This window comes from Rattus rattus, chromosome 9, assembly GCF_011064425.1.
Source record: "Rattus rattus isolate New Zealand chromosome 9, Rrattus_CSIRO_v1, whole genome shotgun sequence".
Classification (NCBI taxonomy): domain Eukaryota; kingdom Metazoa; phylum Chordata; class Mammalia; order Rodentia; family Muridae; genus Rattus; species Rattus rattus.
In genome coordinates this window covers 59341508-59410013 of record NC_046162.1, presented here as the reverse complement: position 1 = coordinate 59410013, position 68506 = coordinate 59341508, and the positions used below count along the sequence as shown (strand labels likewise).

General features: G+C 52.7%; 3 protein-coding genes across 5 annotated transcripts; 2 read left to right on the top strand and 1 right to left on the bottom strand.

Moving 5' to 3' along the window:
* Positions 1–18911: 18911 nt before the first annotated feature.
* On the top strand, positions 18912–34903 carry Ppp1r9b (protein phosphatase 1 regulatory subunit 9B). Its single transcript, XM_032911876.1, has 10 exons — positions 18912–20795; positions 24362–24494; positions 25968–26088; positions 28321–28425; positions 29347–29482; positions 29953–30105; positions 30188–30241; positions 32562–32791; positions 33024–33120; positions 33309–34903. The coding sequence occupies exons 1-10, from the start codon at positions 19425–19427 to the stop codon at positions 33360–33362; spliced, it is 2454 nt and encodes an 817-aa protein (XP_032767767.1). The 5' UTR covers positions 18912–19424; the 3' UTR covers positions 33363–34903.
* Positions 34904–38222: 3319 nt separating this feature from the next.
* Samd14 (sterile alpha motif domain containing 14) lies at positions 38223–52913 on the top strand. 2 transcript variants are annotated; one of them, XM_032911877.1, is made up of 10 exons: positions 38223–38573; positions 41842–41896; positions 46513–46679; positions 47082–47370; positions 48592–48679; positions 48762–48836; positions 48917–49076; positions 50560–50679; positions 50761–50916; positions 51349–52913. In XM_032911877.1, exons 2-10 carry the CDS (start codon positions 41854–41856, stop codon positions 51502–51504), a joined length of 1254 nt encoding a protein of 417 aa, XP_032767768.1. In that variant the 5' UTR covers positions 38223–38573; positions 41842–41853; the 3' UTR covers positions 51505–52913. The 2 variants fall into 2 exon arrangements, with proteins under 2 accessions (XP_032767768.1, XP_032767769.1); XM_032911878.1 differs by having other exon boundaries at positions 46513–46674; positions 51349–51684.
* A 197-nt stretch (positions 52914–53110) lies between these two features.
* Pdk2 (pyruvate dehydrogenase kinase 2) lies at positions 53111–67988 on the bottom strand. 2 transcript variants are annotated; one of them, XM_032913160.1, is made up of 11 exons: positions 67732–67988; positions 65972–66113; positions 59123–59194; positions 58492–58676; positions 56887–56976; positions 56604–56681; positions 55776–55852; positions 55560–55658; positions 55356–55463; positions 54784–54897; positions 53111–54138 (listed from the first exon to the last, which is right to left on the bottom strand). In XM_032913160.1, the coding sequence occupies exons 1-11, from the start codon at positions 67847–67849 to the stop codon at positions 53998–54000; spliced, it is 1224 nt and encodes a 407-aa protein (XP_032769051.1). In that variant the 5' UTR covers positions 67850–67988; the 3' UTR covers positions 53111–53997. The 2 variants fall into 2 exon arrangements, with proteins under 2 accessions (XP_032769051.1, XP_032769052.1); XM_032913161.1 differs by having other exon boundaries at positions 54053–54148; positions 67732–67982.
* Positions 67989–68506: the final 518 nt, after the last annotated feature.

The following is a 68506-nucleotide window of genomic DNA, read 5'->3' as shown; positions in this document are numbered from 1 at the left end:
CCATATTTTAGGCCCATGTGGGAGGGAACTGGTGTTTGGTTAAGAAAGGTATGCTGTGTGAGCTCATATGACTTGGGAAAGAGCCCCACGCCAAATGTCTGGGAGGCTGGAGGAAAAGAGGACCCCCAGAAAAGGGGTAGCCATTCTAAGGCCCCCGGTTCCCAGAGAAGAACACAGAGCACAGTCTGAGCTTTAGGCCAATAGGAGTCCAGCAAAGTGGACTTGCCCGGGCTGTCTCCGCCTTCCCTCTTAATGCCAAATTTAGCTTGCTGTACCAGAATTAGAGTCCCAACCAGCTCATTAAAGGGCCCATGACCCTCTTGGCTTGTCCCATCATGCCCACCCAGGATCCCAGGACACCTCTGCCCTCAAAGCTTCCAGTACCCATCCCCCAGAACCCAGCTTCCAGCCCTGGGTCCCTCAGTGCTTATCGTTAGCCCCCCCAAACCCTCTAGGCCTTACCTCACCCACTCCAAACCCTTCTTTTGAGACACCCCTACTCTTCTACCTCATAACCCCTAGATTCCAACTCTAATTCTGTCCCTCCTCTGAAGAAGATCCCCAACTTGCCCGCAAAGAGAGGAATCCAAGTTGCTGCTGCTATCATAGTTGCCCCAGCCTAGCCGGTGAGTGACAGGGACAGGGGTTGGAAGGGCAGCGGGGGAGGGAGGGGAAGGAGGTGTGGCAAAGCAGCTGGGCCCAGCCTTGTCCAGAGTGCCGCCTCTTTCCACTCCCAGAGTGAGCACTGACTCTGGGGTGGACACTGTCCTCACACATGGTGCCCTCTAGTTGTTCCTGCTGACCACCGTGGGTTTTATTTGGTGTCTGGTTGTTTTTTTTTTTTTAATATTATATATTTGATGTATTATTCTGCACTTCCCTTATTCCTTTTGTCTTATTATTTTGTGTGTTTGTATGCTGCCTGCATGGATGTCTGTGCACCAGCTGAATGCACTGCCCCCAGAAGGCTAGAAGAGGGAATCGGACATCCCACCCCCTAGAACTGGAGTTACAGACAGGTGGTTGTGAGCTGCCATGGCGGGGCTGAACTCTGGTCCTCCAGAGGAGCAGCCAGGGCTCTTAAGCACTGAGCCATTGCTCCACCCCCTTTTTGAGATACAGTCTTATGTAGCCCAGGCTGGCCTCAAAGTGCTATGTTGTGAAGATGACCTTGAGCTCCTTATCCTCCTGCCTCATCACCTCAGTGCTGAGATTACAGGTGTATGGCCCCATGCTCGGTTTTATGCAGTGCTAAGGACTGAACTCAGAAACCTGTATGTGTTAGTCAGGAACTCCATCAACTGGGCTCCATTCACAGCCTAGGGTTTTTTTTGTTGTTTTTGCTTTTTTGGTTTTTGGTGGTTAAGTTTTTTTTTTTTGTTTTGTTTTGTTTGTTTATTTTGGTTTTTGAGACAGGGTCTCATTGGGTATCTGATGTGCCCTGGATACAGGAGAATTATCCCAGTCAGCTCATTAAAGGGCCCACAACCCTCTCGGCTTGTTCTGTCATACCCACCCCGCACTCTAGGACACCTCTACCCTCACAGCTCCCAGTACCACCAGCCTTCACCCAAGTCCATATATTTTCTTTTCTCTCTCTTTTTTTTTTTTGGGGGGGGGGACAGTTTCTCTGTGAAGCCCTGGCTATTTTAGAACTCTCTCTGTAGACCAGGCTAGCCTTGAACTCAGAAATCTGCCTGCCTCTGGCTCTCTAGCACTAGGATAAAAGGCGTGCATCACCACCCTTACCCAAAATGTGCATTTGGGTGTTTTGTCTGCATTTTTGTCTGCACACAAAGAGGAAGGTACTGGATCACATGAGTCTACAGTAATAGACTGTTTTAGCCTCCATGTGATACTGGGGCATAACCCAGGACTTCAAAAAAAGCAGCCAGTCCTCTTGACCACTGAGCCATCTCTCCAGATACTCAGTGTATGTTTTCTAAACCAACCACCAATCTGACTGCTTGGGCCCTCCCTTAAGGTTTTAAGGTTTACTTTTATTTTTTGTGAACAAGTAGTGGCCTACATGTGTGTTTAGGTATGACAGGAATATCTGGTGCCCATGAAGATCAAAAGAGGGAATCCCCTGGAACTGAGTAACGGGTGGCTGTGAGCCACCATGTGGGTGCTCTTAGCCACTGAGCCTCTTTCCAGAACCCCTACCCCACCCCACCCCCTTTAAGATCTCAACAACTCAAATTGTCCTTGAATTCCCATCTCATTCCCAGTAGTTGGCTTTCTGGCCCTTCCTATTTATTTATTTATTTATTTATTTATTTATTTATTTATTTATTTTGGTGGCCATTTTGACTAGAATTGTACCTCCCTGTCCCCACACACCCCAATGTCCCTAGACTCTCGCCTAGCTTAATGTGTCCTCTTAATTTCCTGGCCTCCATCCAAGCTGTTCTCTCTGCCTGCCCTTCCTGCCTTGTCCCTTGGGCAGACTTTGAGCAGGTCACATGTGTCCCTCCTCTCTGAAGCCTCTCCCTGCCCCCCCTGCCACCACCCCTCCCCCAGTATCTCCTCTTCATAGGCTGGCTGGGCACTGCTGATTCCCCGCTTCTCCTATCCCTGTGTCAACCCAGCCTCAGAGCATCGTGAGGAACAGGTGTTCTGACCACTCGTCTTTTTTTTTTTCTTTTTCTTTTTTTCGGAGCTGGGGACCGAACCCAGGGCCTTGTGTTTGCTAGGCAAGCGCTCTACCACTGAGCTAAATCCCCAACCCCCTGATCACTCATCTTATCACCTTCTAATTCCTGCACCTGACCTGGGGTCTAGCAACCAGGAAGTGTATGGGGCTGGTTGACAACTTCCTTTTTTCTTTTTTAATATTTATTTATTTATTATATATAAGTACACTGTAGCTCTCTTCAGACACACCAGAAGAGGGCATCGGATCCCATTACAGATGGTTGTGAGCCACCGTGTGGTGGCTGGAAACTGAACTCAGGACCTCTGGAAGAGCAGTCAGTGCTCTTAACCCCTGAGCCATCTCTCCAGCCCGGTTGACGATTTCCTTAACAGTGAGCAGAAGTATCTGTTTCCCAGACTGAGCCCCAGACCAACATCTCCCATGTGAAGGCCTGGCTGGAGAGAACCCAGATGGTATTGGCCAAGCGGGACAGGTAAGCAGAGAGGCTCTCAGCAGCTCCTGTAGCCGGAGCTAATTCCAAAAGCTTAGAGTCCCAACTTGACAGTTCCTGCAGACACGGTCTTTCGTTACTAGCCCTCTCTGGGCCTCTGCTTCCACAACTATAAGCTTCATGTTTTGTGATGACCTCGATAAAGAGCCCATAAAAATACTGAGAGCAGCACGTGTTCAGTCACCTATATCAAACAGATGAGAAAATCCTGCCTGACTGGGGCTTGTGTGATGGTGGGAGGGATCAATGACCTGTCCGCCTCTGTGCCAAAGGCTCACATGCATTTATATGCATGGACCCATTTCATACCCACAGAATACCATGAGGCAGACATCACCATAGCCCATGTTTTACACTTGATAACACCAAGGCATGGCCGTTTCTAACTCCCTCCAGAGCCGTGCTGCTGCTGCTGCTGACTGGATGCTCAGATAGCTCAGGGCCCCTTGTTGAGTTCCTACGTGATGCATTTGATGGTCAGCACCTCTGGCCTTCATTCCCACATCCACACTTCTCTTGCGGGGACTCCCACAGAGAACAGGCAGCAGGACACTCTCCCCTTGAACCCTGAGGAAGAAACAGTGCCCCACCCTTGCCAGCATTCCACAGTCTTTGCAGGCATGGCCCCGCTTGAAAGAGAGCTTCTTACCTTCCCACACCCTGAATGTCCAAGCAAGGATGTCTCAGTTCGGGCTTGCATTCAGGTGACTAATGGGCAAGTCATTCTGTCCTTGTCCCTTTCCCTTCATTCTTCCCACCTGACCACCCTGTGTGTCCCTGGAGAGTCACAAAATCTCCAGAGTCAGCATCCACTCGGGTTCAGGCGTTTGTGCTTGGATCACCTTGATGCCTTCTCTGAGGTGGAGGAGAGAGGAAGGGGTTTGAGAGGCGGAGCAAGAGTAGAAGACACAGAATGGGCAGTGTGCACGGTTAGCAGATGTCCCTGCCCTGCCCCTGAGCCTCCCGTGTGACACCCTCCCCCGATGCCTTACTGCTATTTTTGGTACCCTCGGATCGCACCCTCAGCTGTGTTAAGGCAGGGTGTGCCCCAATGTTACCTACTCACAAAAACACAAGGTCCACAAAGGCCAGCCTCCCTCAGTGGAAAAGCTACAGCCATCTCTCTCCTGGTTTTCCCCAAGAGCACCCCCATTCAGGAGAACCAGGGACTGTCCCGGGAATCCACTGGAGGCCTCCAGACTTCTCAGGTCACCAGAACACTTCAGAGCTTTGAGGCTTAGGGACTGGATAGGTGTCACATGCAGAGTCATGGAGCTTTTTATTCAGGAAATTTTTATTTTATTCCATTTGTTTTGTTTTGTTTTTAGAAAAGTGGGGCTGGGTGCGGAGGTACGCTCCTTTAGTCCCAGCACAAAGGAGGCAAAGACAGGCAGATCTCTCTGCAAGTTCAAGGCAAGCTAGAGCAACATACTGACCCTGTTTCAAAAGGGAGGGTGGGGCGATGAGCACTGGCTGTCCTTCCGGAGGATCTGAGTTCAGTTCCCAGCATGCACAGGGGCAGCTCGTAACTACCCGTAACTCCAGCTCTGGGGAAACCCTGCTAAACCTGGCGTACATTCACACCTATATTACACTAAATGGGGGCGGGGGGGGGACGTTTCAACATGCACAGAATAATAAAATGCCCTTACATATCTGTTACCTAGCTTCAACAATTCTCAACTCCTGGCCAATCTTTCCTTATCTTTTCTAGATTCCGTCTCCCAGGCCGTTTCACCCGTCAGTTATCTCAGTGCATATCTTTGAAAGATAATGACTCTTTCTCTTTAAACATAATCCCCGGAGATTATCAAAAAATTAGCAAAAGCTTCCAGGGTTTGAATTCCATTCTCTTGTAAATTTCGCCTTTATTTATTTATTCTCTGAGACACTGGGCCTTATGCTACTCACGTTAACTCTCAGACTCTTGCGTTTAAGGGAGTCTTCTGCCTCAGTTTCCCAAATACCTGGGCTCATGCCTTGGTACTTGCCTTATTTCAGAGTTTTGTTTTGTTTTTTCTTTCTTTTTTCCTTCTTTGAGACGAGGTCTAACTATGTAGCTCTGGCTGGTCTGATACTCAGGACCTTCCTGCCTCGGTCTCCTTAGTGATGGGATTACTACAGACGGTGAATCGCAACACCCCACACGTACTTCACAGGTTTGTATTGGGTTGCGCGCGCGTGTGTGTGTGTGTGTGTGTGTGTGTGTGTGTGTGTGTGTACATGTGTGCGTTTGTTTTTGGTTTGGTTTTGTTTGTTTTAGCAATGTATTTGAATCAGGACCAAATATGCTGTAACTGATTGGTAGATGTAAATATCTCTTTTCCTCCCTTGAATCCCTTGCATCCCTCCATCCTACCCTCCCTCCCTTCCTTTCTCTTCCCCACTCTCCTGTGAAGGAGCCAGATCAATTCTGCAATTGTACACTCTGGGTTTCCTGACAGCATCTCTCCAGTGTTCTACCATGCCCATGTCACCTTCGCACCCTCCGCGAATGGAATTCTCTGGACACCGTTATTTTCTGTAGAGTATAGCTGGATCTAGAGATTGGGTCCTTTCTTCTGCAAGTCCACTTTCTAGACGGGGATAGACTCTTTATCTGGAGGCGCAGTATGTGCAATCAGTCTTTACAGCTTTCGCTGTTCTGCCTTGCAAAATGGTGATACTCAAATTCTGCCACTCTCTTTCAGCAGTTGGCATGTAGCCAGACAGAAAAATTGCCCTCATGATTTTGCTTTCCAGGTGGCACCGTTCATATAGGAAAGAGTGTAAATGCTCGATTCTTTTCATATCTAAATATACTGGTTTCAAAATAATGGGTTGATTTCCCAGCATCCTGCAAACAGTGACCAATTAGCATCTTTGTTTTTGTTAGTAATATAATCATTACTTTAGGGTTTAAACATATTTGATTGCTTCGATCCATCATAAATAGCATCCCTCCTGGTGTTCAGGGTGTCCCATTTTTAATTCTTTATTTATTTAGTCCTCATCAGTCAGAGCATGTGGTCGGGATGGGTCAGGTCTCTGCTTCTCTCAGCTTTATCCTAGTAAGCTCAGTTGGAGCTTCCCCTCTGCTCCCCTCCCCCTGCCCCCGACACTATTTGCTAGCAGAGCCTTTTTCCTCATCGCCCTCCTCATTGGCGACCAGCTTCCTATCCCATCTGTCCACCCCTGAGAATGCTTGTTGAATGAATGAATGAATGAATGCATGCATGCACGCATCATGCGTGAATGAAAACATCATCTCTCTACAGTCTCACTCTATTCTCGTCTCACTTTTGAGCTCTAAGGAGCCTATTTCTTCATCTGCATCCGAAACGCATATTAAACGTCTTTGTGAGGGACAAAGGAACAGCATTCTCATCATTGTGATCTGATTCTGGCTTCTGCCTCCCAAACTCCGCCCACATCTTTCTCCCTCCTCTTCCCCGCCCCCAGAGCAACAACAAAGAATGCAACTGGGTCAGTCCGCCACGAGAGGGCGCGGTTACAGGCTCCAGCCGTCTCTGCGCTTGCGCATCGTTGGGGCTGATGGCGAGTGAAGAGCTGGGAGGAGCGAGGCCTGCGCAGCACCCACTTCCAGGCTGGGAAAGTACAACCAAGGGGCATGCGTGCTGGACCCCGCTGTTAGTCTAGCGACACAGGAGGACACTCAAGGGCTGCAAGCCTATCGCGCATGTCGTCCATATCCAGAGAATGTACTTTAAAAAAAAAAAAAAAGGGAGAAGGACTCCATGTAGGGGGTAGGTGGTTGGAAATAATAATTACTTTCCTCACCCACCTGTCATCTGTCAGCACTCCGGTATCCAAGGGCATCTCCTGTTCTCCCATCAACCTCACAGATATTTTGAGGACACCAGCCTGAAGACCTAGTACATCTTCTCGAACCCCTTGTTTAATTTTTGTTCTGTCTTATTTTTGGAAAGGGGTGTCATAGAGCCCAGGCTGGCTGTAGCTAAGGATGACCTTGAATTCCTGCTCCGCTTGCCTGTGGTGGTGTTGTTAAATGCTGTGATTTAGGCCTGCACCTCACACTCGGGGCTTTGAGCATATGAGGCAATCACTCTGTTGGCTGAGTGCTATCCTCTTCCCATAGGTACAACTTAAGGTCCCCTAAGGAGTGACCACCCAAGAAAATAAAAACCACAGTGCCGGACTGTTCTTGGCCAAAGTTCTATTCTTGGAGAAGCAGAGAAGGGGAGGGACTGTTCTGGGTGTCACTGTCATTGCCACTGAGATATTCGTTCTGTAAAGTAGAGGCAGACCAATGAGCTAATGAGGGGAAAGAACCTCGTAAACTGTAAACCTCAGGAGAGCGTATGGAGTCTTTTACTTGTTTATAACTGACAGTGCATAGCAGTAGGCAGGGCCAGGGCAGCCCACCAACAGCATCTGAGACCTACAGGACAGTCAGCCTTAAAAGCTACCCCTCAACGATAAAACTGGGGAAGGACTGGGACAAGAAAACCAACTCCAAGGGTTGGGGATTTGGCTCAGGGGGGGAGCACTTGCCTAGCAAGCCCAAGGGCCTGGGTTCGGTCCCCAGCCCGAAAAAAAAAAAAAAAAAAAAAAAGAAACCAACTCCAGCAAGATGTCCTTTGACCTCCAAGCTCATGTGTGCGTGCACACACACACACACACACACACACACACTCGTGCACACACACAATAAATAAATTAGAAATATTATTTTAGCTAGTTATGGTGACCCATGCCTTCAATCTTTAATCCTAGCACGGGCAAGGAGATCCCTGTAAGGTTGAAGCTAGCCTGGTCTACAAAGCAAGTGGCAGGCCAGCCAGGGATGCACAAGGTGAGCCTGTCATAACACATGCCCGGACTCCTGCATGCGCACACACACACACACACACACACACACACACACACACACACACACACGCATATAAGGTTTTTTTGGTTTTATGGGGTTTTTTTCCTTTTCTTTTTTTCGGAGCTGAGGACCGAACCCAGGGCCTTGCGTTTGCTAGGCAAGCACTCTACCACTGAGCTAAATCCCCAACCCTATCACTGGCATCTTATGGATGAGTTACCTATAAAGAAAAATCTAAGAGAGCCTAGATTTGTCTGGCAGTGTGTGTGTGTGTGTGTGTGTGTGTGTGTGTGTGTGTGTGTGTGTGTGTGTATGTGTGGGAGGCCAGTGTGCTTGCTTCTGACATACTCTGTGGAGGCCAGTGGTGTACTTCAGGTATCTTCCACTGTCTATCACCACCTTGTGTTCTGAAACAGGACACTTGCTACACAGAGAGTTTTCACTGCTGCTACTACACAGCCGGCCAGCAAAGCCTCTGGAAGCTGCCTGTCACTGCCTAGGAGAATGCTGCTACTCCCAGCTTGCAAGAGAGGAAGAGGAAGGGACAGACAGACAAGCGGGCAGGCATACAGACAGACAGACAGACAGACTGACTGACTGACTGACTGACTGGCTGACAGAGGGATGGCCCAGAGGCTAAGAGCAGAGGATCTGGGGTTGGGGATTTAGCTCAGTGGAAGAGCACTTGCCTAGCAAGTGCAAAGGCCCTGGTTTGGTCCCCCAGCTCCGGAAAAAAAAAAAAAAAAAAAAGCAGAGGATCTGGGTTTGGTTGCCAGTATCCTTATGGTGGCAACCAATCATCTGCAGCTCCAGTCCCAAGGGATCTGATGTCCTCTCCTGGCCTCTGAGGGCACCCACAGATAAAAATCAAGATAAAAGATGTACATGTACAATTGTTAATGTTGCATTAAAAATGTTACATTTTGTTGCTGCTGCTGCTGCTGCTGCTGCTGCTGCTGCTGCTGCTGCTGCTGTTGTTTTGAGACAAGATCTCTTTGCATAGCCCTGGATGTCCCAGAACTCGCTACCTAGAGCAGGCTAGCCTCAAACTTAACTCTCTACTTCCTGAGTGCTGGGACTAAAGGCATGATGGTCCACTATGCCCAGCTCACAAGATACTTATGAATGGAGCACTATACTATATTCTAAAAGGACTAAGTGGAGAGACGTAGACATGGGATCAGTTAAGCTTGAGAAATCTCCGTCATTCTCAATGACAATTCCCTCCACGTTTTTATCAATGGATTCCATGCATACCCAGTAAAGATCTCAACGGAAGCTTCTGTGTGAGACTCATGCTAACAGAACAGCACGGAGGCCAAGACAGCGGTAGACCGTTCTGAAGAAGAAAATGGGCCTGCCCTGAAGAGATACCAAGACTTTCTTTGAAAGTGATAGTAATTAAAACAATGTGGTCTCGGTGCCGGGCCGGACAAAGAGATCAATAGAACAGGGTGGCCAGAAATGGAGCCAAGTGTATGTGGGGATTTGATTTATGATGGGGGAGAGGGGGTGGCACAGCACTCAGCGAGGGATAACAGTCTATTCAATAAAAAGTGTTGGGACAATCGACTTTTCACATGCAAACCTCTATGCACCATCCATAAATATTAATTCCAGATGGAGGAGAGATCTGGAAGTGAAAAACAGAACCTTAACATAATTAGGAGGAAATGCAGTCATGCTGAGAGTAGCAAACAGTTGGGACGTAAGGAACACGATTCAGAAAAGACTGAGTCTTATTATATTACTGACCCCCCCCCAGCCCTCTATTATAAAGATGGTGCTTTGAACAAAGTGAGGAGACAAGCAACAGCCTGGGTGGCAATGTTGGGAACACATAAAACGGATAAAGGTTAATATTCAGAATGTGGAAGGACCTCCCGGAAATCAGCCCTCTGGACGCTGAAGTGGAAGCCAGCCTGGGCTAGACAGCGAGGACCCATCTCAGAAGGGATGTAGCTCAGTGGTAGAATACTTGCCTAGCATGTGCCGAGGCAGTCTCCAGCACTAAGAGTAATCTTAAAGAACAGACCCAGGGCTTAGCACGGTGGGGCACACCTTTATCTCAGAGCTCAGAAGGCAGTGATAGCAGATCTCCGAGTTCGAGGCTAGCCTGCTCTACATAGTAAGTTTGAAGCCAGCTAGAGATACACAGTAAAAACCTGTCTCTATTTAAAAAAAAAAAAATACATCTTGAGTGTATTCTAAATGGCATTATTTTTCTGTCTCCATCATAGCATACTGGACCGAGTCAGGCTGTCAGGCTTTGGGGAAAGATACCCTTCCCTAGCTCCGTTCATGAGCTATGATTGGTCAAAACATACCAAGATTTTTTTCCCCTCTGCCCAATGATTGGTTTAGGCATGGACATGTGTAGAATTTTGTCTCCAAGCAGGAAAGGAAGTTTATTTGATTGGGGGAGGGAGGGAGGGAGGGAGGTGGGAGGCAGTGTATCTGGGAGAAACTCAAGGGTGAGAAGGATCAACTGGTTTCTTCTGCCTCTGGGAATCTCTGCCTTGGTGCCTGTGAGAAACACCAGGAGTTCAGACAGTGACCTTGGAACTGTGTGGGGTGGGGGTGCGGTAGGGTGTCAGCAGATGAGTGGTATTTACCCTCAGGAAAGGGACATGGAAAAGAAAGATGGTGAAAGCTGCATCCCAGTGCCTCAGCTGAGTCTCTGGATTAACCAACTTTAAGGTTTTTCCCACCCTCCTTCCTGCCTCTTTTTCTTCCTTCCTTTCTTTCTTTCTCTTTCTTTTTTCTTTCTTTCTTTCTTTCTTTCTTTCTTTCTTTCTTTTTTTCTTGCCTTGCACTTACTCTAGGGTTTCTTGATATAAAAGATAATCCCTTTTGCTCAAACCACTTTCTGTCCCTCCCTCCCTCCCTCCTTCCCTCCCTCCCTCCTTCCCTCCCTCCCTCCTTCCCTCCCTCCTTGTGTGTGTGTGTGTATGTGTATGTGCATGTGTGTGTGCATGCACGCAGTGTAAACCTTGATCAGAGGTCAACCTTGGGTTTTGTTCCTCAAAAGTCATTTCTCTGTCTCTCTTTCTTAGAATTATTTACTTAATTTCATGTGGATAAATGTTTTACTTGCATGTATGTGCCTCATGCCCTCAGAGGTCAGAAGAGGGCTTTGAAATGGGAGTTATGGATGGTTCTGAGCCACTATATGGGTGCTGGGAATTGAACCCAGGACCTCTGGAAGAGCACTGAGTGCCATTAGCACTGAGCCATCTCCTTTCCTGAGACTGCCAACTGGGATTTATTGATTAGGCTGGCTGGTAAGCCCCTGTGGGATCTGCCCATCCCTACCTCTGCAGCACTAGGGTTAAAAGCATATGCGCCCCCACTCCATGGGCTTTTTATAGCGTTCATCAAAAATAACTATAGGATAGCTGGGGATAGCAATGGAAGTCATTTATCCAGAGGGAACTAAGGGGACAGTGAGCCCAGGACACATGCTTTACCTTAGTCAGGCCATGCACATTAAAGTGCACACTGCTTAACATCCAACAGACCAGCAAAAATAAGAAACCCCAGGTAGGAATATCGCTCTGTGGTAAAGCACTTACCTAGCATTCATAAGACCCTGGGTTTGATGTCCAACATTGCAAAAGACAAGTAAAAAGCCCCAACAGGAGGGGCCGGTTCAGTCAATAAAGTACTTCCCTCGCAAGCGTGACGACCTGAGTTCTATCCCCAGAGACTCACACTTAGAAAGAGGAGGCGGTGGCTCGTGCTTATATCCCAAACTGGGGAAGAAGTGGAGACTTCTTGGGGGTTCACTGAACAGCTAGTCTCACCCAAGTGATGAGCTTCAGGCCAAGGAGAGACCCTATTGCAGAAGAAGTGGATGGCCTAGGTGGGGATAACACTGAGGTCTCTACATGATTACACACAACTACCGTGTACACACACATGCACACAAATAAAAGAGAGGGTAGAGGCTGGCCATAGTAATCCACTCTTTAATCCTAGCCTAGGAGGAAAGTGCAGAAGAGCTCTGAGTTTTTGGCCAACCTAGTCTAGACAGTGAGTTCCGGGTGAGCCAGGGATACACTCTGAGACCTTGCCTCAATCAATCAATCAATCAATCAATCAATAGAGCAAATGTTGGCCAGATGTGGTCTTGTACAGTTGCTGGGGTAGGAGGAAGGATGGAGACTCGGCAGCTGTAGAGAGCATCTTGGCAGTTACAGCCAAGTTCAAAGTTCAGCCACCCAATACCTGAAATTCTGCTTCTAGGTAGACATCCTGAATGGGTTCAGATAAAATCCCAGGATGTTCTCTGCACGCCTGCCTAGATCAGCAAGAACAACAAAACAAAACAAAACCAGATGCAAACCAAACACTGTCAGTAGGTGAACTGGCAACAACTACTTATGGTTTATTCAAGTGATAAACAGAAATTAAAATGAGCAAACCACATAGGGCCTGTGATGGTTTGTATATGCTCAGCCCAGGGACTGGCAGGATTAGAAGGTGTCACTGTGAGTGTGAGTTATATGACTCTTCTTCTAGCTGCCTGGAAGTCAATCTTCCACTAGCAGCCTTCGGATGAAAACATAGAACTCTCAGCTCTGCCTGCACCATGCCTGCCTGGATGCTGCCGTGCTCCCACCATGAAGATAATGGACTGAACCTCTGAACCTGTGAGCCAGCCCCAATTAAATGTTGTCCTTTATAAGACTTGCCTTGGTCATGGTGACTGTTCACAGCAGTAAAACCCTGACTAAGACAGAGACCCACTGTCAAAAATCTTGAGTGGGGAAGGTACAAATGGCATATATAGTATTCCTATTGTTACACAGGCTTTAAAGACTCAGAAAGCACTACTATTTCATGAACACGTAAATGCATGGGAAAGAGGTAAAATTATGGGCTGATGCTTGCCACAGTTTATGTAAACCACGAAAGGACAATTTCTGTACGATGCTTACATAAGGTACCTAGAGGAGTCAAGTTCACACAGATACAAGTGGTTGCCAGGAGCAGCAGTGGGAGTGGCCAGGGAGTGCAGTGCCAGGAGATAGTCTCCACAGGGAAGATGGGAAACATCTTTGCAGTTTGGTTTGGGCACTCTCTTTGTCTGTCTCTCTCTCTGTCTTTCTCTGTCTCTCTCTCTGTCTCTCTCTCTGTCTCTCTCTGTCTCTGTCTCTGTCTCTCTGTCTCTCTCTCTCTCTCTCTCTCACACACACACACACACACACACACACACACACACACACACACACACACACACATATATGCTGGCCTGGAGTTAGGCAGGTAGGCTAGGCTAGCTGGCCTCTCAGCCCCAAGGATTCTCCTATCCCTGCCATCTCAGCCCTGGCATCACAAGCCTGAGTCACCGCTCTGGGCATGATTTTCTCTTGGATTCTGGGGATGAGATGCAGGTTCTCACCCTTGTACAGCAAGTATTTTTTTTTTTTTCGGAGCTGGGGGGACCGAACCCAGGGCCTTTTGCTTGCTAGGCTCTACCACTGAGCTAAATCCCCAACCCCGTACAGCAAGTATTTTACTGACCAACTCACTTCTCCAGCCTCCCAGATTAGTATCATTTATAGTCACAATATTAAAATGGGCCAATACTGGCATTTGTAAATTCCGCTGCGATGCAATTCTCTGTACTTTCCTTATTTTCTATGAAAAAAAATTTCAAACTAAAAGCTAAAAAGAAAGAAAGAAAAAAATTATTAAAAAAATAAGAGTTCGGGGAAGGAGGATTGCCCCCAAGGTAACACGATTGCTTCTGTTCCACTCTCTGCCCCCAACCCCTTCCGTGGCTAAGAGGCTAAGGCAGAAGAGCAGAAGTAGCATTCTGGAGACTGAGCCAGTGCTAGGTCCCACCGGACCCAGCAGAGCCTGGTGGAGCCAGTCAGGCGGGACATGGCCAGCAAAGGCCTATGGGAGAAAGTGACTCTGAAAGTTGTCTTTTCCTTGCACACGGTCCAGAAAGCAGATGAAAAAAAACAGTTGGCCATCAAAAAACAAAAAACAAAAAACAAACAAACAACCACAGAAATGTGAGTTCTTAGCAGTCGGAGCTCCTTGGATTTGCTGATGAGTAAGGCATTGCCTAATCTTTCCTGTTCTTTCTTTCTTCCCCTTTGACCTCTGTGCATGTCTGCAGAGCTCCAATGGCTACAACTACAACCTCGCAGAATACATAGTTACAGCTGAGCCAGCTAAATACAAGCTTTCCTTTAAAGCACCTGAGGATTTGGAGGTATCTTTGCTGTGTTCCCACCCCCTCCCCCCACCAACACCCCGTCCCCCCACCAACACCAGACCCATGCCTCCCTAGTCTCCAAGAAACATGTGATCTTTACAAGGTTACACAGGGTGCTAGAGTACAGTGTGAGACTGATGGGAAGCAAGCCAGAAGCCAAAAAAAAAAAAAAAGAAAAAAAAAGAAGAAGAAGAAGAAAAAAAAAAAAAAAAAAAAAGAACAGGCAGTAGCTATCCCCCAGCTGTGGAAAGAAGGGACCCACAGTTCCTCTCTCTGCAGGTGCAGTGATCGACTTCAGGAATAAAAGACCCATTGGGAAGTTTAGAAGAAAGGTCACCTTCAAAAATTATCTCGGGGCAGGGGTGTAGTTACGATTTGTAACATTTTCCTAGCATGCTTGAGGCCCTGGGTTCTGTCTCTATCTGGGTATCAAGAAACAATTCAGAAGGGTTTGGAGGAGCCAAGGGCAGGAATAGAGAAGAATTTCACATAATGGATCTTGAAAGGCAGAGGCCCAATGTCTCATGAAAATAGACTCAGGCGCTGTAGACACCGGAGCTCATTCTCAGCCTCGTACCTGCCCACACTTTTGCATGCACACCCCGATCCATGCTCCAATACACGTGCCTTCCATGGCCGTGGCAGCCCACACTCGGAGCTCCAGCCTCTGTGCTTTCTGCATTCAGGATCTCTTTAGTGCCCTCGGCAACTCCTTGAGGTTGGTATTTTGTCTCCGGCTTACAAATTATGAAGAGATCTGGCAAAGGCCTTGAGCTTAGAAGTGGCAGCTTGGGGGTGTTCTAACAAATTCGGTCTGATTTCAAAGCCATGTTCCAGCCTGTGCCTCACAGGAAGTAGGAGACACCCTGGGTCACCCATGGTCAGAAGATGTCAGACATTCAGGTTTGAGCATGTTAGGAACTGAGGAACCCAAAATAACTAGCCCAAGGTCACTAAGCAAACGGGAGGAGCTAGGACTCAATTCAGACCTGCAGATTCCTAACCGGGACTCTAAACTGTGTGAACCATTGCTCTCTCCTTCCTGTTCCCAGGGAGTTGAAACCCCGGAGGACTCTAACTCCTCACCACTACCCTACCCAGCCACTGCCACGCTGGGTGAGCTCTCCTATTTGGTAATGTGAGTACACAAGCATATCCTCCTTGGATCCCAGAACTCGCTCAAGGCCCCAGCCAACAAAGGAGAGGAACTGGGGTGAACATTATTGACTAACCATAGAGCAGCCAAAGGGCAGGGTCTAGATCAGCTTCTTCACAGATGACAGTGGCCAGGAAACAAACAAACAAACAAAAACTGCTTTCAGAAGTTGTCTGAAAGGCCCAGGGCTGGGAAGAGCAGCCAGCCTTGGCACCCGGCCCATGCCTGAGCCCAGGGCGCTGAAGGCTGAGACTTATCACACATCAGACTCTCTCCACCCGCCTTCATCACCATCTTTGCTGTTTGTTACACCTGGCACTTAAAGCCAGCAAGCCTCCAGGCATATCATCAAAGAGCACCTTCGGAGAGGGCCCTCATGAGAAACAAGGACGTTCATTTGGGCCAGGAGAGAGGGAGGGTTATCACTGCCTGTTGCCGTTTCTATCACTTAGCCACTGCTGGGGAGGCTTCTCCTCTACACGTCGGGCTGCTGGCACCTCTCCCAGGCCTCAGTTTATCCCCTGGGAGCAGGGAGGAGAAACGTGACTTCTACAAGGTCAACTAGACAATAAGTGGTATAGCCAAGACCTAAAGCCTGGATCCTGGCTCGACGTTGGGAACTGCTCCACTCCCCTCTCTATACAGGACAGAGGAACGGAGGAAACTTCCATCCCAAGACCACCAGGAACATTGGCCATGGTATCAGCGGTTTCCTCCACGTGAGCCAAAAGTTTCAAATTATCCTGGGATGCTAAACAGGCGAGAATCTGTGAACATTACAGCCTGAGGAATGAAAGTTTACCTCAGACAGGCAGGGGCAGGATGGAGGTGACACCCCGGGGCCCCACCCATCTCTTAGGCAGATTGGATAGTATCTGCCTCCAAGGAAAGAGTGATGGTAACACAGTTACCTCTCACTCCCTTAAAGCCTCTTAAGAAATTCCAGCCTGGGTGTTGCTCAGCCATCTAGGAGCCCATGAAATAATAATCTTTACTCATTAGCGGCAGTCGCCCAAGCTCCAAGCTCACCGTACTTTCTCACATCCCCAAAGTCCTTAAAGGAGTTTTACTCTGACAAATTCGTGCACAAGGGAGAGCTAAGGGTACCCATGAATCCAGTTCCTCCTAAATTTCTGCCAAGGGTGTTGGGAAAGGGGCTAACAGCTGGTTCTCAACCCCTCCTCCCACCTGGCCAGGAGTGTGAGTACAGACCCCTTGGGCTAGGGCCAGTTAAAAATGACTCACCACAAAGGGTGTGGGAGATTCTGGGCAGAACACCCAGGGCCTTGGGCCCTCCTCCAGTCCACCAGGGAACTCTAAGAACACCGCTCAGATCCCCAACTGGCAACGGGGTGAGCAGAAGGGCAAGGGCATCGCCCAACCACCACAGTGCGAGCCCGGGATGTAACACAGTTGCTAAAATGCTTGCCCAGCAAGCAGGAAGCCCTGGGTTAGAGCAACTGCTCAAGCCTGTAATTCCAGCACTCAGGAGGTGGCGGCAGTTGAATCAGAAAAGTTCAAGGTCATCCTTGGCTAAATGTTTAGTTCGAAGCCAGCACAGGATACTGCAGATCCATTCTCAAAACACAAGCAACCAACCAACTGCCATAGTCGGGTTAGGGTGGAGGGCTCAGGCCCCAGACTTGAATTTGAAGTCCTAAAGCTTGTTCAGGAAAAGAGGGCTTGGCTTCTAAGATGGGTCAGAAGGTGAGAAGGCACCTGGATGGCTTCTTTACCCTGCACAGATCCCCAAATGCAGAACTGGGGAGGGATAAGTCTCCTGCCCACTGGGCAAAAATGTAGGGGCATCTGAAAGCCTGAGATCTGGGTTCATCTCCGGCTCCAGATGAGAGCCAAAAATCTTCCCTCTCCTGGCACACTGCACTAGGGAGCCAGTCCAGAGGTTCTTGGCTCCTCCCCATCCCAATCTTCAGGGTTCCCAGGCGGTTTCCCCGTGTCCCATCCCCCATGCAGGGAGCTCTTTCGCACGTGCTATGGGTTAGTGTCCCACAAAACCCACACACGGTGAACGGAAGGGTAAGGGGTTCCCTCCATGAGCTCGGCCAGGCCAACCGGAGAGAGTGAGAAAACGGGAAGAGGAGGAAGAGGATGGAGGGGAAGAGGGCGGGGGAGGAGGCAGAGGCCGCAGGAAGGCCTGAGATGCAGGAAGCAGCTGGGGAGAGGGGGGAAGCTTTGTGCCTGAGTTGTTTTCTGGGTCCTAGTGTCCACCCTGTTCAGTTCCTGGGAATCTACCGACTGACTGGAGCTACACAACTAGACCTGAATATTGGATGGATCCTCACTGCTAGGTTCCAGATTATTGGAGAAGGATCAAGGGCACAACAAGGCCTCTTGTTGTGTATGTGAGGAATGAAAAAGCTCTAAAGAAACTGAGTTTTAAAGATGGAATTTTTGCCCCGGAGATTCCCCTTCACCAACTTTGGGAAGGAGTTAGAAATATGTGCTTTGACCTAGCACCCAACAGTTTTGATACTGGTAGCCCTGAACACTCTAAGGACCTTTAAGAAGATGATTAAGGGCCCTCCCCACAAAACCCCCTCACTTTGTGGGAGAAGACCAGCTCCCAGACACACACACACACACACACACACACACACACACACACACAAACACACTTGCACACAAGTAACCAGAACCTCTAAATCCGAGACCCAACATAGAACTCTGAGTAGGGAAACTTTGACCCTAGGCCTCTAGAATCATTCCTTCCAACCTCCTGCAACACCTTCCAAATCTTCCTGTTTGAGAGTTCTCTGGCAGGTTATGAAGGCCAGGATTCTACACCCTTCCCCAAGTGGGCAGGTTTAGAACAACATCTTAAGACTTCCAAAGGCAAAAAGCAGCTTTGGTTATCTCCTGCCATTTGGGTGATGTACCCCCACCCCCACTCCGTCCCTTTCATTTCTCCTCCCCACAGAGCACCACAAGATTGCTGGGCCAAAGTTATACGTCCAGAAAGGTGCAAAAAAATCTCTATGGGGAGTTGTTAAAATGAAGAATCCCAGGTCTTGCCCCGGAGATTCCCCTTCACCAACTTTGGGAAGGAGTTAGAAATATGTGCTTTGACCTAGCACCCAACAGTTTTGATACTGGTAGCCCTGAACACTCTAAGAACCTTTAAGAAAATGATTAAGGGCCCTCCCCACAAAACCCCTTCACTTTGTGGGAGGAAGACCAGCTCCCAGACTGCTGTGGCTAGATGGCTCCCCGCCCCCAGGGTTAAATGAGGGGACGCCTATGTGAGTTGTGAAAAGCCGCCGAGTTTGGGGTGGGAGGGTTGAAGAAGAATAGCCAAGGTCCGAGAAGCTGCGGAAGGCTGTCCGCCAACTATGAGTAGGAGAGACCAGACGACAGGGTGGAAGGGGAGGGCTCACAGGCTCCGGCCCCGGAAATCCGATCCCTTTAGGACCCAGTGGTACCAGTCCCCCAGCGGCGGCGGCGAGAAGGGCAGCCGCTCGGTCTCCGGCAGCCGCGGTTCGGGCAGAGCTAGAGAAAGACCGAGGCTCGGGGCGCGGGGGGGAGGGAGGGAGGGAGGGAGGTGCGGCGGAGCGGCCCGGGTCAGCGGAGCAGCCACGGGCGCGGGGATGCCGGGCATCCGGAGAGCCAAGGCCCCCGGCCGGAGTAGGGGGCGCCTGCGCCGCCAGCGCCGCTGACACCGCCTCGGAGGATGTGAGCCGGTGCCGCGGCCGCTGCTTCGCGGGCTGGGCGCGCGGTCCCAGCGGCTCCAGCCAGCCTCCGCTTCTTTAATTTGGGTGGGGGCGAACGCACCAGGCCGCTAGATCTTTGGAAGGGGGCTGGCTGTCTTTGGCAGCTTGGTTGGGGGAGGCGACCCACACAGGGCGCTCGGAGATTTTTTTTTTTTTAAAGCAGGGTTAACTGTTTTTTGGCAGCTTGATTTCTGGGGACTCTATAGAAGGCCTTTCGGGATTTCTTTCTTTGGGGGGAGGGGGCGGTGGTCCCGACTTGGCCAGCCGCCTGCTGGAGGGGGACAGCGGGGAGCAGGGGGATGCGAACCCGGCTTCCCCAACCATGATGAAGACGGAGCCTCGGGGGCCCGGGGGTCCCCTCCGGAGCGCCTCCCCGCACCGCAGCGCCTACGAAGCGGGCATCCAGGCACTAAAGCCTTCCGATGCTCCCGGGCCTGACGAGGCACCCAAGGCGGCCCACCATAAGAAATATGGCTCCAACGTCCACCGCATCAAAAGTATGTTCCTGCAGATGGGCACCACCGCGGGGCCGCCGGGTGAGGCAGGCGGCGCCTCAGGCATGGCCGAGGCCCCACGGGCGTCCGATCGCGGCGTGCGCCTGTCCCTGCCGCGGGCCAGCAGCCTGAACGAGAACGTGGACCACAGTGCCCTGCTCAAGCTGGGCACCAGTGTGTCGGAGCGCGTGAGCCGTTTCGACTCCAAGCCCGCGCCCTCGGCGCAGCCCGCTCCGCCGCCGCACCCGCCGTCCCGGCTGCAGGAGACGCGGAAGCTGTTCGAACGGAGCGTCCCCGCGGCCTCGGGTGGCGACAAGGAGGCTGTGGCGCGGCGGCTGCTGAGGCAGGAGCGCGCCGGCCTGCAGGACCGGAAGCTGGACGTCGTGGTGCGCTTTAACGGCAGCACCGAGGCGCTGGACAAGCTGGATGCTGACGCCGTGTCCCCGACGGTCAGCCAGCTCAGTGCGGTCTTCGAGAAAGCCGACTCGAGGACCGGCCTTCACCGTGCACCCGGCCCCCCTCGGGCCGCGGGGGCGCCCCAGGTCAACTCGAAGCTGGTCACCAAGCGGTCCCGGGTGTTCCAGCCACCGCCGCCGCCTCCCGCCCCGTCGGGGGATGCCGCGACAGAGAAGGATCGTGGCCCGGGAGGGCAGCAGCCCCCACAGCACCGAGTGGCCCCTGCCCGACCTCCGCCAAAGCCGCGGGAGGTGCGCAAGATCAAACCGGTGGAGGTTGAGGAAAGTGGGGAGTCTGAGGCTGAGTCGGCTCCCGGGGAAGTGATCCAGGCCGAGGTGACCGTCCATGCAGCCTTGGAGAATGGCAGCACCACAGCCACCACAGCCAGCCCTGCACCCGAGGAACCCAAGGCCGAAGCGGTCCCCGAAGAGGAGGCGTCGTCGTCTGTGGCGACGCTAGAAAGGGGGGTGGACAATGGCCGGGCCCCGGACATGGCACCCGAGGAGGTGGATGAATCCAAAAAGGAGGACTTCTCAGAAGCGGACTTGGTAGACGTGAGCGCCTACAGTGGACTCGGGGAGGACTCTGGGGGCAGTGCTCTGGAAGAGGACGATGAAGAAGATGAAGAGGACGGGGAGCCCCCCTACGAGCCGGAATCAGGGTGTGTGGAGATTCCCGGGCTCTCAGAGGAAGAGGACCCAGCCCCGAGCCGGAAGATCCATTTCAGCACCGCACCGATCCAAGTGAGTGGTCCCCTTGGATGCCCCCCCAGCTGCCCTTGCCACGTGCATGTGGTTGCTCCCACCCAGACATCCGTGTTTGGCAGGCTGAGTCAGCCCCTGCCACCCAGCCGGGTTCCCAGAAGTTCCCACAATGAGGGAGGCGTGGGGGAACTTCCAGCTGTTTGTCAGAGTGGGAAGGTTTTCAGGTCTGTGATTGTGAAGGTGGCCTGCTGCGACCTGCCCTCAGGTTCCTAGCCCCGCCCAGCATCCCTCCCTGCCCTGGGACACCTGCTCTCTCTTCCTCCCCCCCAGACATTCTTTCTTCTAGAAGCTGCCAGAGGCTGAGACTTGGCTATCCTGAAGGGGTGTGGGACGTGTCTTCGGGATACTGTTCCTATACAAACCCTGCTGTCAGGAAGAGAAAGTGGGGGAGCTTAGGGCCACTTCCTGCTTCTCCATGTGTGAGACTGGCTCTGTCTGGGGTGAGAGAGAGGGGAGCTAGGAACTTCCCAAAACAAAAATACAAGGGAAGGCCGCCCTTTTTCCCCTCCTGTACCCCCACTCCAACTTTGCAGAAGTGAAAGAAGGAAGCAGGGATGAGTTGGTCCACTGCCATGTGACTGGGGCTGAGGGAAAGACGCTGCACCTTAGGGTCTGTGCAGGGCCAGCTCTCCATATCCAAGGTTGCACAGGAAAGGGGCATCTTCTGTGGTCCTTGAAGGAGCAGGCCCTACAGGAAGAGGGTGCTGAGTCTGAAGTTCCCCTAAGGCACCTGGCAGACTTTTCGTGCCTATAGCCTTGGGACTCCTCTCTCTTTCTGTATTTTCTATTTACTTTAAAAGAGGCTGGGGGCTTGCTTTGTGGGGAAGGGAGTTCAGCTGCTCCCCCACCCCCTTCTGCGCTTTTTCTTACACCGCTATTGGTGATTGGTTTGTGAACTGTGCCTGTCAGTGCTTTGAGATCCTCTGAGTAGTGGTGGTAGAGAAAAGATGTCCCCTGGGGAGAATTAAAACCAGGAGACCACTCCCATTTCCCACTGCTCTGTGAGCCCAGCTGGCACATCCAGATTTCATGGTCTTTTCTTCCCTACCCAAGCTCTACTGAGCCTAGCACCTGGCCTGCCCCAGCAGGAGTATAACAGCACCAAGTACTTTCCTTGGCCTAGACCCTGCTCCTCCTTGCCCTCTGAGGCCAAACCCCATGTGTTTGCTTGCAGTTTCCATAGCTACCCCTGGACACCAAAGCTACCCAAGTTTCTCTCACTCTCCACCTCTTCCCTCTCCTCCCTCAGCCCCCCAGGCCAGCAGAGAGAGGTCCAGAAGGTTAAGGGTGGCCAGCCTCTCGCCCCTCCCTGCCCAGGGGTTTGGAAGACTCTTCCATGCCCTGTTCCCTGTGAAAGGCAGTGGGATCCAGGAAGGAGTAGAGGCTGTTGGGAAGGTGTTAGAGGTAGCTGCCCCATCCCCGTGGGGTTTTTGAGCAGCCCCATGCCCTCATAGAAAGGGAATGTGGTCTGGGCCTCTGTCTATATCTGACGCCTTACCCTGATTTTTTGGTAAAAAATAGCATATGATTTGGAGCAGTGCTCCGGACTCCCTGGTGACTCTGAAGCAAGCCGGCCACTGGCGTGAGAGCCAAGGCAGTGCAGAGGCTCCACGTGTCTGACTCTTGGCCTTACTGGGGCTTTCGTCCTCCTTAGCCTGGCCAGGGCCGTAGGCTTTTTTTCTCCTCTGCCACCTCCACCCTGATTCTGAAGCCAGGGTTCTCTGCCCGTCCCTGACCCAGTTGTCACCATTATGGAGGTCGGAGTATCGGCTCAGGGCAGAGGATATGATTCCAACCTGTCAGCCGAGGAGATCGCTGAACCCAGGGCCGTCTGATAGGAGGAGTGATTGGTGGTCCCAGGCCTCTGAGCCTGAGGCCTGCCTGGGCTTCCCGCAGTGGGCAGGATACAAAAGGTGAACAGGTTGGGGACAGAAGACAAGGCCCAGATCAGGCCAGTGGAGATGGGTTGGGGCTGGAGGACACTGTCTCTGGGCACAGGGTAAAGGCCAGAGGCCTCAGATGAAGAGATGGGACAAGGCCAGTTGGCTGACCCAGACTTATGCCATTCTTTATCCTAAAGCTTGGGATACCTTTGCAATAGGGAACTGAGTCACTAGTGACCGGCTAAGTACAGCCCATCTAGAATCTGGTGCTGTCCTGCTACTGGGTAAGCAACCTCTGTGACCTTGGGTAATAGATTATATGTGGACTAGAGAGTCTGATGCTTCAAGGCTGGGACCACTGGCCAGATGCTGGGGAACAGTCCGTTGGCCACTGAATGAACACGAAAGGACTGATCCAAGTGTCCGATACAGTAGTGTCAAGGGCTTTAGCTGGGTGAGCACGACCACCCCTCTGTGCTGCTGGCTGGTCCTAGAAGTATCCTCTCTCTCGACCTCCTACCGTGGCAGTGGACCTCTGGGATGAGACCGGAGGTTTGGATGACATTCAGTAAGCCCCAACAAAGGAGTAACCCTGCCTACAGGGTGCCCCCGAGCGTGCTCCTAGAGCAGAGGAGGGCCTGGCACAGATCTTGCTGGAGACAGTGTCTTCCTCCAATCTTTCTGGCTGATAAGTGCTGCCTCCACCTCTCCTGCCCCCCACTTGACTTCGAGCGATGCCAACAATGTCACGGCTAGCAGTAAAGCCAAAACAAAAACAAAACCCATCATGGTTCCTCAAACGAGCGTCAGGGACCCACAGAGCCCTGTCTCCTTTTCACTGATCCTATGAAGAAGTCAGAGGTAGACACCTAGGAGGAGAGAGATAGCAGAGGGGCACAGGGAACGCTGTACAAGACAGACAGACTGCCACTGCACATGATCCTTGGTTCCTTTAAGGTCCCAGTCTTGGGGCCTCTGCCTGGCTCTTCTGGTACCTGCAGAAAGGGGTATTGTTCTTCAGGGGCACAGTTATGGTGTGTGGGAGGGCCATAGGGGCTCCTCTTTCTCCCCCACTCTTGCTCTCTGAGGTCTACCTGGGGATTAATGGCCTTCCCTTCTCCATGGAAGTAAAAGGAGGTTCTCTGCTTCCTCCCCGGCCCTCTTGGCCTCCACTTCAGCAGCTGGGCCGGGAAGGGTCCTGGTGCCTTTCCCTCTTTGCTCCTTGCCTCTTTCTCCCCTCCCCCTCCCCATCTGGCATCCTCCAGTGTCTTCTCCATCCTTCTCCCCCTCCTCTCTTCCTGTCTTCTGCTCAGCCTGTTCCTCATCTGTGTCTTTGTGTCCACCCTCAGCTGTCTGGCTCTCGGGTCTTGTCTCTTCCTTTCCCCCTGCCCTGGTATTTGAGATTCCCAGACCTTGCAGTCTCCCCTAGAGTATCCGTCCGGTCCTACCCAGACTAGACCATATGGAACAGATCTTTCACTCTCTGGACCCTGGGCTCTAGAACTAGGAAGCCCTTTGCTGAGAACTGGATTCCTTGTGAGGTCAGTGTCAAGGAAGGGCCTCTGGAAGAAATGGCATGGGGCTTCAGGCGAGTCAGCTGGCCCAAGGGCCTTCTCCTGCCAGTGCGTTCTCTGTGGCCCTCTGAGAGCTGCTCCTCCCCAGGTATTCAGCACCTACTCCAATGAGGACTATGACCGACGCAACGAGGATGTGGACCCCATGGCGGCCTCTGCGGAATACGAGCTGGAGAAGCGAGTGGAGAGGTTGGAGCTGTTTCCTGTGGAGTTGGAGAAGGGTGAGAGACCAGGCCAACCTAAGGCACACGCTGGGATCTTCTGTGGTGCTACCCTCTGCCCTGCCACCCCTGCCACGTGCTAGGCTGCTTAGCCCCAGCACCTGCTTGACTTTCTCGGCATCCCTTGTCTGCACCGATAGTCACTGGTGTCTCCAGTGTATTACTTGGTGTACATCTCCTAAGTACTGTGTAGGTGATCCTGGGCGCTGTTGGAAGCACGGAGACAGGTAAAAGCAGGCTCCTGGCCAGACGGCTCCTCTAACTTCAGCCTTACGTGCCGTCATATGTGCCGGGAGGAAAGAGAGACCGTGTTTGATAGAGCCTTACCAAGGAAGTACGCTCTAAAGTGAGCTCTTCAGAGCTGAGCTTTAAAGAGAAGCCCTGTGGAAAGTGGGGTTGAACAGAGAGGTACACTCAGCGTAGGATGAACACGTGGCCGGGGTGGCATGGGCCATGGCGAGAGCATGGCCATTTCTGAGAGGGATTGGGAGCTGTGGTAGGGACGGGGAAAGCTATTCTAGAAAGTTCACAGGGGGGGGGGTTGGGAATTTGGCTCAGTGGTAGAGCGCTTGCCTAGGAAGCGTAAGGTCCTGGGTTCAAACCCCAGCACCCGAAAAAAAAGAAAAGAAAAAAAAAAAAAAAAAAAAAGAAAGAAAGAAAGTTCACAGGGTCCAGGCAGTGGTGGCACATGCCTCTGGGAGGCAGAGGCAGGCGGATGGATCTCTTGAGTTCTAGGTCAAACTGGTCCTACAGAGTGAGTTCCAGAGCAGCCAAGGCTATATAGAAAAACCCTGTCTTGGGGGTGGGTAGAGAAAGAAAAGCAAAAGAAGAAAGGGAAAAAAAGAAAAGAAAAAGATCACTGTGGCATGGGTCCAGGGAGGGTCACAGTGAATGACGGTCTCCAATAGCGAGTCAGCAGTTGCTTAGTGAATGTGGATGCACCAGGCAGGAATAAGCCTGGCAGTCACTTGACTTAGCGGAGCCCGGAGCTAAGAGAGAGGAATCTGAATGCTCCCAGGCCTGGCATCTAGTGCCTGTCCTCAGGGAGTGTTCGCGGGGACAATCCTATGTATGATGCTGGAGGTCCATGGGACAGGCAGTGCAGGTGCAGCTAGGTACTGGGTATCCATGTTTGGTCAGCGGAGTTCTGGGCTTAGAGGAGAATAATTGAAGAGAGACCAAAAGGCTCAAGGCTAAGTCCTGGCTCAGTCCCCATCCCAGCCACCCAGTCTTATCTGTATGCACAAAGGCCTGCCACACCCCAGCTACCCTCACACACCCTGCTGCCTGTCAGCTCGTTGGATAGGGCAAAGGGCAGGAAGTAACCCATGAGTTAGCAAAAGGGAGGTGGGTCGAACCATAGTTCTTTTCCATCATGAGATGTCTCCTATGCCTGGGGACTGCTTATACAAAGGAGTGGCTATAGTGTAAAGAGTCCCTGCCAGCCATGGCTTCTCCCCTTCTGTGTCACAGACTCTGAGGGCCTGGGCATCAGCATCATTGGCATGGGAGCCGGAGCCGACATGGGCCTGGAGAAGCTGGGCATCTTCGTCAAGACTGTGACTGAGGGTGGTGCAGCCCATCGGGATGGCAGGTACTACCCTCCTTCCATTCCCTTCCCCCTCTTTCCGATCCCTTCCCAAGTCTGTTTTAGAAGTCATCATCTGGGGTCGGAGGGCAGCAGCCTCTGGGAGGCCTGTGTGTGATGTGTGTGTGTGTGTGTGTGTGTGTGTGTGTGTGTGTGTGTGTGTGTGCGTGTGTGTCTTTGGATGTTCACAGAGCACCGCTGTGCAGGTGCTGTGCCAGGCTTTGGGGTGACAGCCGCGAACAGATGGAAGCCCTCCCCCAGGGCCCCACACATTCTGTGGGGGAGGGGTGTGAAGCTCAGCTGTGCCTAGCACACCTAGCACGGTGTGTACTGGCTTAGGGTGTGTGTTGGCCCTAGTAGGAAGAACATGGACTGCGTGTCTGGAATAAGGCTCTTTCCGCATTTCTTTCCCTTAACAAATACTGAGGGCCTGACTCTCGCTGGGTTGGTGCCAGGCCCTGGCAGTCAGTGTAGAGGGCCTGACCCTCGGAAAACAAGCAGTGGAGTAAAGTAGGCAGATACCAGACAGAACGAACAAACTGGATGAATGGGGAGGAATATATGAGGGCCCAAAGTAGGAGGGCCTAACCGGGAGTGGTGACGCATGGCTTTAATACCAGCACTTCGGAAGCAGAGGCAGGCGAATTTCTGTGAATTCGAGACCAGCCTGATCTACAAAGAGAGTTCCAGGACAGCCAGGGCTGTTACACAGAGAAACCCTATCTCAAAAAACAAACAGACAAACCAAAACAAAGAAACAAGGAAGCAGGAGGGCTGGCCTCTCTAGGGTGGGCTTCTTGGAGGATGTGATATTGAAAAGAGCAAAAGGCCAGGCAGGGACTAGCAAGGCCAAGTGAGTATATAAAAGGTTCCTTGTAGCCAAGTGTAGTGGCTTAAACCTTTAATCCCAGCATTGGGGAGGCAGAGGTAGGCAGATCTCTGAGCTTGAGGACAGTGTGGTCTACATAATGAATGCCCAGATAGCCAGGACTACATAATGAGATCCTTGTTTTGGGAAAAAAAAAAAAAAACCCAAAATAAATGGATAAATAAAGATAAAAGGTTCCTTGTGAACACAGGAATGTAATGCTAACACTTCAACTGAGCCCTGTGTCCCCAGCCTGAATGGAAGGGATTCCAAGTAGAAACCACTGGGGCAGGAGTGTAGATAGCCAGGGATCCAGGAACAGGTAGGAACAGATAGTTGCAGCCGTGTTCTGGAGCCGAGGTAGCATAGGTGTGCACCTGTGTGGAACATCTCTGGCCAGAGGCCCGGGGTTCCGTAAGTCAGAAGGCTCTCGAAGGGCACCAGAGCTCTGGCACCCAGGCTCCTCCTCTCTGCCAGATTTTCTGTTGTGTGTGTTGCTAGGGAGGAAGTAGGAACTGCTGTAAGGCTTTCCCTCAGGAAAGCTGTGAAGGTTTGACACCCACACCCCCTCCACATGACAGGGGTGAGTGGTGAGGGCTGGGTTACTACAGGGTCATGTTAGAGGCATAGGTGCCCAGTTGAGAGGGCTTTTGCCTGCTATGGCGTAGGTGGCATGACAGCAGCGGGAACAGAGAGGATGGCACCCTTCCTGGCACTTCTCTCTCTTCCCAGAGCTTGGCCACTGTCGCCTGTTTGCTAGAAAAGCAGGTATGTGAGCATCACGGGCTAGCGCCCACAGGAGAATGTGGCCCGTAAGGGAGAAAAATGTCTCAGGCATTCTCTCTGTTTCCTCTTGAAGCCCTGAGAAGCTCAGAACCTCCCAGGAGGTGGAAGTTGAGGGAGAAGGTATCAAAAAGTTCCCCCACCTTCTGCCTCCCCTCACAGCCTAGGCTACCACCCCATCTTCCGCTCCTGTGGAAGGGGGCCAGGATGCTCCCACAGCTAGATTGTGCTGGGGTGTGCAGCTTTGCGGACGTGGATTGGTGTGTGAGCAGGAGAGGAACATGCTTGGGTCCAAGGTGTTTCGGGGTGGGGGACACTGGGGTGGTGGCATACATCATGGGTAAAAAACGAGCTCTGAACCTGTCACATCACCCTGTGGAGTATGACTGGAGACAAGAGTATGGTTGTTACAGGAAGTATACCTGCCACCTTTCCTGGTCGTGGATGACTGCATCTGTGTTGTTCTCACTTACCTTTTTCTGGGAACCTTGTGTGAGCCTTGAGTCTCTACTGGGAAGAGCCCACCTTTTAGCCCAGCTCCTGTTCCTCTCACGGCCCCATAACCAAATGTCCCTTTCTTTCCCTAGGATCCAAGTGAACGATCTCCTGGTAGAGGTGGACGGGACGAGCCTGGTGGGAGTGACCCAGAGCTTTGCAGCCTCTGTGCTTAGGAACACCAAAGGCAGAGTGCGGTGAGAGTCAGACAGCTAGTCCTCTAGGCACCAGGTCCCCACCCGGGGAACTGTGCCTGCGCCCCTGCCAGCCCTGCCTTCCCATCCCCGGATCCCTGGCTGTGCTGTTCACCACTAGGACTCAGGTCTCCGGGCTCATGTCCTCCATGTTCTCCTCTTGGTTTATTCTCCTTCCCTGCTTCTGTCTCTAGCTCACCTCCTGAAAACCAAACCAGCTTCTCCCACCTAGAGCTTCATCTCAGGCCCGCCCCATGTCCTGTTGGCAAGGCTGCTCCACTGAGTGGAGTTGAAGTCTGTGTACACCTCTGGCAGCTCACCTGGGGACCGCTCCCTGCCCCACTTGTAGAGGGGCACTGCCCCCAGGAAAGGGTGTTGGAGGGAAACAGGATGTGGGTGGCTGGGGGAGGAGGAGCTGATGCCTGGAAGTCCCACTGTTTCCTCCCCATGCTAATCTGCAGTTGCCATCATCCTGCCCCTTCCTGACCAGGGGCTTGGAGCGCACCCAAGACACACCTCTGCGGTCTGTTCCCCATCCCCTAAGATGGGTCATTTTAGCCGCTCCTGTGCTTTTGGTTTGCTTTTGTGGTGGCTGTTTCCTCTTTGGTGGGAACAGCTCCCATGCTGAGAGCCCCTGAGCTCATGTTCCCTGTAGCCCAGCCCAAAGTTTGGTTGGCGTCCCATTCCCACAGCTGGTCAGAAAGGCTAGCAGGTCTTCCTGCTTCTGGTAGGCAGCCATGTGAAAGCCCCAGCTCCCCTATGCATTATTAATTCTACAGCTTCTGGACTCAGGCTCTCAGTTCACCTCCCCTGGGAGGGCCTAGGTTTGGAGGGAGGGCCCCACACAAGGAGGGCAGTGGCATTCCCAGCTGTAGACAGGCTGGGATGACGCCAGAATGACAGATGACTCTGGTGCCCCTGCAGGTTCATGATTGGCCGGGAGCGGCCTGGAGAACAGAGTGAAGTGGCCCAGCTAATTCAGCAGACCTTGGAGCAGGAGAGGTGGCAGCGGGAGATGATGGAGCAGAGATACGCCCAGTACGGAGAAGATGATGAGGAGGTAGGGCCATGACTGCCCTCTGGTGGTTAGATGAAGCAGAGCAGTCATTTGCCTCAACTACTTTTTCCAGGCTTGATTAAAACAAAAAAGCCAAAACAAAACAACAACAAAAACCCTCTGTTCCAGGGGAGTTTATGGTTGGAGAGAGAATCAGCCCCTCCCCTCAGGGAACCCCTGGTCAAATGGAAGAGTCCCACTCTTCTGTCTCCCTGTAACTAGAAGGAAAACACAGTCTTCTCTGAGTCCTTACTCTAGGGGCAGGGTAGAGCCCCATAATCTAGGGAACCTGATTAGGCGAGGGGTGTTGTCCTCAGGGAAGCCATGTTATGGAGTTTCTGCAGGCTGACAGTGTCCCTATTCTAGCGATGGAGACTCCCTCATGAGCATACTGTTGCTGGTCTCCAGCCTGGCAGCGGGGTTGCTGAGGGAAGTGGAGTAGATGGATCCACATTGCCTGCATCCTTCCACAGACAGGAGAGTATGCCACCGATGAAGATGAAGAACTGAGCCCGACATTTCCAGGGGGTGAAATGGCCATCGAGGTGTTTGAACTAGCAGAGAATGAGGATGCACTGTCCCCTGTGGAGATGGAGCCTGAAAAGCTGGTGCACAAGTTCAAGGAGGTTGGAAGAGGGGCCCTGGGGCTGTGGGTGAAGGCAGGTAGGTAGCTGACCCTAGGAGCTGAGTGCCACCTTATGTCTGCAGCTCCAGATCAAGCATGCTGTCACTGAGGCGGAAATCCAGCAGCTGAAGCGGAAGGTGAGGGTGTGCGTGCACGTGTGCATGTGAGTGCATGCTGAAGAGTCAGGCTGAGGGCTGGGGGAAGGCGCTCTGCCTGCACACAGGCACTCTCCCTTATATACAACGGTTCACCATGGGCTACTGTGAGGCCAGGGATGTCAGGATTAAGAGCCCAAGAGCTCTGGCCCATCTGTTCCCCTATTCATTCACTGGGTCTCTTTCCCCTCGTATATAAGATGTGGTATAAAAGCACTGTCAACAGCATAGAGCTGTATAAATGAGGACCCAATGAGAGGATACATGGATATCCTGCAGCCAAGACAGGAAGTCTGCAGCCTGCTTCAGGGTCCGTGCTCAGTCAAAAGTCAGTATCAGCAATTCCATGTTGATGAACCAAGCCTTAATCTTGATGTCTGTGTTTTCTGCTCAACACACATCCAACCTTCACGGGCACTGAGATAAGATAGAGGTTTTTTGACCCCCTCGAGCACACGGTGGTGCTCATAGTGACACACGCCATCCTGAGTCCACAGTCCGATTCACTCAGACACCTACACACTCCGTCCGCGCAGATATGATTTCCAGACACCCATGATTGATTCTGCCAGAAGCACTGGCCTGATTAGGTCACAGAAGCACACAGACATGACCACCAATGAGGCCGCCTGGCCTAGGAAGAGTGTCAGAGGACATGCACATTTTCACCTGGGCCAGCAGCACCCATGCTGGTACTAACGGCACCAGCTGGTAACACACATGGCTACTGTACATGCGTGCCAGATGCTTAGAAGCACATTGGGTACCCACACGCTCCCCAGGCATTGTAGACACACAGATTTCTATATATTGAAGGAGTCCCAACTCCCACGGGGTTTCCGGGATAGTAGGAGAAACCGATCTCCAGGGACCATGAAGATGCACTACACCAGGAGTACGCGTGTCTTTTTCCACGTAGATGGGAGAGGGCAGGGGATGGGTGTCTGGGACATCAGGAGTGTCTGGGTGGGAGCTTGCAGGCTGACTTTGAAAGGAGGCCCGGCAGGGTATGGTAGCTGGTCCTGCTGAGAGGTGAAGAGACAGCTGGATGGTAGGAAAGCTAAAAAGGCACTGTGTAGACCTCACCCTTCATGAACTGTGGCCTTGGCTCTATAGGCGTGGGGGCGGGTGTGAGAAGGGGCTTTGGGGGTAAGGAAGACTTGGATATGGACAAGCTGGTTAGAGACCCTGGCAAGCGGCTGTCAGGCTGAGTCAGAGTACAGGCCAGGAGTGGGAAGGAAGGCAAGGGAGACTGCATTTTTGGGGGGTATTTTGAGGGCATGAAGCAGATGGCAGGTCACAGGTGGTTTCAGGTTCCGAAAGCAGAGGTATTCAACTGACAGACATCTAAGGTAACTTCTAGACGGCTTACGTCACTTCGGGCACAGTTGGCGAGCAAAGGCAGAATTGATCCTCGTCCTTGTGCATACCACTAACTGTTGTTACTACCTGAAGAGTTAGGGAGCCTCTAGATCAGGAAGCACCCCATCCAGTCGTAGGACAGAGAATACTGCCCAACTCAAGTCCCAGCAGGCTTCCCTGGGAAAGTGATACACAACAGGTGTACGAGGGAAGGTAGATGGGGCGTTCCTAGCAAAAGGAACAGCATCTGCCAAGGCCCTGAGGCATGTGTGAGGGCCTGCAGGAAGGCCTGAGGTATCTAGGCTTTAGAAAGCACGAGGTGTTTGCAACAAGGAAGACAGAGGGACAACCAGGACCTGGAAACTGAGTGTTGGGACACCGTGTGACAGCAGCACCTTCCACCAGGCAAGCAAGTGGAGAGAGCAGGCTTCAGACCTGGGAAGAGTGCCATTTGGGGCATGGTGCCTCTGAAGGGCTGGGAGGTAGGGCTGGATGAGGTGCGGGATCTGGCAGGGGCTCAGGATTAGGGGCTCTGTGCAGAGGTGCTGTGGGAGGTGGTGCTGTGCCTTGAGGAATGATAGAGAGAAAAATGCAGACTGATACAGTCCCCTGGGAGCAGGAAAGGAGCTGGATTGAATCTCCAGGGATAGGGACTGGTCAGCAAAAAAACCAGGGCTGCAGAGAGCTCAGAGCTGGTGAGCGATTGTCTTTCCTATCTACCATCTCACTAGCCCTGAGGCATTCCTGTCTTCTGGATAAGGCAGAAGTTGCTAATCAGTGACTCACGGGTATCTGCTGCCGCCCTAGCAGAGCTCTAAGGTCAGCCTCAGCGTTAGTAGTTGGGGGCCAGTAGGCTCCACAGGTATGGAGTCCTTAGAGGCTGTTGCCTCCAGGGGCTCACTCCGGTCACCTCCAACCCTGGGCTGCTCTTTCGTCACAGTTGCAGAGTCTGGAGCAGGAGAAAGGGCGCTGGCGGGTGGAGAAGGCCCAGCTGGAGCAGAGCGTGGAGGAGAATAAGGAGCGGATGGAGAAGCTAGAAGGCTACTGGGGTGAGGCCCAGAGCCTGTGCCAGGCTGTGGATGAGCACCTGCGGGAGACTCAGGCCCAGTATCAGGCCCTGGAGCGAAAGTACAGCAAGGCCAAGCGTCTCATCAAGGACTACCAGCAAAAGTATGTGTCAGAGCTTGGGGTCTGGGGCCAGGCAGGTGGAGAGGCCTTTAGTGGTAGTCCCCACCCCAGCCTTCCTCCAGCTGAGTAGAGAGACAGTGAACAGAGAAGTTAGAGGGCACCACAATGGGATATCAGACCCTGGCCCTAGAGGCCTTGGGACAACCTACTTCTCCCTGGACCAAAGCCACACGGTACACCCTTAACCCACCATCTGTCCCTCGCCTGTCTCCAGGGAGATCGAGTTCCTGAAAAAAGAGACCGCCCAGCGTCGGGTACTGGAAGAGTCGGAGCTAGCCAGGAAGGAGGAAATGGACAAACTTCTGGATAAGGTAGAGCCCTGGGCAGCCTACAGAGGGAGCAGCATGGAAGGTGGAATCCAGTACTCACTCAGTCAGTGTTTGGAAAAGCTTTTGGTGCTGGCCGGCAGCTCAGGGTCATAGCCTAGGGTGGGGGAGGGTGAAGTTGCAGGATCTGTGCTCAGTGGCCAGGCCTGATACCTCCTCTCTTTGTTCTCCAGATCTCAGAACTGGAAGGAAACCTGCAAACACTGAGGAATTCCAATTCTACTTAACAGGAATCCTTGACTGGACAATGATAACCCCTCCATTATCCTTACCCCCTGTCCTCAATCCCCACCCCACCCCTACCAGCCTGGGGACAGGTGCCCCGACTTCCCCTACTCCTCCACCCCATCTCCCCCAGCTTCAGGGACCAGAGGGCCCATATTACAGGCCCCTTTAGGGTGGCCAGGGCAGACAATGCTGGCTGGAAGAGTGGCCTCCTTGCCCTGTGGGGCTGAGGCACAGAGGCCGAGAGAAGCTAAGAGCTGGCCTGGGTGGTGGATGGACACAAGGACCTGCAGACCAAACTGCCAGACTTTATAACCTCCAGCCTGTGTCTCTGGACCGGAGTGGAGCTGGGGCTCTCCCAGCATCTCACCACTTGGAGGCTGCTCCCTGCCCACAGGGTCCATATGGCCCCTGGGCCTCTTGACTTGAGATTCTACGTTCTTGGCCCCTTCCTCTTCCCCATCATTGTGCTGTCTGTTGCATTCTGGCCTCCAACTTGGAGGGATTGCCTCAACATCTCCCACCCCTGCTCCCCGTCCCAGGAGGGATAGAGCCCACCCTTGAGCCGGAGGCTGGGCCTGGTCCTGCACTGATATCTCTCGTATCCTTCAGGGGGGAAGGAGAATGTGAGTAGGGGAAAGGGTAGCCCAGGACACCTGGAATCCAGCCCCCCTTCCTAGGAAGGGCAGCAGCCCTCAACTTCTCCGTGTGCCTCCCCTCTCCCAGGTGCCAAACAGCCATAGGCCTCCTCCTGGAACTGCCCTGAGGCCACTCTGGGGTTGGGGGTTTCCTTGGTCTAGCCTAGGAATGCCGGGAGGGAGGGAGGTCAGCTTAGGTGGTGTGCCTGCAGAGCTCTCACTGGGGAGCTAGGCCCTGCCCAGGGCCACACCGGGAAGCCTTGTATTAACATCAAAGAGACTCAGCCTCCCCTCCCCACTCCCCCACTGTTTTCCAATGTTTTCACTGGAGGGCAAAATTTTACTACTCATCTTTTTGGAGACCAGGGCTGCTTACTGTCAGCCTGCTTTCTAAGTGAAATTGACTCCGTTTCCCCACGTTAACCCCAAATTGGGGCTTGGACCAAGGGAGGTGAGAACCCCTCAGGTACCCTCCCCTTTCAGAATCCATCTCTTGCCACTTTCACTTACCACCCCGGCCCTAAGCCTAACTTTCTGTTTTATTTTTTTTCTTCTTTTTAAAACAACCCAGTTCTATCTTTTTCGGTTTCTCCTAGCCCCCTGTAAATAGACCATACCATCAATCAGTATTTCTTGCCCCTCTCTTCCTCCCCTCGACGTGCCCCGACTCCCCCGAAAGAGCTGGCTGTCACAGTGCCCGGCCCCTGCACTTCACCCAGGCAGATGGAGGGGGCGGAGCCGGGTGGGCGGGCCCTCGGTGTACTTCCGGTTTTGACCGGCAGCGCTCCTGCCCCGCCCTTGGAGGACCCCGTCTCTGTATATAATATATATATGTATGTATTGTTCCTGGTTTTGTACGGACCATGCCCTCTGTCAGGTCGTCCCCATAAAAGCAGCCCCCAGAGCCTCGCCGCCTGGTTTCTTGATGCGCTCTAGTCGGGAGGGGAAGGGATACCAGAAGGTCCTCTCCTTTTCCTAATAGTGCACAGGATCTAGAGAGGACCTTAATACTAGTTAAGTTCTCCAACCCCAGCAAACTCACTGGCCACCATTCCCCAGTTTTCTTGAGCTCTCTAGACGGTGTCTTAGGTCTGTTATTCACGAGGTCTCTAAGCCAGAAGATGGGCTGAATACAACGAGAGAACCGAATCTCCCCCTGAGAACCGAGCAATCTGCAAGACCCCAGAGGTCTCCTATGAAGTACCAGGAGGACCAAAGATTTCCTGGGAGATAACTTGTCAGAACATTGTCCTCAAGGTCAAAGAGAATGTCCTTTGTCCCTCCTGAGCTAGCTTGAGAAGCTTCATATAGTCCCGGCTGCCCCCTTTGCTAGTCCTCAGTTCCAGAGACAAGTTTTGGTGAGGCCCAGAAGCGAATTGTAATGAGACTTCTGCAGTATATAGCACAGCCTTTCCTTTTACAGATCCTGGGGGGCAAATATGTTCAGTAGCTTGGGGTGGGGTCAGGGGATGAGCTCATCTTCCCTTTTCCTCAGAAAAGGGACAAAAGTCCCAGGCTCCAGGCTCTTTGGTCACTTAGGTTAGCCCCTGACAATGCCAGAGATGAGTGGTCTCTATAAGAATGTCACTAACAGCCCCTGGGGGAGCCACTCCCTAGTGGCTCGTTCCATTGCAGAACTGATTCTGTCAGGCCAAATAATGACTTCCTGTTATCTACCCTCAAAACTGGTTCTGCACCCCAGGGCCGGTGTAGGGTCTGTCCAGCTCTGACACCTACTTTAGAGCCGTCAGAAAACTAGCAATGGTGGTGGCTTCTCAGTGCATTTCCTCTCATCAGATCGTCCTTGGGACATTGGGAGTATAGAGCATCCAGGTAGATCCAGGTGTGGCTGAGTCCTGTGATAACCACTTCCCAAAACATCAAGCCTAGGTGAGAAGTCCCTGAACCACAAAACCAAGTCCCCGCTCACGAATCCTTGCCAAGAAATGAAGCAGTAGTTCTTCCTGGGTGGGGAGACAGATGTGGGGTTTCCAGTCCCTGTACCTTCCCTAGATGTTCTAAGGAACGGTTGAAGGGTTACTTCGTGTGGAAGTATTGAGAGCGTTCTATGGCTCGAACCTTGTGTATTCTCTTCTGGGAGTTCCTTAGCCCTGAGCTGTGACTTACCCATGAAATGGGTCCTTTTGAGGGTCTGCCAAGTGGTTTGGGAGATTGCGGTTTGTCATATTAATTCCATCGGCCGAAGTAAATAATCATTTACTGAGCTGAGGGAGCTTGGTTAGAGATGCCGTAAGTCAAGCATTTGCTGCAGCGGAGGTAGCTTTTCCTCAATATCTCAGCACCTTAGGCCTGTTTAGGAAAAGGGTTCCATTCTAGCATTGAAAACACACACACACACACATGCACCCCCTATAATGACCCTAGAGCAGCAGTTCTCAACCCGTGGGCCGCAACCCCTTTCCCAGGGATCACCTAAGAACATCTGAAAACATATTTAGACTACGATTCATAACAGTAGCAAAATTATAGTTATGAAGTAGCAACAGAAATAATTTTATGGTTGGGGGGAGTCACCACACCACGAGGTGTATTAAACTGTATTAAAAGGTTACAGTATTAGGAAGATTGGACACATTGCCCTAGAGAGTATCTGTCTGCTCAAGTGGTGGCTAGAATCATCATCTCCATGTGGACCTACAGTCTAACCAGACTTTCAGCAGAATCTCAATGTGTCCTGAGGCCCTCCAGCTCTGGAATGTTCTGAGCCCCGTTGATGCTGTCCCCACTCACAGTTCTTAGGAACTCTTGGCTCAACATGCTGCTGCCCACGGGCCCTTGGCAGTGGCCCAGTCCCACAAGCCATCCGGAGTACTCCAACTATCCAGACTCTACTACTCTAAGTCCTGGGCTTTCTCCAAGGTCACCACTTTCTCCTAAACAAGTCGTTTTCTTTTTATGAGCGTGTGGTCTGGGCATCTAAGAGGACTCGAGAAGCCCCTAACTTAGAAATTTATGGGGAGGATGATCTTAAAAAATCTGAGAAGTGCCTGGGCACACTCCAAGATTGCTACATGGTACCTAGCTGATGATCGCATCCACCACCACTGACCTGCCACCATCTCTGGGTCACCAGGTCCAAGTCTGAGCTCATCCACTCCACGTCCTACCCCTAGCACCAGAACTGCCAGGCCCCCAGCCAAGACCCGCAGCCAGTCTAGACCCCTCCTTCTCTCTCAATTCTTTGTCCAGCCGGCTCCAAATCCTGTCTATGTCTTCAATTCTGTAGCCAGAATAGCTTTCAGCCTGATCTTTAATCTTCATGCTCATGGCTGTCATCATTCAGCAATCCCTTGAAGCCAGCGCCCAGACTTCCGGCTACCCTCTGCAGGGATGCCCAACGAGTCTTCCTGAAATTTATGTTGGAACGCCTCCCTCCTCGGTTAACCTTTTTATGGGGGGGAAGGAGGAAGTAGTAGAATGCAGTGTCAACCCTACAACCTCAATTTTCTCTGCTGGTCCATCCACCCTGCAATGCCCAGGAGTAAGTCTCCCATAGCTTGGGCAACAGGAGTAGCCACACATCTCTAGGAATCCTCCTTGTGCCCTACTCCAGTGCCTCGGGTGCACGCCCCCTCCAGAACTTAATGTCTTTCCCGCTCCTGGACCCACAGCTCTCAGGCTTGGCAAGTCCCATTTGGCTTAATCCTGATTGCACTGGACCACGTCTGTTCTGTTCAACCGCGGTCCCCTTCTGCTTCAGCGCCCCAGGTTGGCCGCTCCGCAGATGCTTGTTGAATAAAAGAGAATCAGAAGCCCTCACAGACCCTGCAGAGGAGATGGAAAGCCCCGTGCGTCCTGAGGCGGGACCGCCTCCCCGGTCGCTTCCCTGCCACTCGCGCGCAGACTCCCAAGCGCCGCGACTCCCGCGGTCCGAGAAGTAGCGGCAATTGGGATCCCCGGCCCGGCCGCGGGCACCCGCCGCCTCCTCCCCTCGGTCCTTGCTGCCTCCGCCCCTCCCGCCCTCCTCTTCCCTCCTTCCCTACCGCTCTTTGTCTCCGGGGCGCCCGGCCTCCCCACAAGCGCCCCCGCCCCCCATCGCCTTATCCCGGGCGACCCCCACGGACCTAGCCACTGCGACGCAGCACAAATCGGCCGGTGGCGCGAGGGTCCGAGACCCCCAGGCTTGGGGGCAGGGGCAGGAGGTGGCTCTCAGTCTCTCAGCTCTCTCTCTCTCTCTCTCTCTCTCTCTCTCTCTCACACACACACACACACACACACACACACACACACACACGTACACACACACACGCACACGCACGCACACACGGAGCATCCTCCCGTCAGGTTTCCCGGTCCAGCCCCGCCCGCACCTCCTGCTTCCCGCAGACCTTCTCCCTGCATCCCTACACACCTCGCCTCTCCATTCTTTCCGGCTCCGGGACTCTCCCCGCCGATCCCCCACAACACCCTGGGATGGAGCGACTCCAGCCAGCCCGGAGCCCCCCGCGACCGGGGTGAAAGTCCTTCGCCCCTCTCCTGCCCGGCATTCGCCCCAACACCATGGGCCTGAGGGGTTCCTGGGGCGCCGGACGCTGAAAATGACGGATGCTGGAGGTGAGGGGCCGGGTCCCCTAGGGTGGAAGGGGAAGCGTGGCCAGAGACTACTGGACTCAAGGTGGGACCCTCAGGAAGGCTAAATGGATCTAAGCCACAAGGGCCTTTCTTTCTCTGTCCCTAGGGAGACCTCACTGGACTGGGTTGCCGGGAGGGGACAGAAATAGGGTTTGTGTCCCTAATCCCTTTTCTCCCGCCTGAGGAAATTAATTTGAGAGAGAGAGAGAGAGAGAGAGAGAGAGAGAGAAGAGAAAGAAAAGAATGAATGAAGAAATAAAGAAGAAAAACTGGTGTGGGGGCAGGGGGAGAAGCCTTAACTCCTTCGTATCCGGCAGTTAGACCTGTGGGTTGAAGAAACTGTTCTACCCTCTGAGGGAGATTAGTGAGAAGGGACTCTGTCTGATAGGAGTAGGTGCCCTGTCCACCAACCCCATCTTCTAGGACGACGCTTGGACGAGCTGTCAAACTCCTGCGGACTGCTCCAAGCCTGGGGCTGGCTGAAGACTGAGAGCATGGGAGGGGCTCGGCTCCTTAGCTATACAACTGTCTCCCCAATGCCAGCCTGCATGTCAACCACTTCTTGGACTTATCAGCTGTGTGCGTCTCTGTCTCTATCTCTCTTTCTCTGTGTCTCTGTCTCTCTATGTCTCTCTCTCTGTCTCTGACTCTCTCTCCCTCCTCCTTACTTGGGGTCCCCTCTCCCCTCTTGCTGTGGGGCAGACATTCTGTTCCTTTCTCTCACCCCTTGGTGGAGCGGCAGGGCTACCCAGCTGCTTTCCCTGAGCCTCCTGGGTCTATTCTTTCTTGATCTCAGCTCCCTGTGGACACTGCCAATCTCTACCTCTGAATCTGCTAGTTCCTCCTTCTGTTCCATCCCCAGGTTGTATACCTTTTGTTTTGTTTTGTTTTGTTTTTTTCTCCTTCCCTTGGGCTCCAGGTAGCTTGGAACTCACCTGCCTTTCCTTTTCCCAGAGAAAGGTCAGAGGTCACTAGTGGTCCTCCAGGAATTGGTAGCTGTTGGGGAAGGGAGTGGTCTGGTGACAAGGGAGCCCAAAGGTTGTCCGAGGGGACAGGTTCATTTGCCTCCTTGTGTAGTAAGAGTGTGAGCAGAAGTGGGAAGAGGGGTGCAGGTGGGCATCTGATTTCCCAAGGCTGCGTTTTAGGGAGGAGAGAGTTGGGTGACAGAGGCAGGCGACCTGGACATTATGCATCCATGGAGTTTTACATGGGATAGTGCAGGAAGCCCCCCCCCCCCACACACACACAGTTCTGGGAGCTGGCTGTTAAAGACAGAGAGGAAGAAAGCAGTTTGTGCTGAATCAGGATGAGCTGAGAATCTGAGCTGGAGGCCCCAGTCTACCCAAGGGGGCTAAAATAGACCTTAGTGCACAACAGGCCCTCAGCCCTGGATTGGGACCATCAGGAAAGAACGTGGGCTGGCCTGCTCTGTCTAAGAGAGGAGGTGTCACCACGGTCTGCAGAGAGCAGCCATTCTGGGAGGAGAAGCAGCTACTATCCTGAGTCTCCAGGCTGAAGGGAGGGCACGTGGCTCGCTCGTCAGTCACAGGAAAGCAGTAAAGTCCGAAAAGGTCTCCATTTCTCAGGAGAGATAGCGTTAGACAAACAGGAGTGGCAACCTAGGACAGAGAACTGGAGAAGGGGCAGCTGGATCCCAACCAGAGAAAGCTTTGCAACCCAATGATGAGATATAGTTCCTGTTGAGGACCTACCTGCCTTCGTCTGGCCTCTCAGGTCTGGAGAGAATATTCTAGATATTCAGGGGACTCTTAGTCCCCAGAGTTCAAGAACAGCAAAAGGGTCCCTTGCTGAGATATCCTTGACCTCTCCCATATGGCATTGTTTGGCTCCGCTCCAAGCATCCCTCTAGCCTAGTGGAGGTGGTTTTAATGCTCGCCTTAATCCTAGCCAGTGCAGACCAGTTCTCCCTCCCTTTACCCCAACCCTCTCCTGAGAGTACCCTTTCCTCATGAGCAGGGCCAGAACTGCAGATCACGCCCCCAGGATAGAGCTGAGAAACAGGAGTCAGGGGTCAACATCTACCTCTTAGCGCTTGCGTATTAATGTTCACACCTGTAAAGTGGGGATACCGAGATGATGCCAGGCCTAGCAGCTCACAGAAAATGTCTGTGCAACGACAGGAGATCTAGAGAGCATGTGGTCTGGTCCAGTGCCCTGCCCTTCTCCCAGGCACCAGGGTATTAGAAGTAACCAGAGATTATGTCTCAGCTGTTCAGTGTCTCCCTACCGTGAGCCATCCCTCTCTTCTTATCCCTGCCTTCTATGCCTGTTAGGAAGCCTGCCCATGGTGTGCTGTTTCTGATGCATTTCCCCTGCTTCCCTTCCTTACCTGCCCGCTCTTCTTGCTTCCAACCACAAACCAAATATCAAAACCTGAACAGTACAACTCTGTCTGTCCACACTCCTTCCCAGAACGTTCTGAATGCTTTAGAGATTGTTCTGCTGTGAAAACGTAATGTCCCGATCCATCTGCAAGTCAAGAACGCTGGGGACTGTGGTTCTGTCTGAAACAGTGAGTGGCCCTGCTGGTGGGGCTGGCTTCCTGAATAGTTCAAAACAGCAGGTGGCGAGGGTCCTGGTGACAGGCGACAGAGGAAGAACTGATAGATACAAGGATGGGTAGAGGCGCAGACATAGTAGATGCTGGAAGGATAGGATACACAGTGGGAGGGACGGAGAGAGGAAGGGAGAGAGAGAGGGTAGGCAAGCAGATAGATAAAAAGATAGGTAGGTAAATGGATGGAAGAACCTGGGTTTTAAATCTGGATTTGCCATTAACTGCCTCGAGATCTTGGGCCAGCCACTCCCTCTTCTGTTTCGGTATAAAACGAGAGATCTGGGTTTAATCATTTCTATGACTTCTAGATTTGATGTTGGACAGTTGATGGTGATGGAGGCTTTTAGGGGAGGCCTGTGATTGGAGGGCCTTATGCAATGCAGGGACTGCTCCCAGTTCCCAGAAGCTGGCTATGTCCTGATTGGCTTTGCTGTGGCTTTCCTGATTATGTATGTCTCCCACCTCAGCCCCCACAGGCTTCTCTTCCAAGGGCCAGAGGAAGAGTGCTAAGGAAAGGAAAACAATGGATGGACGGGAAGTTAAAAGCTATTGACTCTTTTCTGCCACAGCCAACTAGAGCCATTAATCCACGATATCTCTCTCTCTCTCTCTCTCTCTCTCTCTCTCTCTCTCTCTCTCTCTCTCTCTCTCTCCTTTTTTTGTCCTTCCCAGCTCTCTTGAGTCATGGCTTCCTCAAAGCTTCGAGAACCTGTGGATGAAGTTTTTGGTAAGTTCTGTGTGACTCTGTGTCTAGCAATAGACTTAGCCGTGGAGCCCTGCCTTCAAGTCTAGTGGCCATTGCGTGGGGGAAGGGCAGACAGGGCGCTTAGGGTTCCTCAGTATGTGGTGAGCGAGTGACCTCACATGTAGTGTGTCATTTAATTTTCAAAATAACGTTGGGCGTACAGACGAGGGGTGTAAAGGGGCAGATGCTGCTGTGACCTGCTTTAAAGATCCCGTGGAGCCCAGTGAGGTGATGCAGCCATTAAAGGCGTTAGCTGTGCAACCCGAGTTCAATTCCCGCTCACATGAAGGTGAAAGGAGAGACTCAACTCCACAGAGTTATCCTCTGACCTCCACATGTGCGCTCTGGCACGCACACCCATATTCATACTTCATGCTCATACCCGCGCACGCACACACTAGTTATAATAATATATTTTTTGAATTGCATGAAAGACTTGAGTTCCGTCCCAAATACCCACTTAAAAACCTGAGCATCCGGTGTGTATGTGGTGGCACATGCCTTTAATTCCCGTACTTGAGGAGCAGAGGCAAACTCTGTGGGTTCAAGGCCAGTCTGATCTACATAGAGAGTTCTGGGACAGCCTACATAGAAAAATCCTGTCCAAAAATAAAAAAAAAAAAAGGCTGAGCAGTGCATACCTGTAACCCTAGTGCTGGAGAACGGAAGAAGGGGTTCCCCGGGGCTTTATGGACGGCCAGTGTAGCCATATCAGTTACCTCTAGGTTCAGTGAGAGACCCCATCTCAAAAATCCAGGTGGAGAGGGATCAAGTCCACAAACCTCTGACTTCTATGCATACACTCATGCATATATATGAATAGATATATATGAATAAATATGAATGAATGAATGAATGAATGAATGAATGAATGAATGATTAGTGGCAGAATTGGGAACCCTAGAATGCCTGGCTGCCAGTCCCTAGTCACTGCACTAAACCTCTGTATACTCCAGCTCAGACACCATACATTTTCTCCAAGTCACATATATACAGTGCCTCATCCTACACACACACACACACACACACACACACACACACACACACACACACACACAGACCTCCATGCCCTCAGCATTCTCTGTTGTCTGTGTACACACTGCCATTTTGAGAGATCACCCCACCAGGGCAGAGCTATCTGCAGGCTGTGTGGCTGTGATGTGGAAAAGCTGTCCCCCCGCTACCCCAGCTTGATTTAAGTAGATGATTCCTGGGTACAATTCCAAGGGGCTCCTACCCATGGGATGCCACAAGGCTCCGGCTTCTCCTGCTTCCTCCCATCTCTGCCTTTCCCTCTCCCCTCCTGCCATCTCCACTGGTCCTAGTCCCTGCCAGTATTGTTACCTCAGTCTCTTTGGGAACACTGTTCCCCACCACAGCCTCTCCACAGCCCCCACCACCACTTCCTTATCCCTGAGGCTGGCTCTTTACACTTCCAGCCTAACCTTGGCAGGTCCACAGAGGTGAGCTTGCCTTGGTGGGAGGGGGGCTTTTCTTTCTCCTCTGTCCCAGGCTCCTCACCCATCCTTGCTTGTTTTTCTTCTGTCTGCTGAGGTAGCTGGGCGCTGCCTGGAGTGCTTCCTCATACGAAGACAATTAAATATTCATCTCTCCCACTGCCCAGAACCCAGAGGGGGAGGCAGGGAAGAGAACAAATGGAAAAAGGGTTTGAGGGGCCCTGGTGAGACCTGCCCCACCTTGCCTTGTACCCCCAAGCCCTCAGGAGAGCCTTAGCTCTCCACACTGTGGTTGATACCCATTTTGCTATGTGACCCAATGACCCAGGTGCTCATGGCTGGATACTAGCTGGGTGCTTGGAGCAGAGAGGACGTCAGAGCACTGACCCAGAGGCCAGGGGACCGGGGATACCACGTTGACTTCCTCCACACAGCTGATCAAACCTCTCTTGTCTGAGTTTAGTTTCTCCACCCAGTAAATGACAGCTTAGAGTCATTCTTGCCTCCTTCTCTGTTCAGAAAGGTCAGAGCTGATCTGTCTGCTGCCTCCAAACAAGTCAGACTGCCTGTCTTTGACCTTAGCTAGCTCTTGCCAGCTCTATGCTCTTGGGCAAATTAAGGCTGCCCTGGGGGATCCCAAGTCCCATCCTCCTAGATTGTAGGAGGTTTCAATGGCCGGTAATTGTGAGGCACTTAGAGCAGTGTGAGCTATTACTGGCTCCTGGCTGCTTTCAGGGGCACCAGGAAGTTCTTCAGACCGAAAGGGAGTCACATCTGGATCCAAAAGAGCAATCTTGACAGTAGCTGTTGCCTCCCAGCCCCTCACCACACCCTGGACAGTTGCCATGGTCTCTGAGCCTGCTTCCTTCTTCAATCAGGCTTTTCTTTAACACCTCACACCCAGAGCTGTACCATACCCTCTCCTTAGAAAACCTTCTTCTGGCTCTGTTTACAAGCCCAGCTTGTGTGGCGGCCAGCCAGGCCACAGCCCGCCTACCAGATCAGAGGCAGTAGCCCTGGCGGATGTTGTCTCCTCATCCGTTCAGGATAGTTCCTCGTGTGCTTGTTTCCTTTTTCTCTCTGTTGTTGGGTCTCATTTGCTTTTTGAAACAGGGTTTCTCTCTGTAGCCCTGGCTTTCCTGAAACTCACTCCACAGATCAGGCTGGCCTTGAACTTAGGGATCTGCTTGCCTCTGCTTCCTGGGTACTGGTATTAAAGGCGTGTGGGCCACCATCAGTCCCTTTTTCTTCCCTTAAAAGAGTATTCACTAGGCACCTGTCATGCACTAGTCACAGACAGAAAACTCTGTCCTTACGGAGTCACCAGTTTAATAGATGCAAAAAGCGTAAATGACGAAGACATTCAGGATGCCAGAGAGTGGCACACGATACAGGAAGCCACAGGAATGGTCCTTTGGAGTTTATACAGGGGTGTCATGTGTGCAAAGGCTTTGAGGTGCAGGCTGGATCCCCATGAGGATGGAAGTGAGGCACAGACTGAACTTAGAAGGCCACTCGGGGACTCTGGCTCTGATTCTGCCTGAGAGGGCTCTGAGCATGGGACTGACAGAGCTGACACATCGAATCAGGATCACACTGGCTGCTGTGTTAAAAAATCCGATAAGTGGGAAAGAGGAGAGGAGGCAGGAGATGGCAGAGCTCTAGACCTCTCTTCCCCTCCCCCCCCCCGCTCCTCTCTGTATGTGCACTCGTATTCATGTGTGTGCTCATTCGTAAACAGTACTTCCCTGACAAAACTTAAGAGCGTAGGCTGTAGAGCGGGCAGTTTCGAGTAGGCAGTGCTCTTGTACAGGACCCAATTTCAGTTCCTAGTGCCCACCATCTGGCAACTCACGACAGCCTGTAACTCTACCTACTGGGGATCCGACACCCTCTTCTGAACCGTGAGGAGGCTATCTGCATTCTAATGTATATGCGGCCCTCCACCATGTACACATGGCATAATAATAATAATAATAATAATAATAATAACAACAACAACAACACCCTCAGACATCCTCAGAAGTAGAGAGAAAAGCACAATGTACCTTATGACCTGCTCATGGAACAGGATTTAGGAGGGCTGAGGGGAGAAGGGTAGCTGAGAGCTAACCAACCTGAGTTACTTGGGTTGATAGACCATTGGTCTAGTGGACAAGATGTCTGATTAAAGCAAGCCTATGAGGGAAGGAGGGAGGGAGGGAAAGAGAGAGAGAGAGACAAAGAGAGGGGAGAGAGAGAGAGAGGGGAAGGGGGGAAGAGAAAGGAGGGAGAAGGAGAGGGGAGGGAGGAGAGAGGGGGAAGGGGAGGGAGAGGGAGAGAAATTTGTAGCCCTGGCTGTCCTGGAACTTGCTTGCTCTGTAGAGCAGACTGGATTTGACCTACATGCACCACCATGCAGGGCTCTGATGGGTGGTGTTTGGCTGAAGCACTAGGGGGCTCTGGTTTGTGGGTTTCCTGGCGGATGCTTCTGTGCTTAGACTTGACATTTAGTGGGTGAGTCTGGGCTCGGAATAGGCAAAGTGGCCATTGAGTAGGGGTGCCTTTGGGATGTCTACAGATGAGAGAGGAACAGGCAAGACAGAAGGTGTGAAGGATGCAGTGGGGTCCCAGAGACATTCAGAGAGGATTGAACGTCTCGATCCAGATGCTGTAATGCTCCTCCCCAGATGCTGTGGCTCTCACTCCTAGCCCAGGTAGCTCTGAGGAGGATAGTGAGATGTGTGGCATTGGGTACATGTCAGATGCCTTTCCATCCCGCTGGTCTCCGCAGCTCCTCCCCTAGTCCTAGTGCCCCCACAGCTACTTCCTGCCACCCAGAGGTTCCATCTCTACTTCCTACTTCCTGCCCATTCCAACGCTTGCCAACTCCTCCGCCAACTTTAGGATCCAAGTGGGTGTGCCTCCTTTCACCCCTGCTTCTGCGAGTGTCTGCACATAGGCCAGCCATGTCCACAGGCGGACCGAGCGTGCTGTGCTGTGTGTCGGTGCTAGTCGGTGGGGTTAGGAGAGCAGCCCAACTGTGGGAGACCAGAATTCCAACCTACAGGCACAGGGGGAGGTTCTCCCAAGCGCCAGTTAAATGTCTGGGATGTTGATTCAGGGTGGCCCCTCTGAGGTGGCTCTGGTCTCCATTTGCAGACCTGGACTTGGCTGTACCAGAGACCACCAGACTGGACAGCAGCTTACACAAAGCCAGGGCTCAGTTGCTGGTCAAGGGCCGGAGACACCGGCCTTCCCGCTCCAGGCTACGTGACAGTACCAGCTCGGCTGAGGACGGTGAAGGCTCTGATGGGCCCGGAGGCAAGGTTGGGGTAACATACACACACCCACACCCTACCCCTGGATCATACCCCCTCCCTCGCGCTCCCAGGGTAATGTGCCCCTGGAGATCTGACAGTCATGCTCTCAAAGGTCAGTTAGCAGTTCACGTCTGGCTCTTGAATCCTCTCATACAGGAAAAGATGTTAGCCCATTTTACAGATGAAGTTGAGACCAGAAGGGTTCAGGAAGTCCCAGTAACTGTGGGATGAAGCAGGATGTCTTCACTTCATGTGATCGTCCGCTTCTCCAGTTTCGGGTCCGAGGAAACCCGCTCTCCAGACCCCAAGAAACACTTTCCTTAGTGCTCCCATACAGCCGACAGGGGAAACTGGCCTCCATCCTCTGGGATGTGAGGAGGGGGAGCTGAACCGCTGCCTCTCTTCCAGGTGACCGACGGCTGCGGCAGCCCGCTGCACCGGCTGCGCTCGCCTTTGCACTCGGGTCCAGGCTCCCCAGCCGGTGGCTCTTTCTGCCTGGAGCCGCCGGGCTTGAGACGCAGTCTGGATGAGGACGAACCGCCGCCCTCGCCACTCGCTCGGTACCGGCCCCTGCACAACGCCGCCTCGCATGAGGGCCTGGCTGCCACGTCCGGCTCGCCACCGCGCTCCGCACCCTCCTCCGACAGCTCCCCCAGCTTCGTGCGTCGCTACCCTCGAGCAGAGCCGCACAGCGAAGGTGAGCTCGATAGGCGCTTCGCCCCCTGCCGACGAACATTGGAACTGCGGCTGGGCCAGGCGGCTGGGCAGCTGCAGGGGAGATGGAAGGCCATTAGGTTCCATTCTTCATTTACAGAAGCTTACTGTATACTAGATATCGCTGGACCCAAACGGAGCGTAGAGACAGTCCTTAGCCTCTGGAGACGTGTAGCTTAGGAAAGAAACAACCAAATCACCCCGTAATTAACGTATAGGTACAAACTGTAATAAAAGCTATGCGGGAAATATGCAGTTGCTAATTGTCCTCACCTGACTGGAAACGCTTCCCTGAGGAGGTAACATTTGAGCCGAGATTGAAAGGCTGGTTAGAAAATGGCCAAGATAAAGTCAGTAATATGCCTACCATGCAGGAAGCAAGAATATCACAGCTGAATACCAGATACGGTCATGTACCCTGATTTTCTAGTACTCAGGAGGTGAAGACAGGAGAATCAGAAGCCCAAGGCTACACAGGAAGAAGCTCCAGGACACCTTGGGTTTCACTGAGACCCTATCTCAAAAAAGAACTAATTAGGGCAGGAGAGATGGCTCAGTGGTTAAGAGCATTGATTGCTCTTCCAGAGGTCCTGAGTTCAAATCCCAGCAACCACATGGTGGTTCACAACCATCTGTAATGGGATCTGATGCTCTCTTCTGGTGTGTCTGAAGACAGTGACAGTGTACTCACATAAAATAAATAAATCTTAAAGAAAAAATAGGCAAAACTACTTTGCTGGGCACATTAAAAAAAAAAAAAAGAACTAATTAATATTACTAGCCCTACCTTGGACTGGGTGGTGGCAGTACACATCTTTAATCTCAGCACTTGGGAGGCAAGAGGCAGGCAGATCTCTGAGTTTGAGGCCAGCCTGGTCTACAGAGTGAGTTCCAGGACAACTAAGGCAACTCAGAGAAACCCTGTCTCAAAACAACAACAATGAGGGAAACAAACACAAAGTCCTACCTCTCAGATGGAGACTGCTTTCACAGTATGTTAAAGGCAAAAGCAGGGGCTCCCATTAGATACTGTAAAAATGGCACACCTCTGCTCGAGTGTCTTATCCTGGGTCACACAGCTACGGAAAAACCCTAGAGCCAAATGGCCTAATTCTAGTCAAGAAATGTCTACCACCCCACATGGGCAGCGGCAGCAGGCCGGCACCACTGCATTCGCTGTTTTCCTCCCCTTCTCTTTCTAAAGACGACAGCCGGGATGCCAGCCCCCCTGAGCCTGCCAGCCCCACCATCGGCTTAGATAAGAAGACTCGCAGAAAGTTCCTGGACCTGGGGTGAGTCGGGGCAGGTATTGCCAGTGTCCTCGGAGCTGTTGGGGGAGGGGGCTCAGAGCATCACAGTGGTGCCTTCTTGCAGGGTCACTCTCCGCCGAGCATCTACCAGCAAGAGCCGGAAGGAGAAGGGTAGCAACCGCCTGTCCATGGGCAGCAGGTGAGAGGTACTCATGGCACCCACCCACAGCTCCCACCCTCTCCTGACACCCACAACATGCTGGATCCTTTTTTCCACAGGGAGTCTGTAGAAGGCTCTGGAAGGACAGGGGGCTCTCCATTCCTGCCCTTTTCCTGGTTCACAGACAGCGGCAAGGGCTCTGCTTCCTCGGGGAGCACCACCTCTCCAACCTGTTCCCCCAAACATGAGGGCTTCAGCCCCAAGAAGTCAGCTTCCCAGGTAAGCCTCTTCTTATTCCTTCTTTTTCTCCTCCTTCTTCTCACCCATCCTCCCTTCCCTCCCTTCTTCCATTTTCCCTGCTGAGGCAGTCTTACTCTGTAGCCCAGGCTGGCCTAGAACGACAAACCCTCTTGCCTTAGCCTTCTTAGTGCTGGGACTGCAAGACTGTGCCCTCCTTCCCAGTGTAACCCCAGGACTGTCTTGCCTAGCACTGGCTTCTAGGCTCACGACAAGGACATGCATACTTCGTCGTGGCTTGGACTGGGAGCCCAGGTTTTTCTGGGACCCATAGTGTCCCACCACAGAGACGCCTAGTGACTCATGACTTGCATCTACTCTCTGGCTTCATTCATTCATGGCTCATGCATTCATACCCATTTGTATTCCGTGCATTTGTTGATTCTGCTTCCTACGCTCAACACTCGTGTGGAAACACTAACACCCCCTCCCAACTCAGTCTGAGGAACTCTTGCTTCTGCCTGAGGCAGGTCTGGACTACACCATTACAAGCTGGCCATCTGCATGGTGGGAAGTTTTGGAGATATGGGGATGAGCAGGACCCCTACCTAGTCCTCTGAAAGCTTCAAACCCTAGGAAACAAGAATCATCAACACAACCAATACTAAAGTCTCCTTATGTTCACAAAGACCACTATACGGTACAAGGCCCACTATTGTGTGTGACTTTAACTGTGATGTAGGCAAGGAAGTCATTGTTATCTGCACTGTACAGATGAGCAAATGAGGTTCAGAGAAAACTCGCCCACAGATGTGCACAGCTGTGGATGGCGCTAGGGCTTAGGAGAATCAGAAGTGTGGGGTTCAGGGGAGAGGCCCTTCTGATGTGCAACTTTCTTTAACCACCCAATATTCTTCCTCGGCTCCTCCCTTTGTGCTGGTCCCAGGGGACACCATGATCAGTGAGACGGCCCAAGTCCTCACAGAGCTCCAAGGCCATGGGTGTACCCACTAGCCAGGATGCAAGAGGCCTAGGAGAAGAATTTTTTTTTAAAGATATTTATTATGTAGTGTTCTGCCTGCATGTACGCCTGCAGGCCAGAAGAGGGCGCCAGATCTCATTATAAATGGTTGTGAGCCACCGTATGGTTGCTGGGAATTGAACTCTGCCAGTTCTCTTAACTTGTGAGCCATCTCTCCAGCCCAGGAGAAGGATTTTATGTAACAGGGTCACATGATCCAGCCTGGGGGAGGGATCCTGGTAGACCATCTACAGGAAGCAGTACCTAACCTCCTCCATTCCTGATAATTCGTCTACCTAACTTAACGTTAGGACCTTATTGTCTAGGCTGGGGTTCTGATATGTCACTTCAGTCATCACAGCCTCTGTCTGGCTGCCTCGTTCCTAGTCCTGGAGCATTGAACAGCTGCTGGTGCCTAGTTTACTATTTCAGCCCCATCTGGTCAGGTGATGGGCTTGGAGGTGGGAGGTGACCTTGCTCCTCCGTGCATCCCTTTCTGTGTAGGAATCTACCCTGAGCGATGACTCCACACCTCCCAGCAGCAGCCCCAAGATCCCCGGTGGCCCTCGACAGGAGACCAAATGCTCCTATCCCTACCATACGTTGTCCCAGTCCTCAGATGAGGTGAGTGAGGTTGGCTTTGTGCCTGCTGGGGGGACCCGGCCACAGGCTGGGCTCCCTTTACTCTTCCCATCTCTACCGCAGTTTCTGGATGAGTCCCTCCCTGCTGTAGAACACTGGACCAGCCAGCAGGTGGGTCAGTGGCTGCACAGCCTCAACCTGGAACAGTATGTCGCTGAGTTTGCTGCCCGGCAGGTGGATGGGCCGCAGCTCCTACAGCTGGATGGAAGCAAACTGAAGGTGGGTCAGAGTGCAGAGCTGATGGTCGGCCAATCTGAGATAGCCTTCAAGGATAAGGACTTCCCTTCTGACCCTGATTTACCTCCTGGGCTGAGCTGGGATTTCCTCTCCTTGTCTAGCCTCTGACCCCATATTCATTCTCAGAGCCTGGTTACCACCTTGTGTGACCTTGAACAAGTCACTCTCCATTCCGAGGACCTCAGAAGTTGGGCGGGGTCGGGCTAAGGCTGAAATCCTAGATTGAGGATCTGAAGCCAAGGATGGGGTCCCAAATGGCCTCGTGCCAGGAGTTGTCATCTCTGACCACTCGCATGCCATTCCTCTTAGCGTAGGGCCCAATCCCTAGGCGAAGGCCGTACAGAAGAGCAGACTCCAGCGGGTCTGCAGGGCCGTGTTCTGGGCCTCTGTCCTTCATTCTGGTTTTCTTCCCAGAGCCTGGGGCTTAGCAATTCGCATGACCGGGCACTGGTGAAGCGGAAGTTGAAGGAGCTGGCAGCGGCTGCTGAGAAGGAACGGAAGGCGCAGGAGAAGACCGCACGGCAGCGGGAGAAGCTGCGGCGCCGCGAGCATGAGGCCAAGAAGAGCTAGGAATGGCTGGCGGGGCTGGCACCCCGGCGCACTTGCAGCCACCTGCATGGGCCTCACCAGGAAGGCAGGGTCTAGGCACCAGGTTCTTGGAGCACATGGCCCCCTCTCACCCTGTTTGGACTGAGTCCTCTGGAGGGAGACCCCAGGGGGAGGGCCCAGTAATAAACCCAATTTCGAGGACTTGTTTGGCGCAGGCTTCCAGGGGGAAGCAGGTGGCAGAGGAAGAGGGCAGAGGCCAGGAATGCAGCAAACGTGGAGCCCAGAGGAGCCTGGTTCAGGCTGAACCACCGCCCTCTGACTAGAGTGGTACTGAGCAGGAAGTGATCTAGCTGGAGAGGCCCTACCATGGCCAGGATTCCTAGGCTTAGAGAGTAGCCTGGGCGACCTGACTGGAGACAGGAGATAGCTGTGTCTCCTCAGCTCTTGAAGGTGGCTGTGTGGTGGGAGAACAATTCTCCCCAGAAAGGCCAGTGGGCACTGCCAGTAGCACTGTGAGTGGATTCCCAGACACCCCCTCAGAGGAGAGAAAAGTGAGCAGGGAAGGGTAAACTGGCCTCTGTAAGGACCGCAAAGGGGAGAAGGGGGAGCATTTTCACATTCATATTCTTTCTCTCTCTCTCTCTCTCTCTCTCTCTCTCTCTCTCTCCCCCTCTCCCTCCCTCCCTCCCTCCGTCCCTCCCTCCCCTTCGCTACCCTGCAGGTTCACACAGATCTGCTCCTCTCCCACTGGGCCAGGAGTAGGTCTTTGACCCTTTCACAAAGCTAGAATACACTTCTTCAGAAAGTACTTGAGCCTTCTCTGAGGGCAGGAAAAATTGGGAGCTGTTGGGGACATAGGACATTCCCCACTAGTGCCTAGATGATGAAGAGGCATGATCTAAGGATGGTCTTTAGGCTGCCAGATTTAAAGGGTCTGTTGGCTTCCCAGGTGCCTACAGTGGACATACTGCTGGCTTAGGTTTGCTAGGCTACAGAGGGGGACTGGGCCAGCCTTGGATGGGACTGGCACGTGTCCTTTGTAGGACATGTTCAGAGATAGAGAGTCCAGGTGTCATGCTGACCCAGCTTCTTGGGTGCTGGTCAGTTACTACTGGGCCCAGGTTTCTGATGAGAAACCCCCACCCCTCCCAGTTTCCTGGAGGGGTGGACAGGACCTGCATGCTAACTCCCTCTCTCCTGCCTGGGAAAATGGCTGAAGGCCAGGGCCCTGTGCTTGGGCTCAGTCATCTGCACTGGGAGTGGGGCCTCAGAGGGAAACTAAGGTATAGGGGCATTGGCACTTCCTAGACTGGGTGGGGAGGGTGGAGGCCCGACTGTCCCTGAAGCCGTCAGGAGCCAAGTGTGCCCACCTGCATGTGAAGGGGGAAGATGGTTATCAACTTCTTTCAATAAATACTTACCACACACCAGTGATCTTTCTGTCTGGGACACAGGACTAAGCGATGCCTTGAGTGCCATTGGGCGATGGGGTGCCAGGTGTTGTGAGTGGATGGCCCAGCCTGGTTGCATGCTCTGCTCGCCAGCTTGGCCAGATCCTGAGGAGTCAGTCCTCACAGGTGCTTTGTGTATGGACACCCCCTCCCCCAGCAAGGAAGCCAGGCAGCAGTCACATTTCATCTATTTACTGTGGATGTCACTGTCACCATCCCAGCCACTGGGAGGGGCACACGGCTTTAAACCCTGTGTGCGGAGGGCAAGGGCGAGGCATCTGAGATTACAAAACTGGCTATGTACATGGGGCGTCCTGGGTTTGAGTCGTCTGTGCACACATAGTGGGCATAGGAAGTCTGGGGTCTAAAGCTCAGGCAGGGATAGGGTGAGCGTAGACTGGGCAGGGAAAGTATACACGTGAGGACATGCCGGGCCAGGAAGCGGCAGAAACATTGCTAAGATCGCCTTGGGGACAGGTTACTCTTAGGCCTTCTCGGTGGGCCTTGGGTGAGAACGGCCACCCATTCTCAAGTTCCCAGTGGCAACTTTAGTGTCCAGAGTGGAGATGGAGAGAGGCTGCAGGATCAGAGACAAGGTTGGACCCTGTCTCCCCAGTCTCTCTCCATCCTTCTTACTATTGACGAAGAAACCAGCCCAATGTGCCTGTACAGGGTGTGGGCATAAGGCAAGCGAGGCAGCCACGTGGAAGACCAGGACTATGCAGGCAGTGAGGGGGACCCAGGGTTTCTGGTAGAAAACAGACAGCTCTGGTCTTGGGAGAAGTGTCTCTGGGGCACCCCACCAGGTAGAGCCGTCCCCAACCCTCAAGCATCATCACCATGGAGACCAGGCTCCAGGGAAACCCCCAAGGTTTCTCCATAGAGACAGATTGGCACTTAGGGATCGCCACAGATGGGCCACTGCGATTTCTACAAAGACAGATCTGGCCATCGGGGAGACCCAGTTCCACCCCCCGTACCCCAGGGGATAGATAGGGAAGTCCCTGTGGTGGCTGGATTCAGAGGTGGCAGCATCCTCCCAGGTGCCAGGAAGAGAAGGCCCCTAGCTGACCCGATACGTCGATGTGTTCTTGGGCTCTGTGCTGGGCACGCACCAGTCACCGGCCTCCTGGATGGTCTGGTAGTGGCGCCAGGCAGACTTGTTGTAGACAGGCAGGCGCTCCACTGAGTCCGTGGACAGGGCCTAGAGAGCACTGCCATCAGCCTCCTGCTTGCCCAGGCCCTGCTTACTGCCTTTCAGTCACCCAGGCCCTGATGGTCTCCCTCCCCGGAGTCCTAACTCAAGTCTAAGCCCCATAACCAGACATTATCTGAGATACTACCCCAGGCCCAGAAAATCTCCTAAAAGGGTCTCAGCCTTCTTTTTTTTTTTTTTTTTTTTGGTTCTTTTTTTTTTTCGGAGCTGGGGACCGAACCCAGGGCCTTGCGCTTCCTAGGTAAGCGCTCTACCGCTGAGCTAAATCCCCAGCCCCAGGGTCTCAGCCTTCTGTGTCTTGCCCTGGCCCATTCCATGAAGCCGTCCCCTCAAGGTCAGGGAGGTAAAAAGGATCAAGGGAGGAGGCTGGGTTGTGTGACCCCTATTAACACCAAGGCACACTTCCTCTCAACTGAAGTTCAAGATCTGTAAGGTCCCCCATCCTTCTAGCCCACGGCTCCGCAGAAGAAGGGGCCTTCCTCGTAGACCTTGGACCCCCTGAAGTTGCCCACCACATTAGTTTAAAGTTACAGCACTCGAGGAGCCAAGGCTCAGCTATGAGTCTGGGGCCGGGAAGGATGAGGGATGGGTAGAGACCTGCTAGCACCAAGTTTGCCCCCTGGCGGGCCTCACCTTCAGATAGATGACAGCATCTGTCCCAAAGCCCTCCATAGAGAAGAGCTGCAAGTCCCCCTGGAAGTACTTGGCGTAGAGGCGGGAAATGGGGAGTCCGTACCCAAAGCCAGCCTACAGAGGGGCCACAGGTCACAAAGTGAGTCAGGGATGCTGGACTGGGGACAGGCAGGGGTGGAGAAGGGACATCTCCGAAGCAGATGGGAGTAGGTGGAAGGCAGGGGGACTGCAGAGGAAGCAGGGAGAGACAGGAGAGGTCTACCCAGAGGTCTGGGTGGTTAAAAGCTCCTTAGAGTCCATTCCCTAAGCTCAGGACCGTCCGTTCCACAGGAGCAGGGACAGAGGGGACAGCAACTAGCAATGACGTGGAGAACGAGAGGAGAGGACTGAAGACACATGACAGCTCAGCAGATGGGCAGATGACCAGCAGGCGGGGGCTATTAGCAAGCGGGGAGATGGGAGGCCATAGAGTCGCAACAGGAGACTGTTGTCACACAGCCATGCGGGGTGGGGGGAAGTATGCTTGGGAGTTGAAAAAGCAGGAGCCAGAGGACGGGAAGAAGGCGTCTCACCAGCGGGGTACCCCCAGTGCCAGGCTGCGGTGTGGGAGCTGTAGAGTACATGTAGCTGAAGAGCCTCTCAATCTTCCTCAAGGGGACACCCCCGCCTCGGTCACTCATCTGGGAGACAAGGGGCATGTGAGAGACCCTCCCAGGTTATCTGCTCCACTCCTCACTCCACCCCCACCTCCCACGGCCGAGTCAAGGGTCACATACTTTGATGGACAGATCTTCTTCACCGAGCGCCACCATGATCTTGATGGGAGGGAGAGTGAGGCTGGACTCGTGGCTTTCCACTGTGGCCCGCATGGCATTCTGGGAAGGGAGTGAAGGATGAGGTAGTGAAGAGAAGCCAGCCCCAAAGGTGCTCCTGAAGTTGAGGGCTAAGGGCTGACCCTGCCCAGCCTCCCCTGAGAAGGGCGGCCCTCTTACCTTGAAGAGTTCAAAGAGCATGTGGTAGAGGTGGGAGGGGACGTAGACCATGTGAATGGGCTGGGTGGCGTTGGTGGCTGTGGGAATGAAGACCAAGGGCAGGAGTATACAGCAAGGTCACCATCCACAAACTTATCTACAGTGCGATCCTGCACTCTTATTCCTTCAGTGCAGACCTTCCCTTTCTCCACAGCTGTGTCTAGCCTAGTGGCTGCACCCCTTCCAACCCTTGGAAGGACAAGCTCAGCCCTGCTTCTTCCTTCCAGCTGCATGCAAGGCCCGGGAGTGGGTACCACTTCTGACCGCCCCAAAGCATCTCTTGATGACACTGCTGGTTCTTGGGTTCTGGGGAGGTATCCCATCACTCGTCACTCTCCATAGTCCAGCCCTGTCCCTCCTGTCACTTCAGAGCTTTTTGAATTAGCTTGTGTATTTGCATGTTCAGTAGTCACCTATCACAGGTCCCAACTCCCTAGCACCAAGAATGTACCCTCTGTGAGGACAGGAGCCTTGGCTGTCTTCTTTACATGATGCACATGCCAAATGGTGAGCAGTTATCCAACAAATTAATAACACAGAGTAGCTCCTCTCTAGGGGAGCTACTAGGGGGAAACAAGACTTGGGGAGCACAGCTCCCCTACTCTGGACTGTCTGCATTGCTCTGAAACACATGCATGGGTACACACACACATACATGTACACACACATACATATATACATATACACACATACACACATGTATGTACAAACATACACACATGTACGTACACACACACACACATACACACACACACACACACACACACACACACACACTCATTTGCTTACCATTGACTTCCTGGATCTCCAGGTCAGGGGAAGCCATGTAATACTTGTCACACAGGAGCTTAGCCATGTCATAGGCGTCTGAGAGAAGACAGGACCACTCAGGTTAAAGGTACGGCTGACAGCAGCAGTCCCTTTGGCACTGACTTTAGACATCACCAACATGAAATCCATGGGGACATGGCCCCCCACCACTGGGAATGGCTGACCTGGGTGCTCTGACCTGGTTATCTAGGAGGGGTCCTTGGGGCTCCTTCATGGGCCAGGCCTATGGTGGGGGGCTCACCTTTCACCACATCAGACACGCTGCAGTTGGGATCAATGCTGCCAATGTGTTTGGGGTGGGCTGGGTTGGTGCTGCCATCAAAGATGAGGGCTGTGGGCAGAGGGAAAGGCACTGCTGGCTAGCTCACAGGAGCTAGTCCTCCCTATTCCTAAACACCCCGCCCTTCACCTCATCTGTAGTTCTCTGCATGTTCCGTGCTAACTGTGCTCCCCAAGTCTTGTTCCCCCCTAACTCAGGCCTTCCAGAGCCTCTGCACCCTACAGCGGTCTTTCCATAGGCTTCTCCCACATCATACCCTGTTAAGTATATGTGTGTGTGTGTGTGTGTGTGTGTGTGTGTGTATGTATGAATGTATGTGTGTATTATGTATGTATTTGTGTATATGTGTGTATGTATATAAGTGTGTGTATATGTGTATGTATGTGTGTATATATGTATATATACATGCATGTATGTATGTGTATGTATATATGTGTACATGTGTATACATGTGTGTATGTATGTATACATGTATGTGTGTATATGTATATATGTGTGTGCATGTATATGTGCATATGTATATGTGTATGTGCATATGTGTATATATGTGTGTGTATATGTGTATGTATATGTGTATGTATATATATATGTGTGTATATGTGTGTAGGTATGTGTGTATATGTGTATGTATATATGTATATATATGTGTATATGTATGTGTGTATATATGTGCATATGTGTGTGTATGTATGTGTGTGTGTGTGTATATGTATGTATTTTCGTGACAGGGTTTCTCTGTATAATAGTCCTGGCTGTTCTGGAACTCGTTTTGTAGACCAGACTGGCCTTGAACTCACAAACATCGGCTTGCTTCTCCCTCCCAAGTGCTAGGATTTAAGGCATGCAGCACTATACCCAGCTTTAAGTGTACACTTTGCTTTCACACAATACTAGAAGCTTCCACCAGCTTGCTTTTCTTTGAACATAAAGAACTCACATAACTTACATTGGCTATGCTTTGTCAATCAGCATAGAAAACTCTGAATAGGAACGGCAAACAATAAACTGTTTTTTAATACAATGGAGTTTTAATGTTTTGGGTGTGGGTGTGGGTGGGTGGGGGATAACGCGTCAATGCCTGGCAACATGGCTCAGTGGGTAAAGATGCTTGCAGCCAAGCCTGACAACTTGAGTTCAATCCCCAAGGCCCAGATGATGGAAGGAGAGTATGAACTGCAGGATGTTCTCTGACCACCACATGTGCATAAATAAATACATACAATAGTGAAACTGTTTTCAGAACATATTTTACACTTACAAATATTTAAAACAATGTATTTCAACCCAATGTTGCACTCTGACTTTACTTTGGGAGCCAGTTACTTTTTAAAATGTTTATTTACTTTTTTTTTTTTTTTTTTTTGAGGTTGGCCTCAAACATAGGATTCTCCTGCCTCAGCTTCCCAAGTGCTAGGATTATGGGTATATGCTACCACACCTGACTTAAGCCACACCCGTCAGTTCCTGAATGCCACTCAGACCTCTGGGCACAGTGGCTGAAGTGGGGACCCCTGCTTTCTTGTCCTGCCAGGGTCCCCTGCCCTCTCCGAAGCAGCCAGAACTCACTGTGCTGGTTAATGAGCATGCGGATAGAGATGCGGCTGAGGTAGAAGCGGTCCAAGAAGTACTGGATGTTCTGGTTGGAGACGGGGTCATCACCATAGGTGTCCTTGTACTCCAACACTCCCTGTGCCATGGTGGGCACTACGTCATTGTGCCGGTTCCGGATGGTGACCAGGGCATCAGTGAACCTTCAGAGAAGGCAGACATTTGCCTCTCCCCAGTCTCAGGCTTGGGGACACCCCGGTTCTCCTTTATTCCTAGTGGCCTATCAGTGCCTTCATTTTCTCTATCCTTCCCAGCCCAGCAGACACCACTCACCCACCTGAAGCCCACCCCTACAGTCCCAGCTGTCCAGCCACCTTCCTGGACAAAGCTCTTGGTTCCTCTGACGGTTTGTTCCTGAGGGCAGGGTTCCCCCACATCCTCTTGGCATGCTGATATGCTGACAATTACCATCGTCATCTCTTCCAGCAGACCTGGCTTTCCCAGAAGTAGCCTGTCTTCCCCATTTCTTGGCATATCCCTGAAGGCACGGCCTTTTCCTGCACCCAACTGGCATTTCATCCTTGGGGCCCTGACCAAGACGTCCTTGCCTGCACCTGCCTTCTTGTCCCTAAAGAGGGTGCTCACTCACTGGCTTAGGGTCCGGTGGTCCTCGGGGTCCTTGTCCAGGAATTCCATGATGTCCAGCAGACTCTGGACATACCTGTGTGAAAGCAGAGGGGTCTGTGAGCTCAGCTGAGACTACACAATGCTCCCTCTCACCCCCTCTGAGGCACACAGAGCTGAGCTGGCTGACAACCAACACCCCATTTCATCTGCTCTGGGTCTCCCCGACACCCTGGTAAGTTGTATAAGGAAACCTCGAATTTGCTAGTTCCCCCAACGGTGCATGTCTTTGCTTCAGAACCCTATTAACAGCGACCTTAGGAGGGACCAGAAATCACTCCCACCTAGAAGCTGGAAGAACAGGGGGCCGAGGCCCAACTGCCCCACAGGCCACAGTAACAGAGGGCTCAGACCTGCTGTGCTGAGCCCCTTTTCCCACAAAGATCTTAGTGTCTCTCATAGGGGGCTGAGGTTTTAGTGGACAATGGGTGCCGCTGGCAGGCTAGCTGCTGGCACAGGACCCTGCCTAGGGAACCCTAGTTTTAAAAGGTGAGTAGGTGTGGCCATGGCGGGCAGCACTCCCTGTGCCTCGGATAGGACCAGGGATGCTCATTCTACCCTGCAAAGCCAATGAGCAGGGTGGGTGAGCCCTGCTGTCTGTTTCAACTCTAGGCCTGGTGGGAGGGGCAGTCTCCTCACCAACTAGGAAAGGTTAATGAATAAACAGCATGGGGCTTGTGCACTGAGCTTCTGCATGTGAGGTAAGTCTGCCCGAGGCTGTAGATGGTGCCAATCTGGTGTCACTGTCCCTTTGCCTGACTGAGTCATGACCTTAGTTTCTCCCACAGACATGCCCCGCCTGTATCTTGTTCTAGAACTGTGAAAGTACCAGCCCCCTTCCGTTCCATGTGGCAGAAACGCTTCTGGCCTGAGGACTGGAAGGGCTGCCTAGAATCCTGTCATGGAGAGCTCCCGAGGCCCAGCAGTGTCTCTAGCAGAGACACTAGGTTAGGACCCATTCCACAGCACCCAGAGCTCTGAGAAGAGAGGGAGGAATGAGCCCGGAGCGGTGCCCAGCCGGGTGGGAGTACAGCAAAGCCTTGCGGTTCTCCAGAACTCCTGCCTCCAACAGGGCTGCCGCTGCTCCGGATCTCACCACCGCCTCCGCCTCTGTGTAGCATGCCTTTCTCTCTGTATCCCATTAAGTGCTCTTTTGCTGGTTCTGCTGGGTTCAGTGTGGCCCTGGGTTAGCTATGCAACTTCTTGTTTCCTCACTAGGACAGGTGGGGGGGTTCTTATCCCTATCTCTCATTGTGCAGTGAACACTCTGAACGCTGGCCCCTCAAAACCTGTCACCAGCCAAGCACACGCACTCAGCTCACTACTGCCTTGCTTTAGGCTATTCCCCACTGGGAGCAGGAACAGGCTTGGTCTGGGGCTCCTTCCTGGCTTTCCCAGCCAGAACCTAACACAGTACCCATGTGAGTTGCTCTTTTTGCTGACTAGCTAAGGATAGGATCAGCGAAGAGACCAGCTTCCTGACAGACTGCCTTCCCCACTGCCCAGAGGCATCAGGAGTACCTCAGTCTCCTTAGAGAGGCATGGCAACTGATGTTCACTGAGCTACTTCTAGGGCCTGACCACTGCTGCTACCTGGGCTCGGAGACCCACACAGGGCCTTTAATCACAAATGGCCGAAGGGGCTTTGAGGGAGTGGGGGACTTGGGAGAGAGGCTATAAGTGAATGTGGGGAGGAGGCAAGGGGAGAGGAGGGAGCAGTTGGAGGGTGAGCCACATGACCCCTTCTCAAGATCCATGGTGGGGGGCGGGGAGACGGAAGGGTCAGAAGTAAGAGGCTCCAGTGCATGCCCACAGGTCGTGGGTGTGAGTGAGCCCTGCTGTCTGATCCACCTCTAGGCCTGGTGGGAGGGGAAAAGATTCTCAGACGCAGGAGGCTCTGTGCTCGGCCAGAGTAGAAATGAGCAGGGTCCCAGCTCTGAAGCCCAAGGCAGGGCTGTACAGTGAACTTACAAGAGAGGTAGAACTGGTTACATGGCCACTGACATGGAACAAAGGCCACCTGGGTATGTTGACAAAAGTAGTACTGTTGGAGTTGCTGAGGGGACTGGAGACTCGCATCCCTGCCTGTCCCTCAAAGGGCCATTTCCACGGGGGAATAAGGCTGGGTATATTCTTGGTTCTTCAGGGAAGAACATGGGAGGTTTTGCTCAGGAGCCTTTGCCCTAGCCCTGAGGTACCCGTAGGCCTTCTATGTCACTCTAGGATATAGCTGGATCCTCCAGAGAGACACACTTGGGTGGGGTTATGCTGGCCCTGGGGTAGCCCCTCTAAGAACCAGGCTAAGGGCACAGTATGTGCCCAGGTTGAGACGGGGAGGCTTAGGGTCTAACTTACTCCCCTCCTTAGTGTTTCCAATGCCCCAAGAAAACACAGAGACACACAGCCACTCCCTAGCCAATACCCTCCAGGGAGTGGAATGCAGGCCTGAGGGGAGAGGCAGGCAGTAGAACTAGGAGAGGGAGGAGGGCATGCGGCCACCTGCAAGCCCTGTGTGGGAGTAGAGAGACGGCTGAGCCAGAGCCACGGGAGTAAGTGTGTGTGTAAGGAGTATACGTCTGTGGGTGTGTACCAGCATCGACAGCTGCTGAGGACAACGGTGTGAACCAGACCGCAGTCAGGGGAGGAGGGTGGCTACCAGCATGAAGGGAGAGGGCAGACATATCCCACATCTGGAGTTACTCTGTGAATGGGCAGCAGGCTTGGGTTTGGACACTGGCTGTTCACTGAAGGCCACTGAGATGTTCCAGCCCAACTGCAAAATGAGGTTCACATCCGGAAGCTCGGGTCGGGTAGGGCTTAGCTTTAAAATCTCCTGGGGATCACTCCCTGTGAGACTACTGGACCAGGTGTGCTGGGGGACTGAGGGCCAGGCTAGTTCAATGCAGGCTCCACCTCTCGGCTTGCCGGGTGGGAGTGGGGCTCTTCACAGGGAGAGCCTGGGGTCCACATACCTTGTGGACAAACCAGGGGAGGATACACACACACACACACACACACACACACACACACACACACACACACACACACACACACCTGCTGAATCATCTGCTCCCACACACCCCTTACAAGTCTACAAAACCCGGTGACGAGAGTGGCTCACTGGCTGTGTCTGGGGAAGCACCGGCAACCTGCCCACGCCTCTTCAGGTGGTCTTCCTCTTGAGAGGGTCCACTGGATACCCCTGTGCACCCTGGAAGCACCAGGGGACATTCCATTCTGTAGGTGAGCCCTACTTACCCAGACTTGCATGGGAACATGGAAGCCATTGCCCTGCGGCATAACCCATACAAAGCCTTCTTCCTGTCCCTCAAATGCAGCCTCCACAACGCAAAGCCTGGACCTGAATCCCAGATCCACCAGGACTCCCTAACCAACCTCAGCCAAGATTCTCCACTTCCTGAGCCTCCATTTCCCCTGGAGATGAGGAAATCCACTTGGAGGGGAAATCATAAAAGATTGCAGGACCATCTGAGTTAGCAAACACAGTGGCCCCTGACACTCCACAAGCCCTCAGGTGTGTTAGTCTTTGTGTGTGGGGGGGGAGGGGTCTACCCCCTCTGTTCTCATTGCTGCACAGCCTCTGAGACCTCTGACAAAACTGTGTCACCTTTGACCTGCAGGTACAGCTGCCCAGAAGCATGGAGCTAAGGCTGGTACTGTTCTTGACATGTGTGCTGACTAGTTTTATGTCATGTTGACGCAAACAAGGGTCATCAAAGAGGAGGGCTCCTCAAATGAGAAAAACGCCTCCGGAACACTGGGCTGTAGGGAATCCGGTAGAGCATTTTCCTCATTAGTGGTTGATGCAGGAGGGTCTAGGCCATTTGGGTAGCCCCAGCCCTGGGCTGGTGCTCCTGGATCCTATAAGAAAGCAAGCTGAGGGGTTGGGGATTTAGCTCAGTGGTAGAGCGCTTGCCTAGGAAGCACAAGGCCCTGGGTTCAGTCCTCAGCTCTGGAAAAAAAAAAAAAAGAAAAGAAAAGAAAAGAAAGCAAGCTGAGAGTGCCATGGGAAGCAATCCAGTATGACTTCCTTTAGTGATAGAGTAGGATGTGGAAGTACACACCAAATTTCCTCTTCATGCTTTTGGTCATGATCCCAGCAATGGTAACCCTAACAAAGACAATGTATTTCATACTGCCCAGTAATATAGGACCCTGAGAAACAGCATACCGTGAGACTCCGCTATCCTGGCCAGGAAGCTGAGCCCAGGAAAGGCCTACTGCTCTGCGGGGTTACCTATCAAGACTCTAGGTCATGTACATCACACACATGCTGCTGCCAAGCCTGGGGGGCAGCCCCAACTTCCAGTAACCCCCAAACTATGGCCCCAGTTACTCCAAGTCTGAGCAGCTAAGAGTGGATCCAGTTTCTTTTGAACTGGGAATTCGTCAGTTCGAGCGCCAGCCCAGGCCTTTAGCACTCCATTAACTATGACTGTGTACTAACTACTGTTCGGCCAACAGCTCCCCCACTCTGCACACCTCTCGCCCACGTCCCCAAGGCGAGGTTCTGCTCGCTAGCCATCACTCAGGCTAGTGGCTCTCTGCCCAGGCTCCCCATGAAGTCCCTTTCATGAAGGCCTTGCCCAGCTCCACCACTCCACCATCCCATCCCCCTTGAGTTTATCCTAAAAGAAAACTGCACTCGCTCATCGAAAAACACCCAGTCCTGCTAGCAAGTCCTTCCTGTTCTGCCATTTTAGCTTCCCTTGCGGTGGCTGAGACACACTGGCTCTGCAAACCCCCCTCAGCGGCTCTCTTTAGTGTGTCAGGATGACCCACCACCCCTCGGCATGCTCGCCTGCATGCTGAATCATCCGCCGGGGAAGTGTTTTCTCTGATCTACCCTCTGCTGTGCCCTGGCATTCCTCCCAAGCTTGGAGGGGAGAATAAGTCAAACAAGCTTCCCTGTCACAGACGGGAGTCCAGCAGCCCCTGCCCCCCTCTGGCCCTCCACTTGTCAAGCTCCCTGGCTGTCTCAGAACGGTTTCTTGGGAGGGGTCTGAGAAATCTTGTCATGAAGTCAGGGACCAGCTGGTGAGTCAGCCGAGCCAGTCAGCCGGACAGACTGGAGGAGGGCTGGGAGAACAGATGGTACCTCTTGTTTCCTCCCCCAAAGCCCTGCCACCCTGCGGGAAGACACGCAGACTGGCTCGGAGGTCTTGGACCTCCTAGTGCAGGGCTCAGTGACAGGTAACTTAGTTGGGCCACCTGAAATTCAAACCCTGCTCTCCACCCACCCCTCACCTTCTCAGGTCTATTCATAGCTCCCCCTTGCTAGCTACGAGTATCCAAGCCCTTCTGTGTATTCTTTTCAGTTTTCTCATGTGTTTTGTCTTCAAACAAGTTTCATTATGTTGCCTAGGCTGGTCTTGAACACCTGAATTCATTATCCTCCTGCTTCAACCTGCCAACCACTTAGGAAGGCAGGAATTGTCTCCACCCTGCTTAGTTTTCTTCATGACGTCAGTTAGCGTGCACTGCACACCTAAATGTACCTGGCCTGGTGTGCACGACCCTATCCTTACTGGGACCCATCTCTCTAGAATAAACCAGGGAGAGACATATCCACGCACAGACACAATGCTGGAAGGCAATCAAAAACACCACAGGACACCCTAGAAGGGGTTGGTGTGAAGGAGAGTAATGGTGGACACATCCATATATGCTTTTGTGTTTTACAAAACGAGCATGTTACACTTCTGTAAGTGGGAGACGTCATAGTCAATGTCATTTCATTTAAAAAAAAAATGGAACCTTCCCTGATCATGACTTCTTCACATGTTTGCACTGGGTTTTGTTTAGCCCGTGTTGGTAGTCTCCCAGGGATGCCTTGGGCTCCTTGTGGGGAACTGCTGCTGTCTTTGCGTTTGTTTGTGTGTGTGATATTGAGACTTGAACACAGGGTCTCGTCTATACCAGGCAACTGTCTTACTGAGCTACCGTCAGTCCTTTGTTTGTTTGGAGACAGAGTCTCACTAAGTTCCTCAGGCTGGCTTTACAATCATGATTGTCCAACCTCAGCCTCTGAGCTGGGATGACAAGCCGGCACCACTCGTACTGACTGCCTAATCTATTGTTTCAGCTGCTGAGGAACGGCCCAGGGCAAAGGCAGCTTTTACTACTGAGCTTAGACACGGGACAACGTTGGGCCCACGGGTCCGTCACAAGCTCCCAAGCCTCAGTCATTCCACATTGCAAATCCTGAGGACTAGCTTCTTGCCCAGTTGTCACAAAAGTCTATTGACGATCAGCCAGGGACATGCCCAGTGACACATTCGCCTTTGTTTATGTTTCCAGTCAGGCTCTCGGCTAGTGGCTTCCAGTTACTCAGCTCTGTGCCTACGGCTACCTGTGATAAACTTCTGATCCTTGCCCTCTGAACTCTTTGGGAAGGGACTGTGTTGTCTGCTTTTCACTGAGGGTTTCTTCAACACTCAAGACAGATTTTCCACTTGGATAGCTGAATCTTCACCTTTTTCCCCCTCGTTTTCCCAAGTTACTTCGGCAAACAGGAGCATGGGCTCCAGGGACGGGCCATGGATTACTGCTGATGTGAGCAGGACTTTTGCTCTTGACCATGAAAGCTGCGCTCTCTTGGATGGACCCTAAGTTCAGAAAGTGAGACCAGACTGAACTTAACCTTTGTCCCTGTACAAGCAAAGGATTTCCATGTGACCTGGGCAACTCTGCAGCCTCTGGGGGCCCCCCCGGCGCCTCGACTCTATCCTAGCTTCTGACACGAGAACGGAGGAGGAACATGGTGAGGACGGAGGTATGTGAGGGGCCTCACCAGCTCTGCACCAGTTGCACTGAGGGGGTGCTCAGCACCCGGTCAGGAAGCAGGTTGATCTCTTTCATGATGTTGGCCAGGCGCACGGGCAGCTCCTGCCGGAGGAAGGTGAATGAAGTTTTCTCGCAGGCATTGCTGGATCCTGAGGATGGCAGAGAGGTCAATCAATGGCTGCAAACCATGGGAACAGTCGTACAGGTGGAGGCTGGGCAGGGGGAAATGACCATGTGACCTATCTGTGGCACACAGCAAGGCAGCCTCCTAGCACTGCAGGGCTTGAGCCTTCTTCCCCAGACATCCTACCACCCGGATGCCACTTCAGGAACAGAATGTATCACTCGCTGACCCTCGATTAAAACCCTGTTTGTTTTTAACCAGGAAAACAAGATGTCCCTGGGGTTCACTCGGAACTGTTCTGGCCCAATTCACCCCGCTTTCCATCTCTATAGGTAGCACTCATCCTAGGGGACTGGCCCAGGGCGCAGAGGTACCTACGAAAGCCTCCTCTCCTTGGGGTGCTAGGACTAGGTTCCCAGGACTGTAGGAACTCAGTATCATCCCTAAAGCAGGCCATCTGAGGAAACAGATGAATGCCAATGTAGAATTGGCCATGTTAATGACCATCTGTGAGGCAAATGGGGACCTTGGTCCAGGGTCAAGATTAAGAGGCAGTAGAGGAATGAGTAGTGTCAGTCTAGAGACAGGAGACCTAGGACCAAAACGAGGCCTTACTTCTGAGACTTACTGTGTATCACCATCAGTTTTTCCCATACAGGCGGATCAGACTACTGCAAGCCCCTTCTAGCTGTGGCACTTTTCTGGGGCCTGGAGTGGGCCCTAGAGGATATCCTATACAAGCAACGCTCACAACGCTAACTGAACAGGGAGACACAAAGGCCCATCCTGGAAAACAGGTGCCCACGTTTTGCCTGCCATTTCCCTGTCCTCCTGCCTGTGACACAGCCAACTCTTGAAAGACCTGGGCCCACTCCCGATCCCCAGCTGGCACCATGGGAATGCCATGTAGACAGACAGGGCCACACAATGTCTCTATCCACCACTTGGCACAACCCCAAAGCCACCTCAACCCTCAGAACAGAGTGGGTGATCTTCAGAAACGCAGGGATAGCCACGGGAGGGTGCAAGCCACCTGACTACCTCATGGTAAGTTGGGCTTTGCCCAGTTAGGAACTGCTGCCAGGGCAGAACAGATTTGATCTTCAAGTGTCCTTGCCCAGTGGGCAGCTGCAGTGGGTGGAGGATCACCAGTTGGGGAGCTCCTCTTGTTAGCACCTCCTACTCAAGGAGCCCCCTTCCCGCCAGCCTAGGCATTTCTCCCTTGCTCTGTTCAAAAGTACCCCACCCTTCGTGCACAGCACAGGTCTTCCGGATGACTGAATCTCTTTAGCATTCCCAGCAGCATGTCCCCTGTTTACTCCTGGCCGCCCACTCTCAGTGGCCGAGATCCCCCACTAACTCTCTCATGTCTGGATGCGGTCCTATACCCTCACTGCCTCTTACTCTCCACGATCCTTCGCAACGCTTTCTCCGCGCCCCCATTCTTAGTTAACTGTGAAGGGGCACTCTTAACTCTTTGTGGGCAGTCAAGCTTGCCTGGCTGTTTACCCATTCCTGTCCATACTCTTCCAAGCCAACCCTCCTGTCACCCAGGACCTCTTCCTCGGACGTTAACCTCTCATTGCCAGGGTCTCCTTCCCCGCGCCCACCGTCCCCGGTGCCCGCCTACGCCGACTCCGTACCGAAGTCTAGAAACTGCTTCATGGACAGCGGGGACGGGGAGAACTTGCTGAAGTGCTCGATGTACTTGGGCGCCCCTGCCAGGGACGCATTCTTCAACAGCGCCCGGAACCAGCGCATGGCGACGACGCCTGCGGCTCGGGCTTGGCTCCCGCTGCTGTCCCGGAGCTGGAGGTGCTGGCACCGGCCCTCCGCACGGCCAAGCACAGCCGGGAGACCAGCTTCGGCCGCCTCCTCCCTACCCTTGCCCTGGCGGTGCCTCCAACGTCTAGCCAATCGGCTTGTCCCGGCGCCTCGACGTCGCCAATGGTCGCGCACAAACAACTCCAGGAGAGCCAATAGCCTTGCGCTTCGACACGTGGCTCTCCTCGGGGCCCACCCCCTTAACCGTGAAGGTGCTGGAGACGGCCTGTTGTTTTCCTGGGTTATGCTAAAGTCCCGCCTCCTGTCGCCAACTACCATAGACCTCTTAGGGGCAAGTCCTGGGTTAACCCCTTCTTCCCCAGAGCCCCGCTAAGCACTTCGTTTGACCTTCTACTCTTGCTTTTCCCTGGTTCATTCCCCTGTCTCCTTTAACCCTCCCTTCCCTGCCTTGTCCCTTTCCTAAAGGCACCTGTTTGACCTGACAACCTGCTTACCTGTTCTGCCATAGGGGCTCATAGTGGTTTCTCACTCCTATGATGGACCCTGAATGAACACTTGTCAAATCTGGAACCAAGATGCAAGCTTATAATAAGCTATCCTATATGCGTGCAACCCGCTGACTTCCATAATAAA

What these genes read in the sequence shown, in the direction of transcription:
- Ppp1r9b (XM_032911876.1), top strand. Translation starts at nt 19,425, where the DNA reads ATGATGAAGACGGAGCCTCGGGGGCCCGGGGGTCCCCTCCGGAGCGCC. An exon ending in GCAGCCCATCGGGATGGCAG is followed by an intron (nt 26,089 to 28,320) that starts GTACTACCCTCC and finishes TTCTTTCCCTAG; the next exon opens with GATCCAAGTGAACGATCTCC. An exon ending in AACACCAAAGGCAGAGTGCG is followed by an intron (nt 28,426 to 29,346) that starts GTGAGAGTCAGA and finishes GTGCCCCTGCAG; the next exon opens with GTTCATGATTGGCCGGGAGC.
- Samd14 (XM_032911877.1), top strand. Translation starts at nt 41,854, where the DNA reads ATGGCTTCCTCAAAGCTTCGAGAACCTGTGGATGAAGTTTTTG. An exon ending in CGCCTGTCCATGGGCAGCAG is followed by an intron (nt 48,837 to 48,916) that starts GTGAGAGGTACT and finishes TTTTTTCCACAG; the next exon opens with GGAGTCTGTAGAAGGCTCTG. An exon ending in TGTCCCAGTCCTCAGATGAG is followed by an intron (nt 50,680 to 50,760) that starts GTGAGTGAGGTT and finishes TCTCTACCGCAG; the next exon opens with TTTCTGGATGAGTCCCTCCC.
- Pdk2 (XM_032913160.1), bottom strand. Translation starts at nt 67,849, where the DNA reads ATGCGCTGGTTCCGGGCGCTGTTGAAGAATGCGTCCCTGGCAGGGGCG. An exon ending in GAAGCAGTTTCTAGACTTCG is followed by an intron (nt 66,114 to 67,731) that starts GTACGGAGTCGG and finishes TGCCATCCTCAG; the next exon opens with GATCCAGCAATGCCTGCGAG. An exon ending in GTGCAACTGGTGCAGAGCTG is followed by an intron (nt 59,195 to 65,971) that starts GTGAGGCCCCTC and finishes GCTTTCACACAG; the next exon opens with GTATGTCCAGAGTCTGCTGG.